The following is a 72,089-nucleotide window of genomic DNA, read 5'->3' as shown; positions in this document are numbered from 1 at the left end:
ACCTCTCTTGCCTATTTCGGCAACTGTTTTGCCTTTTCTGTAGTTGCCTTGTCTCTTCCTGCAGCTCTGTTGGTTCTTTCTAAATCTCTCTTGCAAATTTCTATACCCCTCTGTCAGCTATTTCTGAACCTCAAGTGCTTCTTTCTGCACCCCTCTTGCCTCTTTTTGCACCCTCTTTCCTATTTCTGCACATCTCTTTCCTCTTTCTGTACCTCTGTTGCTTCTTTCTGTACTTCTCTTGCCTCTTTCTGCACCCTTCGTGCCTCTTCCAGGACATCTGTTGCTTCTTTCTGCACTTCTCTTTCTTCCTTTTGCACCCCTCCTGCTTCTTTCTGTACCCCCTTGCCTCTTTGTGCACATCTCCTACCTCTTTCTGTACCCCTCTAGCCTCTTTTTGCGCCTGTTAGTTCTTTCTGCACTTCTCTCGCTTCTTTCTGCACTGCTCTAGCTTCTTTCTGCACCTCTCTTGCAAATGTATGTATCCCTCTTACCTCTTTAGGCACCCTGTTCTCTCTTTCTGTACCTTTCTTGCCTGTTTATGTACCTCTCTTGCCTCTTTTGGCACCTCTGTTGCTTCTTTCAATACTTTTCTTGCCTCTTTTGGCACCTCTGTTGCTTCTTTCTATACTTTTCTTGCCTCTATCTGCAACCCTCTCACCTCTTTCAGCACTTCTCTTGCTTCATTCTGCACTTCTCTTGCTTATTTTTGTACCCCTCGAGCCTCTTCCTCTATCCCTTTTGCCTCAGTGTGCACCTTTCATGCCTCATTGTGCACCTTTCATGCCTCTTTCTGTACCTCTCTTGCCATTTTCTACAGTTCTCTTACCTCTTTCTACACTCTTTTGCTTCTTTCTGCATTTTTCTTGCCTCTTTCTGTACCCCTCATCCCTCTTTCTGCACCTCTGTTGGTTCTTAATGCACTGCTCTTGCTTCTTTCTATACCTCTGTTCCAAATGTTTGCATCCCTCTTGCCTTTTTCTGTACCCCTCTTCCCTCTTATTGTACCCCTTTTGCCTGTTTCTGCAACTCTCTTGACACTTTCTTCAGTTCTCTTGCCTCCTTCAGCACCTCACTTGCCTCTTTCTGTACTTCTCTTGCTTCTGTCTGCAACCTCTTCCCTTTTTCTGCACATCTCTTCCCTCTTTCTGTACCTCTCTTTCCTCTCTCTGCTTATCTCTTGGTTCATTCTGCACTGCTCTTGCCTCTTTCTGCACCCCTCTTGCCTCTTTCTATACCTGTTTTACTTTTTTCTGCACTTCTCTCTCCTTTTCCGCACTCTTCTTGCCTCTTTCTGCACCTCTTTTGCTTCTTTCTGTGCTTTTCTCTCATCTTTCTGCACCCCTCTTGCCTGTTTCTGCACCTCTGTTGCTTATTTCTTAACTGCTGTTGCCTCTTTCTGTACCACTCTTTCCTCTTTCTGCAACTTTCCTGCCTCTGTCTGCACCCCTGTTTCCTCTTTCTGCACCTCTTGTGTCTGTTTCTGCATCTCTCTTGCCTATTTGTGCAGTTCCTGTACCTCCTTCTGTACCTCTGCTGGCTATTTCTGAACCTCACTTGCTTCTTTCTGTACACCTCTTGCCTCTTTATGCACTCCTCTTTCCTCTTTCTGCACCTCTTTTGTCTCTTTCTGTACAACTGTTCCCTCTTTCTGCACCTTTCCTGCCTGTTTCTGCACGTCTTTTGCTTCTTTATGCACCCGTTGGCCTCTTTCAGCACCTCTGTTGCTTCTTTCTGTACTTCCAAAAAATCAATTGGGGAAGTGTAGAGGTCTCCAGAACCAGTCTGGTGTTCCTTGACCTGAACATCTTCCCAAAGGATGGAAGGCTAATGACGACAACGCATTTCAAAAGTACAGCCAGGAACTGCCTCCTCTTGTACCAGAGTTTCCATCCCAAACATCTCCGAGATAACCTGCCCTTCGGACAATTCCTCCGTCTAAGACGGAACTGCACGGAAATTGAGAGTTTCAAGGCTCAATCAAAGGATCTGAAGAAAAAACTAGCAGTCCGCCAATATCCTGATAGGATAATAAATCAGGCATGTAAGAGGGCACAGAATAATTGCAGGGAGAGCCTCCTGGAAGAAAAGACACCCAAAGAAGAGGAACAGATACCCATATGCATTACCACATTCAATACCTGCTCAGACAGGGTTTCGAAAGTCATCAACAAACATTGGAGTATTCTAAACAGTGGGGGACTCCAGTTACCTAAACCTATGTTCTCCCACAGGAGGGGGAGGAGCATACGGGACATCCTTGTACACACCAGACAAAAGACCATCAACAATAACCAAGGACGGGACACTAACTTTGTGAAAGGCCACCATCCATGTGGTCAATGTAAAGTATGTTGCCTGACAAAGAAGACCAACAACCTGGTGTTTAGAAATGGATCCACCTGGGAACAGCAAAACTTTACAACGTGCAATAGTTGCAACGTAGTGTACCTCATCACGTGCCCTTGCCGCCTCGAATATGTGGGAATGACGAGCAGGGCAATCAAGACCAGGATAGGGGAACATAAGAGCACAATCAGATGCCAAAGAGCTAGTACTAAGCTGACCGCTCACTTTTTGGAGAAAGGACACAAGCCTGATGATATCTCATGGACAGTGATAGAGCAGGTAACCAGGGAACATATGCTCTTGGAGAAAGAATAAAGGTGGGTGTTCCGCTTGGACACTAACAACTGCGGCCTTAACGATGATATTCCATGGGACCAACTCTGACGTTTGGAACGGCCATCCATCACATTAATGGTTACGCCATACACCCACCCCATGACATGCCACAGCAACAGTAATCATGATGACATGAGAACAATAAGAACTTGAGATCTTGAACTATTAGGCTATCCATATTATAGTTTCTGCAGATAGAAACAAACAATAAGAACATGGGCCAATGTGAGACTCAGCATAATAGTAACATAGTGCAACATGACTTGTTGAAGGACCCATGAAAATCTCCCCAATTCTCATAAAGACAGTGCATAGACTCTGACCACGCTGGGAATATGGATCATGCATTCAATATGACACCTTTCACTTTTAAGAAAGTGAGAGCCCGCCTATCACATTCAGGGAGCCCCCTGGCTGGCTAATTATAATTAAAATAAAATGGAAATCGCTTTCAAATTAATTTAATATATTGCGGCACGAATGAGATTTATTTAGAGAGCACTGCGCGAATTTTTCCAAAAGAATGCGACCAGGAGAAGAAAAAATAGACGACAGACTATAGACCAGCAGTGTCCCGACGGGCGCCGCCATTTTAGGTCAGCTCTGTAGTCTTTTTTCAGAGGCAATCATGACTAGGTTTTTCTTCCGGTATAAGAACACAAGCCGAGGCAGGACTCCGGCTACATCTACGAAGCTGCTGAAGGGTATGGAATAAAGCCAGATTAGGCATGCGGTCACGTAAGTGAGACCCTGACCATGGGTCTTTAAAAACTTGGTCTTGTGATAGCGGAGGGGTGTGTCTCTGACAGTGAGATTCTGCCGCCATCAAACAGCGTGAGTGACTATGTTTAAACTTTCCTCCATAGTAACCAGTCAACTAATCACCCTAAGACGGAGGCTCATGAGGCCCTATCACCACGCTTCAAATGTATGTATCAATTGTAGCATGTTTGCACATATGGAGGCATTTGGCATCATTTGCTGTCGCTCGTTTTCACGATCACTATTCCAATCAGCATGTTTGACTATGACGCATTTTTGGGGGCTTGATAGGTTGATGTCTGGGAGGCATTAAGCTATCATCTGCCGTTTTATTCACGAATAATATATCAACCGGCATGTGTGATAATGACCCATTTATCAGTATGATGAGTGGATTTTTGGATGTCACGCCGCTAGTGAGACGTTTCTTCTTAAACTAGACACTTGTCCTGGAACTGCAAGGAAGCCCACACCCTTGCTTGTTTTTTTTTAAAAAACACCACCAGATGGGTCGTTTTGGATTGTGTGGATGTGTTTGTGTTGAAGTGTATATGGCGCTCAGTGTTGAAGTTTTCCAAGGGTTCACACGCTTTGGCCACGATGGCGAATGGTAGTTCATCGGGTCATATACACAATTAATGTTGAGAATACTTTGAGATACTAAGCCAGATTGTGACTCACGCAAACATGAGCCATGTATGAATTGTGCTTTACATATTGTATTTCTACAACCATGTACCCTTTTTGTCTTTTTTCTTTCCACAGAGACCATACTAGGTCACTTTTCATGATAATGCCTCATTAAGGGCCAACTCAAGCCCCGAGGCTAAACCTAGCAGCCGATTTTTGCTGTTAAGTTTTAGGACCATAGGCATTTAACATTTAGTTTAGAATTGAATATTTTTGTAGGGATCAACAGAGGTCCTGATGAGTAGGCAGGAGGGGTCTGCCTGTGAAACATGTCATGTCGACAAAGTAGACCACACTTGTAATTCTACTTACTAACCCCCTTTTAATGTTCCCAGCTTGCGAAACCATTAAAGTTAATTTTTTCGACTAGCCAGGGAATTTTTAACCCTTTTTACAATATCATTCACGCAAATAGGTCCCTACACTCCCTAACACATATCACTATCCTCATCACATCACATAGCCTATTGTCAAAAAAATATAAGTGCTCCCGCGTCACTCGTAGGTCGAAGCACGTCCCGCCCCGTAGAGGGACGGGAAGACCCCAATGATGGGAGAATGACACTATGGGATTCATAGTGTGTGAGGGGTATTTTAAAAACACACAGTGCACTCATTCTGCCACCCGCAGAGAGGCCTAATTTTCACATTGCAGTGTATTCACGAGTTTAGAGAATTATACAAAATCACATAAAATTAGTCACCACTCACATTGATAGAATCCCATTGTTTACAAGCTTTTTTCTGTACTTCTCTTCCTTCTTTCAGTATCCCTCTTCCCTCTTTGTGTACCTCTCCTACCTCTTTCTGCACCCCTCTTACCTCTTTTTGCACCTCTTTTAGTTCTTTCTGCATTGCTCTTGCCTCTTTATGCACCCCTCTTCCCTCTTTCTGCAATTCTCTTGCCTGTCTGTATCCCTGTTCCCTCTTTCTGTACCTCTTATGTCTGTTTCTGCAACTCTTTTGCCTCTTTGTGCAGTTCTCTTGCCTCCTTCTGTACCTCTGATACCTCCTTCTGCACCTCTCCTACCTCTTACTGCGCTCCACTTGCCTGTTTTTGTACCTCGGTTTGTTCTTTCTGCACTGCTCTTGCTTCTTTCTGCACCTCATTTGTAAATTTGTACATCTCTCTTGCCTTTTTCTGCACCCCTCTTCCCTATATCTCTGCCTTTCTTTCTTCTTTCTGCACTGCTCTTGCAAATTTCTGCACCTATCATGCAAATTTCTGCACCCCTCTTGTCTCTTTCTGCACCCCTCTTCCTACTTTCTCTACCTCTCTTGCCTCTGTCCTTACCCCTGTCCCCTCTTCATGTACCTCATTTGCCTATTTCTGCAATTTTGTTGCCTCTTTCTGCAATTATCTTGCTTCCTTCTGCACCTCTGTTGCGTCTTTCTGTACTTATTTTGCTTCTTTCTGTACCTCACTTACTTCTTCCTGCAACCCTGTTTTCTCTTTTTGCACTCTTCTACCCTCTTTCTGCACTTCTCTAGCTTCTTTCTGCACCCTTCTTCCCTTATTTGCATCACTCTTGCCTCTTTCTGCAGTTCTCTTGCCATTTTCTTCACCTCACTTGCCTCTTTCTGCACTTATCTTGCTCCTTTCTACACCTCTGTTGCTTCTTCCATCAATTTGCTTGCCTCTTTCTGCACTTCTCTTGCTTCTTTTTACACCTGTTTTGCTTCTTTCTTCAATCTTGTGCCTCTTTCTGACCCTTATTACATTTTCCTGCACATCTCAAGGTTCTTTCTGCACTGTTCTGCCCACTTTCTACACCCTTCTTACCTTTTTGTGCACCTCTCTTGCCCCTTTCTATACCTCTCTTGCATCTTTTTGTACCCCTCTAGCCTCTTTCCACATCTCTTCTGCTTGTTTCTGCTCTTCGTTTGCCGCTTTCTGTGTCTCTCTTGCCTCCTTCTGCACTTCTGTTGCTTCTTTCTTAACTGCTGTTGCCTCATTCTGCACCCCTCTTCCCCTTTTCTGCAATTTTCTTGCCTCTGTCTGTACTCCTGTTCCCTCTTTCTGCACCTCTTTTGTCTGTTTCTGCAACTCTCTTGCCTATTTGTGCAGTTCCCTTGCCTCCTTCTGTACCTCTGTTGGCTATTTCTGAACCTTACTTGCTTCTTTCTGTACGCCTCTTGCCTCTTTATGCACCCCTCTTTTCTCTTTCTGCACTTCTCTTGCTTCTTTCTGCATAACTGTTCCCTCTTTCTGCACCTTTCCTGCCTGTTTCTGTACTTCTTTTTCTTCTATGAACCCTGTGTGCCTCTTTCAGCACCTCTGTTGCTTCTTTCTGTACTTCTCTTCCTTCTTTCTGCACCCCTCTTGCTTCTTTCTGTATCCCTTTTTCCTCTTTTTGCACCTCTCCTACCTCTTTGGGCACCCCTCTTGCCTCTCTTTGAACCTCTGTTAGTTCTTTCTGCACTGCTCTTGCCTCTTTCTGCAACCCTCTTTCCTCTTTCTGCAATTCTCTTGCCTCTGTCTGTATCCCTGTTCCCTCTTTCTATACCTCTTGCGTCTGTTTCTGCAACTCGCGTGCCTCCTTCTGCACCTCTGATACCTCTTTCCGCACCTCTCCTACCTCTTTCTGCACCCCACTTGCCTGTTTATGTACCTCTGTTTGTTCTTTCTGCACTGTTTTTGCTTCTTTCTGCTCCTCCTTTGCAAATTTCTACATCTGTCTTGCCTCTTTCTGCACCCCTCTGCTCTACATCTCTACCTTTCATTCTTCTTCCTGCACTTCTCTTGCTTCTTTCTGCACTGCTCTTGAAAATGTATACACCCCTCTTGTCTCTTTCTGCACCCCTCTTCCCACTTTCTCTACCTCTTTTGCCTCTGTTTGTATCCCTGTCCCCCCTTCCTGTACCTCTTTTGCCTATTTCTGCAATTTTCTTGCCTCTTTCTGCAGTTCTCTTGCTTCCTTCTGCACCTCTGTTGCTTCTTCCTGCACTTCTTTTGCCTCTTTCTGCACCTCACTTGTTTCTTCAGGCAACCATGTTTTCTCTTTTTGCACTCTTCTACCCTCTTTCTGTACCTCTCTAGCTTCTTTCTGCACCCTTCTTCCCTTATTTGCATCCCTCTTGCCTCTTTCTGCATTTCTCTTGCCATTTATTTCACCTCACTTGCCTCTTTCTGCACTTCTCTTGCTCCTTTTTTATACCTCGGTTTCTTCTTCCATCAATTTGCTTGCCTCTTTCTGCACTTCTCGTGCTTCTTTCTACACCTCTTTTGCTTCTTTCTGCAACCTTTTGCCTCTTTATGACCCTTATTACATTTTCCTGCACGTTTCATGGTTCTTTCTGCACTGTTCTTTCCACTTTCTTCACCCTTCTTCCCTCTTTGTGCACTTCTTTTGCCTCTTTCTACACCTCTCTTGCCTCTTTCTACACCCCTCTAGCCCTTTCCACATCTCTTCTGCTTATTTCTACTATTTGTTTGCATCTTTCATTACCTCTCTTGCCTTCTTCTGCACCTCTGCTGTTTCTTACTGCACTGCTCTTGCTTCTTTCTGTACCTCTCTTGCAAATTTTTACATCCCTCTTGCCTAGTCCGGCACCCCTAGTCTCTCCTTCTGTACCCCTGTTCCCTCTTTCTGCACCTCTTCTGCCTGTTTCTGCACCTCTGCTCCCTCTTTCTGAAGTTCTCTTGCCTGGTTCTACACCTCTGCTGGTTCTTTCTGCACCTCTTTTCCCTCTTTCTGTACATCTGTTGTTTACTTCTGTACTTCTCTTGCTTCTTTCAGCACCTCTATTGCTTATTTCTGTACCTCTCTTTCCTTTTTCTGTACCCTTCTTCCCTCTTTCTGTACCTCTCTTGCCTCTTTTGGCACATCTCCTGCCTTTTTCTGCACTCACCGGGCTACTTTTAAACTGACCCGTGGCTCAGCAGTGCACACATGCAAGTGCAGAAAAGGGCTGTTGGCCTCTGAACTGCCATGCCCTTTTATATGCTATGGACGTAGAGGGGAGGTCATGCCAATTACAGGGGTACTGTATTCTAAGTGTCTTTCAGCCTAGCACTGGCTCCGGGCCTGGCTAGGCAGATCTCAGGGTAGTCTGAGTCAGTTACTATCAGTACCAATCAGCAAAAGGTTGGGGGTACCCAGGCACAGGATGACTTTGCGACAAGGCCTCTTTCCGCACCTACGTTGGTTCTTTCTGCACATCTCTTGCGTCCTTCTGCACCTTCCTTCATCTTTCTGGACTTCTGTTGCCTCTTTCTGCAGTTCTCTTGTTTCTTTCTGCCCCCTTCTTCCTCATTGTGCTAATGTCCTACCTATGTAGGCATAGTTAGAAATTAGCATTTGAAAAACCTTTGAAATCCACTGAAAAAACATAGGTTTTAGGGACGTTATACTAAGAAATTAACATTTAAGAAAACTTTTGAAATTCACTGAAAAATCCGTAGATTTCAGGGACTTTAAAGTTAGAAACTAGCATTTACAAAAACCTTAGACATTCACTGAAAAAAATCACAGGTTTCAGGGAAGTTATAGTTAGTTGGACATTTCAATCGTATAAAACCAGAGAGATTCGGCCATTATAGTTAGTTGAGCTAACTATAAATCGCACCCCCACAATGCACTGCTGATGACGTCACATATTACATTATTCGTGACATGGTCAGTGACATCACTGAGGACATCTCAAATGATATCACTGATGATATCACTGATGACATCATTCACGTGATAATCTGATGCAACTCCTCACACCCTAATATAACCTTTGATACACCTACTCTAAAATAGAGAATACCATTTTGGAAACCATAGACGCACCAATACCAGTTACTACATATCCACTCACTGATTCCTAGGTCTACACACAAATCAACTCATTCAGCAATATAGTCACTCATGCATGCAGTCACTCATCAATACAGCACTATCATAAGCACTCATACACCTATACAGACACTCACACCCCACCACTCATCCATAGAGTTACTCAAACACCTAGTAAGTCATGCAAAGAATCAATCACACTCCCATTTACTCGCCTATACAGTTATACACACACACCACCCCACTTATTCATACAGATACTAACACAGACTTTAGCCTCTTATACAATCACTGATACAAGCACACACTCATCCATACAGCCACTCTCACAATCACTCACTCTCACATATAGTCATTTATATACTCCAACACTAACATATACTGCCTTTTACATATGTAGTTACTCACACCTGTTCCACTGAGACATCCATTCACTCACCTACACACCCATACACATATTCATTCACACATACAGCCCTTTACAGATGCCCTCTTGAACCCATACACCCAGTGAATCACCCACTGACACATCTATGCACAGAGTCACACACCCACACTGAAAATCAGGCACCCATACAGATACTCAGACAAACAATCAATAACCCATATAGACACTCATGTAGCTACTCACCAACCCATGCAGCTGCTTTCACACCAACTGACAGACTGATACAGACATTCACACAGTTTTATCACTAACCCATGCATTCAGTAAGACACATTTAATCACTCACTTATACAGTCAGTCACACACCTACTAAATCATCCATTCAGTCACTTATACACCCACCCATTCTTCAATAAACTGAGTTACACCCGGGTGAAGCACGGGCCTAGGGCGGGCCCGTTTGTTCCCATCGGAGGCCGAAGGAGGCCAGGCTGGGCCACGTTATTAACAATTTCTCTGTCACTCTGGTCTCAATCAGTCTCGACTCAAGAAGGTTGTGTGACAATATGATTGCTAGTACTGACTCTGTATTGAGGAAGGGGGACATAATGAACCGGCCAAAATCTGGAACTGGACAAGGGGTTGTGGGGACATTGGACGCTTTTTACTAAGGGCTTAATCAGCACTCATTCATGAAATTCACTAAGCGAAGATTGTCCCTGGAGCCACAAAACCCTCATAAACAAACTGCTATTATCATCCCTGCTTCACAAACGGGTCTGGAAGTTAGTACCTCACAAATAAGTGTGTCGCATTCCCCAGGCCTTGAAATCATTAACGCCTCTGATATAACTGAAAAATCTGATACTTCAGTAAGGCCAAATGTTGTTACACGGGGCCAAAAAGCAAAGATTAATCATGGGAGTAGTTTTGCACCACCATCAAAGAAAAGGAAGGGGCGGGTGCCAACCTAACAAAATAAACAAAGTTATCTCCTCCCTAAACCTTTGGGTCATAGGAGTAAACCTGCTGACAAAGAGCTTAATCAAGGCATTATTCAAGCCCTAGATCCAGACGAAGGGGTATCATTGGTAGTGTTACCCAGTCTGGAGAGGGAAGCTTTTTTGAAAAAACTGGAACTTGTGATAACAGCTCATCTAGACCCAATACTGCAAAAGCTAACAGAAATAGAGGCCACGTTAGCGTATCTAGAAAAACCAGCACCTAGAGCTTCCTTAACCTCTGTAGATCCTGGGCAAAACAGGGCTGCTGCGAAAGGGGTGTGCAGCACCCTGAACCATTTGTGAGACCTGCAATTCAGGATGGTCAGCCTGGTCAGCCTCTCCCAATGGTAGCATGCCCTCCTTCGAATGTCACTTAGACTCCTCACCAGACAGAAGGTCTGTCTCACAGGAATGCCCAGACCGCACCACATGCCCCAAGAAGTGCTCGAGCTGATAATGCAAGTAATAACCATGATGAGAGACTCCGAAACACAGGCATTAAGGAAGGTCGTTCTTTTAATCAAAGACCAGCCAGTGGCACACATCCCAACCTGCACCTACCTCCAGAAGCAACACCATATGATGTAGTGCTGGCCAATGTTCCATCATTGCTGCCTGGTGATATGGAACACTGGTCAACAGGGAGGAACAAATCTCCACACATTTTTTCAGAGCAAGGACAGGTATTAATAATAAACTTCTATTTTCTGAATTTAAGATGGCGCGCAGGACTGGGTGGGTGGGCAAATCTAACAAGACAGTCTCCAGAGATTGTATTGCATTAACTTTTAGATCACCAGGCTTGGTCAGGACAATTTTAGATAGGATAGACGATTACTTTGTAAATGAGAGAGGGCTTTCCATGATACCCTTGGTTTATTTTTTCTATCAGCCACCTAGACCCCAATGGCACACAGCAGAGGATAATAGATGTGCATGGGCGAACCCACACTCCTAGCCTCCTCCTTGGTTCCACCCAAATCGATTTGAGGCTTCAACGGTCTTGCAGACATAGATTGACTAACTCCAAATTTGAGGAATCAGGGAAAAAGGTTATTTTAAATTATACCCCAGAGATTGTCCCATATAAGATAGATAGTTTAGTTGTCTCTCCTTTTATACCAGATCATGGGTACAGCTTATATCCATTTCTGCACCCCCATAATGATAGTGCAGGAAATGTAGGGCTGGATTTAGATATTATGCCCGCAGAGCAAGTCACTAGTAATACTGCTTGAGAAGTCTCAATGTTTCCGAATGCCAATACCCGCCCACTCAGGCTCATCTCATGGAACATTGCAGGCATTTCCCCAAAACTATCAGATGAGGCTTGGGCACGATACTTGAAGATGCCCAACATTATATGTGCCCAGGAAACCTGGAGCAGGGATGATGTCACTATGGACGGTTATTGTTCATTTAATGTCCAGGCAAAACCATCACCCGCAGGGAGGGCAAAGGGAGGATTAGTTACCTTGATTTCTGTCCAATATGATTCACTAAAGATAGAGAATATAACAGACTCTCCCTGGTACCAGTTTATTCTAACCTCTAATCTGATTGATACCACACTTGTATTGGTTCACTGGTACTACAATATTTTTGACCCACAAATTTGCTGGGTTATTAACACCCTTAAAGATAAAATTGATAAAGTTGCTGTGAGATGTTTCCCATTGTGCATAATTTGGGTAGGTGATTTTAACTGTACACTATGTCAGCATGGAATGCACAAAATACGTGGGATTGTAGACACTGCAGATCAACCTTTGTCTCACTTTAAACACACCCCACAGGGTAAAGCTTTACATTCCATCATTGTAGAAAATAATTTATGTATGATTGATAACTTGGTCAGTATTCCTTCTGTCCAGTTTCCAACAGGGTGGTGGTAGAGCCAGCACAATCGATTTTATATTGATATCCAGTAAGTATACATGTCTTGTAGATAGATTTGCGGTCAAATTAAACCCTGCTAGCGACCATAATCCCCTTAATGCTTCCATGCATATTATTGCACAGAAGGGTAGGGTTGATGATCACCCTTTAAAGTATGATCTGAATCAGGGGGTAAGTTTAAAGTGTAGCACAATAAATCCTTCCAAATTCGAGGAGGTCATCATCAAAGCAAATTTAAGTCGAGTCATGACATGTTTATCTTATGACTCCTATCCAGATGCTATAATACAATGTTTTGAATCAATTTGTGAACATGTGGCTAAAAACCTGACTAAATCAGTGAGGAGAAGGGATTCACCGGAAATAAGATGGTTTAATGCTGAATGCTCCACGGCGCAAAAAGATCTGAAGAAAGTTCTGCTTGCAGTCCCCCGTGGCAGGGTTTTGATCAAGACTTTTAGACAGACATACAAAAGCGTGATTAAATGTAGGAAGGACGAACTGAGAAAACTGGCCTGGGAAGACCTTGAAAGAGAGAGTGCTCTCAAAGACTCCAAGAGTTTCTGGGAAGTCATAAATCGTCCCCTTTTTTTCTAATGACACAAGGAGTATGGACTCGACTATAACGGGGGAATCTTGGGAGTCTATTTTTTTAGTATATTCAACCCATAGTGTGTCTTAGTACAAGAGTAAAGGGATGAAATAGTCATTAACTCACAAACCGCATACAATCTTAGTTCATCCCTGTCTTTAAGCGAGGTTGAGGATGCCCTAGCAAAGGGTATTTCTGCAAAAGCCCCAGGACCAGATGGGGCGCCCCTGGAATTATTTAAAAGCAATCCTCAACTCCCAGGCCCTATGATGCTTAATGTTTTTAAAGCAGTAATAGTGGGTCATATTCCATTATCAAGGAAAAATGCAGTAGTGGTCCTGATCTTTAAAAAGGTAACCAGAACGACCCCACATGCTATAGATGGATTTTGTTAATTGACGCCAGTTGAAAGGTTATGGGGAGGGTAATCCTTGCACGTCTGGAGTCATGGACCAATGCCTCTGGACTCATATCGAAAACTCAATATGGCTTCAGGGGGGATGGGAACAAATTAACTGTGCCTCAACTTGTCTATGATCAAGGGCAAGTACATGAGGGCCGGGGGGGTCGATCCACCTGGCCTTCATGGACTTGGCCAGTGCTTTCGATACAGTGAGCCAGGAGAAGTTGTGGATACTGATGGAAAATATGGGTTTTGATTTTGAAGAGCCCCTCAATACCCTGTTGCGAAGGCTACACATGTCTACCACTGTAGCTATTTGTCTCCTGGAGGAGAGAAGACTAGGCCCATCGTTTCTACTGAGGGGGTAAGCGAGGGTTGTATTTTGGCCCCTTTTTTATTCCTAATATATACAAAAGGATTGGAATAATTCCTGTTAGAACAGCAATTGGACTTTCCAAGCATAGAAGACAAACAGGTTCAAATGCTGTCATATGCTGACAATACAGTTTTGATGACCTTCACTGGCAATAGCCTTCAAAAATGTTTGAATGCTTTTACGGAATTTATGATGGCACTGGACGCAAAGGTAAATTTTAGAAAATCATTTATTATGGTATGTGGTCCCAATCAAACAAAAACAAGAACAATTGTAGTGAAGGAAAAAATCATTGATAAGGTGCCAAATGTCACCTATCTGGGGAATGTTTTTAATCATGAATTAAATTGGAACCATCTAATTGTGGCTATGGTTCAACATACCAGTAGAATAATAGAGGGGCTGTTTTGCCTTGATTGAAAGCTTGGACATAAGCCAGTTGCAGAAATGATTACTTTATACAAATCAAAATGCCTGGCAGTAGCTACCTTTGGGGTGGGAGTATGGCATTACCATAAAAGCTCCCAGTTTCAGATTTTAGAGAACACATTTTTAAAAAGGTTACTTATGATTCCTATTAGTTCTTCAACACGTTTGGAATTCAGAGGACTTATTATTTTTGAGGAGTATCCTTAGAGATTGTATGAATCTTGATAACGCAATGCCACTCCCCTGGCTTCGTTATGTTAAAGATACTTTTTATAAAATAGGCTTAGAAAAACACTACAATAATCCAGATAGTATCCAATCCAACATGAAATTGGTTATGTTGCATTAAATTAGGTATGTCTAATCAGGATTGTGGAATGCCAGATCGTGTGTTTCAAAGTCAACAGCAGTTTTATTTGTCTTTTACTATGCATGTTCAATTGTGTTTCCTTATGACTAGATTCCGTCTTTGCACATGGCACTTTCTTGTGGCTTTCCCCAAACAGGCAGGTTGGTGTGAGAGACTAAACCCCTGTCCCTGTAATAATTTAGCCCATCAGAGCACAATGCATTTTATGCTGTTTTGCACACTTTATAAAGACCCAAGGGCACGTTTCATCAAGCCGGTTTTAAAGGAGGTCCCTGTTTTTATCAGGAGGGTTTTAACTATTTGTGGTCACTATCTCCTGCTGATATTTGGAGCGCTGTGCTTAACTTCATTAGAGTTTTTTGTGATTTAAGGGTTTTTTAATATCTTGTATAAATGTGTTGTTGAATGATAGGAGGCTTTTAAATTCTTAGAATATGTGCTGGGTAATATGACTTAGGAAAGAAAATACGTGTACTGTATTTTTTTTTAAACTCCGTATAAAGTTTTCTTTTACTATTTAATGTATGCATGCAAACTTTTATGATTTGATTGAATTGAATACATTTATTTTGATGATGATGAAGTGCAGAAAGAAGCAACAGAGGTGCGGAAAGAGGCAAGAGTGGTACTGAAAGTGGCAAAAAAGTGCAGAAAGAAGCCAAAGAGGTACAGAAAGGGGCAAGAGGATAGCAAAAAAAGGCAAGAGAGGTACAGAAAGAGGAAGGAGAGGTACACAAAGAGGCAAGAGGGGTACAGAAAGAGGTACGAAGGGTACAGAAATAAGTGAGAAGTGCAGAAAGAAGCAACAGAGGTGCTGAAAGAGGCAAGAGAGGTAGAGAAAGAGGCAAGAGAGGTAGAGAAAGAGGCTTGAGAAGTGCAAAAAGAGGTAGGAGAAGTACAGAAAGAAGCATGAGTGGTACAGAACAAAGAGAGTGAGGTGCAGAAAGAGGCAAGTGAGGTGCAAAAATAGGCAAGAGAGGTACAGAAAGAAGCAAGGGAACTGCAGAAACAGGAAAGAGAAATGCACAAAGAGGCAAGAAAGTGCAGAAAGAGGCATGAGAGGTGCATAAAGAGAAAAGAGAGGTACAGAAAGAGGAAAGCGAGGTACAGAAACAGTCAGGAAAGATACAGAAAAAGGGAACAGGGTGCAGAAAGAGGCAAGAGGGATACATAAATTTGCAAAAGAGGTACAGAAAGAAGCAAGAACAGTGCAGAAAGAACCAGCAGAGGTGCAGAAAGAGGCTAGAGGGGTGCAGAAAGAGGCAAGACAAGTATAGAAAGAAGCACCAGAGGTGCAGAAGGAGGCAAAAGAACTTCAGAAAGAGGCAAGAGAGTTGCAGAAACAGGCAAAAGGGGTGCAGAAAGAGATAACAGGTGCTGCAGACAGAGGCAAGAGAGGTGCAGAAAGACGGAAGATGGGTGGTGGAAGAAGCAAGTGGGATGCATACATTTGCAACAGAGGTGCAGAAAGAAGCAAGAGCAGAGCAGAATGAACTAACTGAGGTACAGAAAGAGGCAAGAGGGGCACTGAAAGAGGCTTGAGAAGTGCAGAATGAGGCAAGAGTAGTGCAGAAAGAGGTAAGAGAGGTGCAATACGAAGAGAGTGAGGTGCAGAAAGAGGCATGATAGGTGCAGAAAGAGGCAAGGGAAGTGCAGAAACAGACTAGAGAAATGCACAAAGAGGCAAGAGACGAGCAGAAAGAGGCAAGAGAGGTATATAAAGAATCAGGAGAAGTGCAGAAAGAGGTGAGTGAGCTGCAGAAAGAGGCAAGACAGATGCAGAAAGAGGCAAAAGAGGTGCAGAATGAGGCAATAGATCTGTATAAAAAAAGCAACAGAGATGCAGAAAAAGGCTAGAGAGGTGCTGAAAGAGGCAAGAGTTCTACAGAAAAAAGCAACCGAGGTGCAGAAAAAGGCAAGTGAAGTGCGGAAAGAAGACAGTGAGATGGAGAAAGAGGTAAAAAGTTGTGGAAAGAAGCAAGAGAAATGCAGAAATCGGCAAGAGAGGCTCATTAAGAAGAGAGGTTTGTGCAACATTAGTACCAGTTTAACACCCACATTTTGTAATAAGTAACACATGACCATTCCAACTTTGCAAAGCGCCTTCTATCACCCTGTAACATATGATGATGCATTTTTGGGAACATTTGAGCCATCTGAGCTAGAAACAAGGCTTTTTTGTTCAAATCTGCAGATTAGGCAGCAGATGATGGAATATTTGGCAAATGAGGAAAATGTTTATTTATGTGAAAATTTGGTGCAGCCGAACAGTCACATAATTCCAGTGGCCCTGCTCATACCTCCGACTAGGTCCAGAAGTGCTCCTCAGTGATTCCTTCTGTTTTTTGTGTCTCATTGAGTTTATAGTTTAACTTCTATGGAAACGAGGAAGACTAAACCTGAGGTCACCACTCCAAAACACAGACTACAATACCACATAATTACTCTCCAAAATACATAATCCCACTCCACGTAATTCCCATACACCAAATACCACATACTTTCAATTCACACAATTTCACTGCACAACATACCACATAATTCCGCTACACACAATATACATCCACTCTACACCAAAAAACATTAGTAAAATTCTTTTACATTCACAACGCTAATGGCTCTAACCCTTGCAAATGCGAGACCTATTACATTACAAATGCTTCTTTAACTGGTAGTCGCGTTTGCAGAATGGTGTTTAAAGGGGGCTGGGCCTCCGACCATTGCTCAGGAATTCTGATGTGTCTGACTTACAGGAGGTACCAGGAGGGTTTCTTGGCCCTCAAAGTCCCTCAGGAGTAAATTGGACTATATCCCCAACCAGTACTGTGCCAGAAGGCACATTTGAAGAGTGGTGGAGAAAGGGGCGAGTGGCATCTGAAGACCTCTTAGCAATCCCACTCTGTGGGATTTTTTCGAGGTAATAGGAGAGGTAGTTGGCCCCCAAGGACAACCTTGGGGGCCAACTACCCCTCCTATAACCTCCAGTAAGTCCCACACAATGGGATTGCTAAATTGTCATAGCAGGCCACGCCCCTTTTCCCCCTCTACTCTGCAAACAATCTCCTTGGTGTGCTCTTGGATGGTGATTAAAGTCCACTTCGCTGCTGGGGGTCCTTAGGGGCCAACTAGCCTACCAGATACCTCCAGTATGCCCCAGATAGTGGGATTGCTGATAGGTGTATACAAAGGAGGGACAGGGTGGCTATTTTCTCTCTTACAAAAGTGGGAGGTCCAGCATAAATGCCCCAAAAGCAATAGTGAAACCGATACTTATGCTGTTCCTCAGTGATAGTGTGTCAAAGTCGGGGAAACCAGTGACCAACTTGACCCAGGGAGGTTCAAAGTTGGGGATCCCTATATTGGATTGTAATTGGATTGTGGAGAAGTGTGGCTCAGGGGTTAGAGGCAGCAGACCCGGAAGCTGAGATCGGTCCTGGACCAGGGTTCAATTCCCCGCCTCGGCGGGGTCTTGGGCTAAAAATTCCACGGACTCGATAATTCTCGCCCCGGTGCCTCCTCGACTCACAGGTTCACACTCTGTGACTCTGGGCAATAGCTTGCTTAATCTCCACAACGGCCCCTCGCGGCGGGATCCCTGACTTTCACCTTGTGGATACCCTGCTATCTCACAGGGGAATACCAGGAAGGGTTCCCTAAGCAAGCGCCGGGAAACCCACTGCGGGTAGCTGTGCGCTATATAAGCTCAACTACATTTACATTTACATTTACATTCCCTCACACACCCTTTCAGGTGTCAGGCTTCATCATTTTGGCTGCTCCTCGTTGGGTCGGCTGTGCAATACCCAACGGGCTCCCTATAGTAGGGCACTTTGTCGGAGATCTTTTTCCAATAGCCGTATGGTGAAGTGGGGGTGAGGGGCCAGAAATGTGTATATGTATGGTTATTGGGAAGTGATTTAAAATAGGGCTGGGAGTACCAGAACAGACACATTTTATTCTGATGAAGCATGACACCTGAAAGGGTGTGTGAGGGCATTACACTCCAATATATGGATCCCCAACTTTGAACCTCCCCGGGTCAAGTTAGTCACTGGTTTCCCACACTATCACAGAAGAACAGCATAAGTATTGGTTTCACTATTGCTGATAGGCGGGCACAGGTCACGCCCCCTGTGTCCACCACTCTGCAAACGTGCCTCCTGGTGCACTCTTGGTTGGGGGATGAAGTCCCCTTGCCTCCTGAGGGTCCCTGGAGGCCATTTAGCCCACCAGGTACCTCCAGTAAGCCCTACACAGCTGGATTGCTGAGAGTTGTCCAAGGCCAAAACCCCTTTTTACACCACTCTGCAAACGCGCCTCCTGATGCACTGCTGCTTGTGGGATGAAGTCCCCTTGTGTCCTGAGGTCCTCAGGACACAAGAGGACCTCATTGTATCACCAGCAGAAGCGCCAAGAGGCGCCTTTGCAGAGTGGTGTAAAAGGGGATTGGCCTCAGACCAACTGTCAGCACTCTATGGGGTTTACTGGAGGTACCTGATGGGCTAGTTGGCCGCCAGGGAACCTCAGGAATGAAGAAGATTTAATCCCCCAACTTAAAACACGCCAGGGGGGTGCGTTTGCAGAGTGGTGCAGAGAGGAGGTGGGGCCTATGGTGATATGCTGGCTTTTTTAAAATTTGTTTTTTAGATGGGGGTTGTGTGGCCCCCCTTCCCTTTATTATTTTTGGGCCCTGGGGACCCCATCCCCCTGAGCCTTAGCATTTTTGCGTTTGAAAAAAAACCAGCCGAGGGCCGCACAGCCACCCCCCTATGGCCGATTTCGACCCTGGGTAAAGCCACATATTTAATCTTTTTTAAATTATTTAAATAGGGAGGCTGCACGGCCCCCTTCCTGAGGCCATTATTGGTCCCAGGGACCCCATTACCCGGGGCTGTGCCTCAAACTTTATTTTTAATTTTTTTTTTTACTTTTAATTAGTGAGAGGAGCCGCTTGGGCCCCCTTCCCTGGGCCACCTCTGGCCCGGGGATCACATCCTGGGGCTGGCTCTCAAGTAGGGGACCATTGTGGGAGCCCCAATGCCCCCATGGTCCCTGCCAGCTCCCTGCCTCCTGCGGAAGCTGGCATTGCATTTAGACAAGGGAAGCTGATAACATGAAGCTCCACCTGCCCAAAAACAATTCTGCTTTGTTTCTTGGAAGCGAGAGCAGGTTTCCTGCTCTTGCTTCCAAGAAGCAAAGCAGTGTTTTATATGGCAGGGTGGGACATTGTGTTGTAATTTGGCAGCGATTGAGTTAGCATTGGCAGAAGCCTTCCTGTATTTAGAGACTATCTTGTCTGTTTTGTGGAATCCATTTTGTATTTCTGTCAGCCATTTTGTTTGCCATGTGCTACCATGTGCTCGCCATGTGCTCCGTCCTACCTTCCTGTTAATTGCTCTTGAAATCTGCCTAGAGACGAGATATATTTAGCCTTTTCTGCTTCGCACATGCTCAGTTGAGCTTGCAGCTGTCCTTGCAGCTGTCCCCAGTCTGTAACTGTCAGGATGTGTTCACCAGAATTAGCAACTGTTAGCTCCTCCCACTTGTTGACTGTGCATTTTCTATATGACCTTATATGTACCTAAAACCAGCATTTTGTACTTGTACCGCCTTCATTTGAGCCCCTGTGTGGGTTTTAAAGGGACCACGCTCCTTCCATTCAGTTTGCTACTCCATACATTACCGAAGGGTGCTGTGTGAATGTATGTCCACCTCAGGAGGTTTAATAAATCTTATATTTTCTATTCCAATTTTTGTGCCAATTTCCATTCTATAGTCTGAGGACTCTGTGCAGAGAAGGGAGAACCCCAGGCACTGGTAGGCCTTGCTGAGGCCCACTACTACAAATTGGCGCCCAACATGGGGCTCATCGGCGACTCGGATGCCCGAAGGACTGGTCGAAATGAAGGATTGGAATCTCACTTTGGACGCGATCGCTGCCTGAGGAGACCCGAGTCTTGGCAACCACAAGGTTTTTCCTTTCTTTCTGATCTGACCATCCAGGTGGTGCTGGTCCTCAACTGAGATCTCTTCTGTTGATTCTCTGTGCAGCGACCATTTGGTCGATTTGAGAACTTGGCAGTTGGAACCTGGACACCATTTGATTGGTAAGAGTCATTTTGCGGCTCTTGCTGTTGGTTTTTGATACCTTGGATTGGTAAGGTAGTTTAGTAACACTTACTGTGGCTTTTGATTTGAAGGATTGGCCAATATTTTTATTTGTTTGTAAGGTATATATAAATTGCAATTTATATAGGCAGGTAATGAGGAGATTTTTCTCTATTTGAATTTGTTTGAATGGCGCAACGTACAAAGAGTACTTTAAGCGCTACTTTGATTATAATACTGCATATTTTGCACTATTTTTGGCATGCCTGTTTCTCGCACACTTCGTAGGATGTGTTGCTTTTGTAGAGGTACCAGTTTGAGATTCAATGAAGCACAACTGCCCCCCCCAGAGGGGATGCCTAATAGGGACATACATATTAAGTATGGTATTTCTTCTATAATGTACAGCAATTTATGGAATAAATACACTCGTAAGGATCCTGACTTGCGTTGGCCTATGCATGGGTCATTTGATTTGCGAAAGATTCAGAATGTGGAACAATGTATGTTTAAGCGAAAAACTAGGCAAGATATGTTTGACTGTGTGCGAATGTGGGAGAAAGAAGTGCGTGAAAGAATGAAGCGTGAGCAACCCTTGATTGAAGAAGAACAGCGAAAGAACATTTATGCGAAAGCATTAGAGTTAAAAAACAAGGAAATGAAAGAACTAAAAGAGAGAGAGGATAGGAGTGCCATTTACAGGTAACTGGCCATTACGCTGTTAGGCAACCCCTTTATCCTAACCTTAATAAACCGCAAGATGATTTCTTGTTATTAGATCGTTCTCCACCTCCGTATATTTTCCCTTTCGCTCCTCATAAGTCCGATGAGGAATCTTCTACAGATCAGGATAAAGCCTGAGAAACTCGTTCTATGTTGCCCACTGCGTGTTCTGCTGAGCTTAGATCTGCTGCTCGCAGAGCCGCCCGTAATACTGCTTCTGCCTCTGAACTTTTAGATGACATGAAGAATTGGCAGGAAAGGGAGCAAGTATATTTTACAGAGGTGTTTGCCGCAGAAGTAGTTGAACATTTTAGGAAACATTCTGGGGAATTGGAGCCTGTTGATATAGCAAATGATTGTAAGCAAATGTGTGATGGTCTTTTTCTCTTTTCTCAGGTGGCTAATACAATCAGGCGTTTGGTTAAACTGCATGCTGATGCAGTCCATTTGGGAGAGGAGAAAAAGGCAGCAGCAGCTGCACTTACATCTCAGACTGACGTGGTACAAGCCGCGCCTTTGTATGTTCCTCCTAGAGGCAAGGGAACAGATGATGATAAAAGTTCTGCAGATTCGAAGGGTTACTTTATTTATAATTGGGTCTATACTCCTTGGGATAGAGCGGATGTTATGGCCCTTAAAAATGCAATGCCTGATCCGCACAAAAATCCAGCAGCTTTTTATGAGGAAGTTGAGGGTGCTATTAGCGCTTGTACCATGACTTTGCCTGATATTGATTTGTTTTTTGGATTGATATTGCCGCCTCACATGTGGAGAACTGTGCATAAAGTTGATGATCGTGCAACTTTTGGGGCATTATGGAAAGAGTTCCAACAAATGGATGTAGAGTGGGAGCCTGCACTGAAACCGTGTAAATTGATTTTAGATCTCCCTGCAGCTATATTAGTTAAGTTAAAGATGATTATTTCCCCTAAAAAGATAGATTGGACTGTATTAGCGTCGTGTAAGCAAAATGTAGATGAATCAGTTTCAGATTTCTTTACATGCTTTGAGGAGGCATTCCACGATTTTAGTGGCCAGTCATTGACAGATGACACGGGTAGGCATCTTTTTGTCGATAAATATGTCGCAAACCTTTTGCCAGGAATAGCTAGCCGCCTAAAGGCCAGTGAGAGTTCATGGAGTACCTCCTCTCCTGTTTCTCTGTTGACTATGGCTCAGTATCATGAACGCCAGGAATTAGAAGCGAAAGGTAATGAGGATAAAAAGACTAAAGAGTTGAAAACTCTTTGGTCCGCCTTCTAGAGGTAATGATAGAGGTGGACGTGGATCTTATGGTTTGTCCTTTTCTTCCTATACTCGTTCGAATTTGTCTGTTGACCAGTGTGCGTATTGCAAGAAGTTTGGACATTGGATTTCTGATTGTCCAGTACTACGTGCTCAGCAGTGCCCACGTGGTTGGGGACAAATGAGAATTCGTTCAGGATATTCAGGGCCTAGAGGAAGCACGAGTGATCGTGCAAGGTTTGATGCTAATACACATGGACAGGATGGGTTTAACACTTTTGATAGAAGGAACCAATTTCAAATGTCCCACTATGTGCCGTCTGATTTTCAAGATTCTGCTTATGCATAGGATTGCCTAGTATGGGGTAAGGAATTAGTTGAAGTTCCAGTAGATCAGAGGGGTCCCTATGTTACAGCACATTTTTGGGTTCTACTGATCAGTTTCTGGTTGATACAGGAGCTACTTGTAGCGCCTTATCTAAACAATTGGTTCCAAGGGCTCCCCTGTCTGGCTCAACTATTACATTGATAGGGTTTAATGGAACGCCTTCCCTTAGCCCATTGTCACAACCACTCCCATTCCATGTTGATAAGTTTACTGCTCCATTTTTGCTCTCTCCGAACACACCAGATAATATTGTGGGTCTTGGTATGCTCAAGTATTTCAGGGCTACGATATGATGTTCTCCTGAAGGAGTGCGTGTTATTTTGAATGACAACTACCCCATGACTGAGAGATCTTGTTTGGTTAAAGAAGATAATGCATTAGCTTCACTCCCTAGTACTTTGTGGGCTACTTCAGACACTGATGTAGGACAAATGGTTATTCCACCTGCGCATATTAGTGTCAAGGAGGGCACTTCATTGCCGCGCTTACCTCAATATAAAATTTCTCAGGAAGGCGAAGAAGCACTCATTCGCATTGTCCATGATTTGATTAAACAGGGGGTTGTGGAGGAAGTTCCTTACAATGTTTGTAACAGTACTATTCCGCCCATTTTGAAAAAGGATACTGATACTAGGATTTACAGATTCATTATTGATTTGCGAGAAGTTAATAAGATTGTAGTACCACAATACCCAGTGGTTTCTGACATAACAACACTACTTACTTTGGTTCCCCATGACAGCGACTACATTTAGTGTGATTGATTTAAAGAATGCTTTCTTCTCGATCCCTATTCATCCTGATAGCAGATATTAGTTTGGTTTCACTTTAAATAATCGGTCATCTGGATTTTGTAGAATTCCTCAAGGCTATCCTGAGAGTCCTAGTATTTATAGTCAAGCATTGAAGAGACAGCTTGATTCTTTCATTTTACCTAAAGGAGTGGCTCTCATACAATATGTCAATGACATCTTGTTGGCAGCCGATACGCCTGAACTGTGTGAAGAGTGCACTTTGTCTTTGCTTTCTTTTCTTGCTAAACATCATCATAAAGTGTCACAAAAGAAATTGCAATATTGTAGACCGAAGGTAACCTACTTAGATCACCTTCTGTCTAAGGAGGGCCGTGCACTTACATCAGATCGCATTCAAGCAATTTTAGATACACCAGTACCTTCCACTCAGAAAGATGTCCGTGCATTCATTGGTCTGACCTCGTTTTTTAGGCAATGGATATTAGGGTTTTCTCACATTGTCAAACCCTTGCTAGCACTTTTGACGAAAGATACTCCAATGCCCATTCCATGGACAGATGAATGTGAGAATGCTTTTCGACAGTTACGTCAAGCTCTTTGCTCTGCACCAGTGTTAGGCACTCCAGATTAGACGAAGCCTTTTACACTCTATGTACATGAGAAAGATGGGTGTGTATTGTCAGATTTAGTACAAACACACGGTGACAAGCGGCGTCCTTGTGCATATTTGTCTGCAGTTCTTGATCCTGTTGCTCGTGCATTGCCTGGGTGCTTCTGTTCAGTTGCAGCGACAGCTGTGTCCATACGTCAGAGTGAAGGGATTGTTTTGTTACATAAACTATTGGTGCTAGTACCCCATGCAGTAGATGCCCTTTTGAATCAGACCAAGACACAACACTTAACTAGTGCTCGCCTGACAGGATATGAATTGACACTGTTAGCACCTCATATTACCCTGAAGAAATGCGTGACAGTGAACCCAGCCACTTTGTTGCCATATCCTGCGACTCAGTCTCAGTCAAAGGAGCCTCACGATTGTATATTCCTTACTGAGGAACCGACAAAGGGTCGCATCGATTTGCAAGATACGCCCCTTCCAGATGTAGATGGGGAACTATGGGTTGATGGGTCCTGTTTGAAGTTGCCAGATGGTACAATCTCAGCTGCATATGCAATTACGACACTTTAGGCAGTAGTGGAAACAGCTCGCATACCACAGAAGTCAGCTCAAGCAGCTGAACTAATAGCTCTGACACGAGCGTTTGAACTCAGCACTGACTTGCATGTGAACATCTATACAGACAGCCGCTATGCTTTTGGAGTGGCCCATGATTTTGGCCTGCTTTGGAAGGAAAGAGGCTTTCTTACATCCCACAGGATGCAGACAATGCATGGAGAATTAGTACATAACCTTTTGACTGCACTGACATATCCGAAGAAGATAGCGATTGTGAAGTGTAGTGCACACAAGAAAGTGACTGATAAGATAGGACAAGGTAATGCCTTTGCTGATCGCGTAGGTTGTGAGACTGCAATGCAATGAAGCACTACTTCCATGTATGTAGTGATGTCTCAAGCTGAGCGATGGCATGATGTTAGAGAAGAAGTACTAGATGTACAGAGATCAGCTTCTGTAGCAGAACTTGAGCAATGTTCTAAAGAAGGAATATTGCACGATGAGGGCTGTTGGCGCAACAAAGACATGGATAGATGGAAACTGCCTGCAGCCTATTTACAACCTAATGTTCAAATGGCGCATGGAATGGCACATGTTGGAGCTCTAGCAATAACTAAATTACTTACAAAAGTTTGGGAGCATCCTGAAATTGCCAGCACAGCTAAAGAGTAGTACAGTCCTGTTTGATCTGTTGGCAGTATAATCCTGGAAAAAGGACACAGACTCCTACAGGAGGGTTTGCTACACCGACTGCACCTTTTGAAGTTTTGCAGATGGATTACATCCAACTTGAACGCTGCAATAATCTGAAATACGTCCTAGTGGTGGTATGTGCCTTCAGTAAATAAATAGAAGCATACCCTACAAAGGATACTACAGCTCTCACTACAGCGAAGGTGCTTCTTAAAGAGTTTTTCCCTAGATATGGTGTTTGTAAACTTTTGTGGAGTGACAACGGACCTAATTTTATTGGGCAAGTTGTTGAGCATGTCTGAAAGGATTAGGGATCAAGCAGAAATTCCATGCAGTCTTCCACCCACAATCAGCAGGATTAGTGGAGAGGTACAACGCCACTTTGAAATTGAAGATGGCGAAAATACTGGCTTCCATGTCTTTCAAGTGGCCAGATGCACTACCCTTGGCATTGTTGTTCATAAGATCGGTGCCACATTCACGATCTGGCCTTAACCCATATGAAGTAGTCTTTGGGAGACCAATGAACATTTGGGAAGTTCCTAAGCCACGCCCCATACATGATGTTCCATGTGTTCTGATGAATGATTATTTGGCACAGTTAACCGACAGTTTGATCTCTATTCATCAACAGGTTCGAGAAGCTCTTCCTGACAGATCTAAAGGTGAGGCCCATGAACTCCGTCCTGGCAACCAAGTGATGGTCAAAGTCTTCGACAGATCGAACAGTTTGGAACCGAGGTGGCAAAGGACCGGAGCAGGTGCTCCGAGCAACAAGGACAGCAGTTCGAGTGACGAATCGAAACAATTGGGTCCATAGTACTCACTGCAAGAGAGTACTACCTACCTTGATGGAACCTGCTGTGTTGACCGACCATCGAGAGATTCTGGAGATGGAGAAAGGTCAAGCTATCTCACCTGACGAATCTGCGGAAGCCTTCCCGGACCATACGATCGCTGGAGAATCCAGATATCAGCCGAGACCAAGGAAGAATCTGCTTTGCCGAAAAAGACTGGTTGAGCTACCGCCCTGGGTTAGTGAAATGGAGAGCCGATGTGGCAAGGAGGGGGATCAGTCCTGCGTAGTGTAGTAACACCAGTCTTGGCCCCTGGTGAAGAAATCAGCGGCTGCCCAGGGATAAGAGCTCCAACGATTGTTTCAACGAGTTTGTAGAAAGATCAATTATGGCTGTTGCTAAAATGCTTAACAAAAGAATCATTTGTGCTGTAGGGTTTGTTGTTGCTCTGGTGGTTATGGCAATATTCACCTGATTTGTTGAGAAAGTGGCTCCTGCTTGGCATCTTTTTGTTGCCACTACTACAGTACCAATGGAACATCACTACTTCACGCTTCCCTATCACGAGCAGAAGCATCGACAATCCTACTTAAACAACACTTTTATTCAAATGTTACATCATACACATAATGCCACGAATACCACCAACTGTTGGGTGTGTGGGATGAAACCTGCTCACCAGAAAAATGGAGGAACACCTTTTATTCCTCTGCCGTTTTCCCATAATGGTTCATGTCAAGCTTGGTATGCACTTGTGTTTGTTTCTTGAAAGCCTTCAGTAGGTGGGATTAACTTTTGTCTGAATAAAGTATGCTATCAAGATACAGATGGTTATCCTCAAGCTAAAGGAACTAAATGGGAAGAGTATCAACCTGACAATATTTCGACACCATATGTCTTTACAAACATGAGAAACATTAAGAACAATGGACCTTTTGTAATTTCTGTGACCAGAGCTAAAGCAGATTTGTGTATAAGTAGTGTTGGGAGAATTCCAGTGGGACGGAGTTAATGTATTTTGACACTGACTATTGAAGGTGCTTATAACAGCAGTTTTACAGCCTCACGCAATACTTATTTCATGTGCGGAAATAAGGGATACTATCAACTACCTGTTGGGTGGTCAGGGATCTGCTATGTGTCCTTTCTGTTGCCCCCTGTGTTTTTGGCACCTGCGTCATATCACCTCGACTTCAAATTGTACAATGACATTTCCAAGAACAGAAATAAGAGGACAATAAGTACTGATGAAGTGGATCAAACTGACACTGCTCTAACACAATATGTCAGTTTTAACTTAGGATTGTTCTTCTTTGTGGGTGCTGCATTGAGTAGCAGAAAGATAAGGCGATTGACTCGTGTTGTGGAAGCTGTCACCAATCAAACAGCTATGGCACTTGGGAACATTACAGAGGAACTGCAAATTGCAAGGATTGTAGCACTCCAAAACAGAATGGTGCTTGATGTGATTTTGGCTGATCGAGGTGGTGCATGTCACATCATCGGTAGCAGTTGCTGCGTATTTGCACCAGATCACTCACTTTCAGTGTACGACGCAATATCAAAACTTTATAAGATTGCTGCAGAGATTCACCCAGAGACTGGTACATGGACTTTTTCGACCTGGTTCTGGACACTATTTGCTACTTGGGGCTGGAAACTACTGACTATTTTATGTATACTGTTAGCGATATTATTTACATGCTGTACTTGTATACAATGTGGTCCTATGCTTTGCTCCATGTGCATCACTGCTTTTACACCTGCCAAGAGAAATATTGCAGAAATAAAAGAGGACCAAGAGCTAAATAAAGAGATCATTGAGATTACGAGCATCAATGTACAGGTTGCAAATCTAGATTACCCCAGATTAACAACTGTCTTCAGCTAATTCTAAAAGGGTTGTCTGTTGTAATTTGGTAGTGATTAGGTTAGCATTAGTAGAAGCCATTCCGCATTTAGAGAATATCTTGTCCGTTTTGTGGAATCCATTTTGTATTTCTGTCAGTCATTTTGTTTGCCATGTCGTACCATGTGCTCGCCATATGCTTTGTCCTAACTTCCTGTTAACTGCTCTTGAAATCTGCCTAGAGACGAGATATATTTAGCCTTTTCTGCTTCGCACATGCTCAGTTGAGCTTGCAGCTGTCCTTGCAGCTGTCCCCAGTCTGTAACTGTCAGGATGTGTTCACCAGAATTAGCAACTGTTAGCTCCTCCCACTTGTTGACTGTGCGTTTTCTGTATGAACTTATATGTACCTAAAACCAGCATTTTGTATTTGTACCGCCTTAATTTGAGCCCCTGTGTGGGTGTAAAAGGGCCAAGCTCCTTCCATTCAGTGTGCTACTTCATACATTACCGAAGGGTGCTATGTGAAAGTAGTTCCACCTCATGAGGTTTAATAAATCTTGTATTTTATATTCCAGTTTCTGTGCCAACTTCTATTCTATGGTCTGAGGACTCTCTGCAGAGAAGGGAGAACCCCTAGCACTGGTAGGCCTTGTTGAGGCCCACTACTACAATTGCAGGAGCCGGCCCTGGGGGGTGGTGGTCCCCAGGGACATGGAAGGCTCCAGGAGGTGGACGGGTGTCTCCCCCCCAACTAATTTAAACCCCAGGGAGGTGGAAGTACCCAGGACCCGGAGTCTGCAAAGGACCCCTGCATTTTAATAAAGAGTGCCCCACACTTTATTATTAAAAGTAACCCCAGGGAGGCACCAGAGGTGGTGGTCCCTGGGGCTGTGTGAGGGACGTGAGCCCCCCACACATTTATTATAACCAGAGCTCCAGGGAGAAGGCGGCCACCGGGGCTGCATGGGGGAGGCATAATCCCCCCTTTTTATTTTAACACCAAGAAGAAGTTTCAGAAGTCATGGGCACTAGGCGGTCAAAAAATAGAGTCGGCACTTGTTTATAAATACCTGGGAGTTCTCTTTGACAGAGATGGCACCTTTGCACAACAAAAGCAGGAAGCAAAAAGGAGAGGGGCGTGCATCGCCGTTACACTAAAAAACATAGCCAATCAACTGATGGGGCCAATATTAACCCCCTATCTGAGAGTTATCCAGGCTAAGCTACTCCCCTCTATCTGCTATGGCAGCGAGGCGCTTCGTGGGAGAGACTCCAAGAACCTGGACACAATCCAGACAAAAGCCTATAGAACAATGTTTTCCCTTCCGTCCTACACATCGCCGGCCCAACTTAGGCTGGAATTTGGATTGCAAAAGCAAGCCCTTACCAGACAGGGAGCGTACATCAACTGCTGCCACAAACTCCGCTCGGCCCCCATCAACACTCTAAACTCGCTGCTATGGCAAGACATCCAAAACAGGGATATATCTCAGGCAAGGTCCTACCTGAAGACAGCTCTGGTGGCTACTAATCTAACTGTGATTTGGGACATGCAACTCGGGCACAACCCATTCAAAAAACTAGTCTGGAAAACTGTTAAAATACTATCCTTACTAGAGGACAAGGCCACATTTGCCAAAAGGAACTATGCCTGGATGTCATTAAACTCTTATAAAACGCTGACACCACAACCTTACTTCAGCCAGGGTTATCCTAAGACAACAAAACTGAAGTTCTTGAAATACAGACTAGGGCTTTTGCCTAGCAGAGATTATCTTCCACCATGGCTCAGGAGTGATGGCCACGAGGTTTGTCCGTTCTGCAACACAGACAAGGGCGATATACTTCATCTGACCTGCCTTTGCGAAGAGCTACGGCTAGCCCGTCAACAGCTCTTAAAGGCCCAGCTTAAGCAGCTAGGGACTTGCACGAGAAGGCAAGCGGTCCTCACCTGCAAGAACCCTTCGAACACGAAACTGAATTGCAGGTACGTTAAGTTCCTTGCAATGATCGAGCAAAAACTGTCAAAATAAAAAACTTCCGATCATTGACACAGACAACATGTAGGCGGCCTACAGGACTCACAGGAATATGCTGCCCCGCCATAAAGACAATTGCTCCTGGCTAATCAGACTGGTTTCTTCTGTGCATGCTTTTTAATGACGATAACAATGTACAAATTTTAATTATATTTTAATGTCCATTTTTCTTACTGTTTGTACCACGTTTTTCACTGGTTTTAATTAACTATGCACAATAAACTTACTTACTTACTTACCCCTTTTTATTTTTGGCCAGATTTGCGCACCCAGCGCAAATTTGGATGTTTTTTTGTTATGCTTTTTTGGGCCCTGGAGGTCCTTGTGGTTACCCTCTGAGCAGGCCTAGGGGGTCAGGGTGTTTCTTCCCTGCCCTCTTTTCTTGTTTTTCATATTTTTTACTGTTTTCTTGTGACTCGGAAGATGGCTGCCATCACTTCCTAATTTAGGAGTGTTGGCAGCCAATCAGAATCAAGCTTGTGCTCGGGAGGAGTCGCAAATCCTCTTCGGTGCTCAGATATCGATATTTTTATTTTTAGAATTTCTCAGGAATTACTGAACAGATTTACACCATTAAAGAAAAAAAGGTCGCTTTCTGAACCAAGAGCTACGTTTTTGCCAAATTTGGTGTAATTCCGTTCAGCAGTTTAGGCTGTAGCCTGTTCCAAAATTCCTATGGAAAATAACGTGGGGAAAATGGGTTTTGGGACCCCCCATTTTCTTGGCCCCCACTTGACTAATCACCCAAAACTTTCAAGACAAGAGCTGATCTGATTGAACAATTAGTTTGGAAAAATGTTGCAAAGATTGGTCAAACGGTGCTAAAGATATTGGCAATTCAAAAAAGGTTTTCCTATGTATAATAGGTCCTAACTAGGCCACTTGGTAATATATATTCACTGAAAAAACCATAGGTTTCACACATGTTATAGTTAGTTGGGCATTTCACTCATACAAAACCATTGAAATTCCCCTGTTATAGTTAGTTCATCTAACTATAACTCGCCCGCCCGCTATGAACTGCTGATGACGTCACATATTACAACACTCATGACATGGTCAGTGACATCACTGATGACATCACTGATGACATCATCCAGTGAATGTGTGTCTTTCTGAAAAATAAATATTTTTTATATATGTACATCTAAAGGTTGATGGAAGACTAAATCGGTAAATAAGTGTCTAGATGTTTTTTTTGTAAAATTGATTGTATAACTGACTTATTAAGTATATCTTAGTGAATACATGTATTAGCGAGTAATGTTTAAATATGTAAATATCTGTATCAGTGTCTCAATTTGTGTATAAGTGGCTGCATGGGTTAGTGAGTAGCTACATGAGTGTCTATATGGGTGATTAGTTGGTTTTTTGAGTATCAGAATGAGTGTCTGTATGGTTTGATGGGGGTATTATTTAGCGCACAGATGCATGAATCACTGACTCACTGTTTGTATGTGTTTTGAAGACAGCATGTGTGCAGGACTGTATGGGTGGATGAGTGCTTGTATGGGTTCGTTAGTGAGTGAATGACTGCCTCAATAGTGTCTTTATGAGTAAGTACATATGTTTTAAACTAGTATATGTGAGTATTGATGTATATAAGTAAGGATATATGACAGTGACAGATTGGAAGAGTTCCTGTATGAATAAGTATGTGTTTCTATAACTAATTGTTTAAGAGAGTACGTATGTGTACGTTTCTGTCGAAATAAGTGTAGTGTTGTGTGTAGAGCTGTATATGCAAGTAAATGGATGTTTGATAGTTTATTTGCATGTGTGAGTATATGTGTCAATAACTCTATGTATAAGTGTAGGTGTGTAATAGGATGTATAGGTGTATGAGTACATATGATGAGTGAGTACATGTATGAGTGACTATATAGAACTATTTGTGAATGAGTAGATGTGTATGTAGATTTTGGAATTACTGAATAGGTTGTTCTAACTGGTATTGGTAGCTCTATTTTTTTGAAAATGTTAGGTTCTACTTTTGAATGTGTGTATCAAAGGAGATATTAGGGTGAGAGGAGGTCTGCCACTCTTTCACAAGGATGATGTCAACAGTGATGTCATCAGTGATGTCATTTGAGATGTCATCAGTGATGTCATGAATGATGTCACTGACCATGTCATGAGTGATGTAATATGTGACGTTATCAGCAGTGCATTGCGGGCGGGCAAGTTATAGTTAGCTGAACTAACTATAATGGGGGAATTTCAATGGTTTTGTATGAGTGAAATGCCCAGCTAACTATAACGTGTGAAACCTATGCTTTTTTCAGTGAATTTCTATTGTTTTTTAAATGCTAATTCCTAACTATAACATGGCTGAAACCTATGTTTTGTTCAATGAATTTCAAAGGTTTTTTAAATGCTAATTCCTAACTATAACGTGGCTGAAACCTTTGTTTTTTTCTGTGAATTTCAAAGGTTTTGTAAATGATAATTTTTAAATGTATTAATTGTTATATTTATTATACTAATTTACTACATTGTTTTAAAGTATTTATTTTTAGATATTTTATTTTTTAAATTACATTACATATTTTTAATATATATTGAAAAAAAAGATTTAAAAAAAATTGAAATTGTAATATATTTTTATTATTTAATATTTTTTTAATTGTAATATATTTTATATAGCAGGCAATGATATCCTATGGAAGCAAATTCAAGTTACAGGTAAATACAGTTAAATTTACTTTTCAGGAATAGTAGTGAGCTGAAAGATGCAGCACTGAGGTATCTCCTGATAACAGGTGAGTAAATTGGAATTTGTAGTTCGACTGATTTTCGAGGAATTTTTTTAAGTTCCAAAACACCATACTTAGAAGAATTTCCAAGTGAAACCAGTCAATCTTAGTCTATGGAAGGAAATAAAAGTTACTGTAACTACGATTAGAATTACTTTTCAGGATCAGTAGTGGGCTGAAAGATGCAGCACTGATGTCTCTCCTGATAACAGGTGAGTAAATCGGAATTCGTAGTTCAGATGATTTTTGAGGGATTTTTTAAAGCTCCAAAACTCCACACTTAAAAGAATTTCCAAGTGAAACCAATCAATGTTAGCCTATGGAAGGAAATTCAAGTTACTGTAAGTAGGGTTAGAATTACTTTTCAGGATCAGTAGTGGGCTGAAAGATGCAGCATTGAGGTCTCTCCTGATAACAGGTGAGTAAATCGGAATTCTTAGTTCTGCTGATTTTAGAGGAATATTTGTACGTTTCAAAAACTAGACAGAAACTTTTCTGGTGAAAAACACACAATAGATTCCTATGGAAGGAAATACAAGTTACTGGTAAGTACACTTAGCTTTACTTTTCAGGGTCCGTACTGGGCTCAAAGATGCAGCACTGACGTCTCTCGTGATAACAGGTGAGTACATCGGAATTCGTAGTTCCGCTGATTTAAGAGGAATATGGTGCTCAATACTGAAGGAAGGGGGCGGGGCCTGAGCTGACATGTGTGCAAAAACGCCCTGTGGTGCGTTTTAGATTGGCGAATTCATTCCTCTTCTATCCTGAGGTCCCCTGTGAGCAAACTAGCCCACCGGGTACCTATGCGCCAGGGAACTGTGTAGCACAGAGGTGTTCATAGGGCACGCCCCCTTTTTACAACACGCTGCAACGCAGCTCCGTGGTGCTTAATGGAGGTACCTGTTGGACTAGTTGCCCCTAGGGAACCTCTGGATTGAAGCGGAATTAACTCCCCAACTTAAAACGCTCCACAGGGCAGGTTTGCACACATATCACCTCAAGCCCCACCCCCTACCTTCACCACTGTGCAAATGCGCCCCATAGAGTGTTCTAAGTTGGGGGATTAAGTCTTCTTATATACTGGGGGTCCCTGGAGGCCATCTAGCACACCAGGAACCTCCAGGATGTGCCAGGGGGCTGCTCTGCAGAAAGGTGTAAAAAGGGGCATGGCCTCATTACACCTCTCTGCAAGGCAGCCCCCTGGCACGTTTGCAGAAGGATACCTAATTCCCTTTGCATATTGGGGGTCCCTGGGGGCCAACTAGCCCAGCAGGAACCTCCAGCATGCACCAGGGAGCTGCATTGCAGTGCAGAGAGGTTTTATGAGGCCACACCCCTTTTTACACCTCTTTGCAATGCAGCCCCCTGGCGCGTTTACAGAGGGGGAACTAATTCCCCTTGCATATTGGGAGTCCCTGGGGGCCAACTAGCCCACCAGGATCCTCCAGTATACACCAGGGAGCTGCATTGCAGAGAGGTGTAATGAGGCCATGCCCCTTTTTACAACACTATGGAAAGCAGCTCCGTTGGGCTTACTGGAGGTACCTGGTGAGCTAGTTGGCCCCCATGGACCCCCAGTATTCAAGGGAAATTACTTTCCCCTCTGCAAACGCACCAGGGTGCGTGTTTGCAGAGTGGTGCAGGGAGGGGGCAGGGCTTGAGGTGACGGATTGAACCACTCTGCAAACGCGTCCCCTGGCACGTTTGCACAGGGGGAACTAATTCCTCTTGAATACCGGGGGTCCCTGGAGGCCAACTAGCCCACCAGGAACCTCCAGTATGTGCCATGGGGCTGCGTTGCAGAGAGGTGTAAAAAGGGGCATGGCCTCTTTACACGTCTCTGCAAGGCAGCCCACTAGCGCATGCTGGAGGTTCCTTGTGGGCTTCCTGGCCCCCAAGGACCCCCCAGTATTCAAGGGGAATTATTTCCCCGTCTGCAAACACACCAGGGGTCACATTTGCAGAGTGGTGCCTTTATGTTTTTTTTGGGATCGGCAGGGAATGCGTACCCTGCACGTATCCCGGGATTTCTTAAAAAAAAACATTTGTTTTTGCCTTGTGGGACCCCTGAGCAGGCCTAGGGGGCCAGGAACCTCCAGTATGCCCCAGGGGGCTGCCTTGCAGAGAGGTGTAAAAAGGGGTGTAGCCTCTTTACACGTCTCTGCAAGGCAGCCGCCTGGTGCATTTGCAGAGGGGGAACTATTTCCCCTTGAATACTGGTTCCAACTAGCCCACCAGGAACCTCCAGTATGCGCCAAGGGGCTGCCTTTCACAGAGGTGTAATGAGGCCCCGCCCCTTTTTACACCTCTCTGTAATACAGCCCCCTGGCGCGTTAACCGATAGGGAACTAATTCCACTTGCATATTGGGGGTCCCTGGGGGCCAACTAGCCCACCAGGAACCTCCCGTGTGTGCCAGGGAGCTGCATTGCAGCGAGGTGTAATTAGGCCATGCCCCTTTCTACAACACTCTGCAAAGCAGCTCTGTGGCGCTTACTGGAGGCACCTGGTGAGCTAGTTAGCCACAAGGGACCCCCAGTATTCAGGGGAAATTACTTCCCCCTCTGCAAACGTCCAGGGGGCGTGTTTGCAGAGTGGTGCAGGGAGGGGGCAGGGCTTGAGGTGACGGATTGCACCACTCTACAAACACGCCCCCTGGCGCGTTTGCAGAGGGGAAGCTAATTCCCCTTGAATACTGGGTGTCCCTGGGGGCCAACTAGACCACCAGGAACCTCCAGTATGCGCCAGGGGGCTGCATTGCACAGAGGTGTAATGAGGCCACGCCCCTTTTTACACCTCACTGCAATGCAGCCCCCTGGCGCGTTTACAGAGGGGGAACTAATTCTACTTGCATATTGGGGGTACCTGGGGGCCAACTAGCCCACCAGGAACCTCCAGTATGCGCCAGGGAGCTGCATTGCAGAGAGGTGTAATGAGGCCATGCCCCTTTTTAAACCTCTCTGCAACGCAGCCCCCTGGCACGTTTACAGAGGGGGAACTAATTCTCCTTGCATATTGGGGTACCTGGGGGCCAAGTAGCCCACCAAGAACCTCCAGTATGTGCCAGGGGGCTGCGTTGCAGAGAGGTGTAAAAAGGAGTGTGGCCTCTTTACACCTCTGTGCAAGGCAGGCCCCTAGCGCATACTGGACGTTCCTGGTGGGCTACTTGGCCCCCAGGGAACCCCAGTATTTAAGGGGAATTATTTCCCCCTCTGCAAACGCGCCAGGGGGCGTGTTTGCAGAGTGCTGCCTTAATGTTTTTTTTGGAGGATCGGCAGTGTACGCGTACCCGCGATTTAAAAAAATAAATACATCTTTGTTTGGGCCTTGGGGGTTCTTGTGGGACCCCCTGAGCAGGCCTAGGGGGTCAGGAACCTCCAGTATGCACCAGGGGGCTGCCTTGCAGAGAGGTGTAAAAAGGGGCATGGCCTCTTTACACATCTCTGCAAGGCAGCCCCCTGGCGCGTTTGCAGAGGGGGAACTAATCCCCCTTGAATACTGGGTGTTCCTGGGGGCCACCTAGCCCACCAGGAACCTCCAGTATGCGCCAGGGGGCTGCGTTGCAGAGAGGTGTAAAAAGGGGCGTGGCCTCTTTACACATCTCTGCAAGGCAGCCCCCTGGCGCATACTGGAGGTTTTTGGTGGGCTACTTGGCCCCCAGGGTCCCCCAGTATTCAAGGGGAATTAGTTCCCCATCTGCAAACGTGCCAGGGGGCGCGTTTGCAGGGTAGTGCCTTAAGTTTTTTGTGGGGGGATCGGCAGTGTACGCGTACCCCGTGATTTAAAAAAGAAAGGAAAAAAATATTTTTGGGGGTTTTGGGGGTCCTTGTGGAACCCCCTGAGCAGGCCTAGGGGGTCAGGGTGTTTATATCCTGCACCCTTTTCTTTGTTTTCACCTTTGTTTACCTGTTTTCTTGTGTCTCGATTCTACCGAGGCACAAGATGGCCACCAACACTTCCTTGTTTCGAGTGTTGACAGACAGTTGACAGCCAATCAGCATGCAGCTCGCGCTCGTAATTGAACGGATCTCCGTACGCGTGTAGAACTCTGTCTCTAGATATCGCTATGATTTTACTTTTAATTTTCTCAGAAACTACTGAACGGATTTACACCATTTAACAAAAAGGATATTCTGCGAACCGAACTCTACCTTTCTGCCAAATGTGGTGTAATTCCGTTCAGCCATTCAGGATGTAGCCCTGGCTAAAGGCCCCTATAGAAAATTATATGGTTAAAACACGATTTGGGACCGCCCTTTTTTCTCAGCCCCCACTTGACGAATCACCCCCACACTTTCAGGAAAGGAGAGGAAACAAGCAGGCCATTTTCACGAAGATTCGTCCACCAGCGCCAAAGTTATTCCAAATAGAATGTTGTTGATTTCCTATGTAAACTAGGTCCTAACTATAACTACCTATTGGCGACCGCCTGTAGGTAATATATATAAATATATGTGTGTGTGTGTGTGTGTGTGTGTATATATGTATATATACACACACATATATTACCTACTGGCGGTCGACAGTAGGTAGTTATAGTTAGGACCTAGTTTCCATAGGAAATCCGCAATATTCTATTTGGAATAACTTTGGCGCCGGTTGACGAATCTTCGCAAAATTCTCAAAGAAGATTGGGCGCTCCACTCCGCTCCTTCCCTGAAAGTTTGGGGGTGATTCGTGAAGCAGGGGCAGAGAAAAAAGGGAGTCCCAAAATGTGTTTTCCCCATGCAATTTTCCATAGGGACCTTTAGACACGGCTACAGCCCGAACTGCTGAACAGAATTACACCAAATTTGGCAAAAAGGTAGAGTTTGGTTCGCAGACTACGCTTTTTTTTTAAATGGTGTAAACCCGTTCAGTAGTTTCTGAGAAAATTAAAAGTAAAATCATAGGGATATCTAGAGACAGAGTTCTACATGCATACGGAGATCCGTTCAATTATGAGCGCGAGCTGCATGCTGATTGGCTGTCAACTGTCTGTCAACACTCGAAACCAGGAAGTGTTGGCGGCCATCTTGTGCCTCGGTAGAACCGAGACACAAGAAAACAGGTAAACAAAGGTGAAAACAAAGAAAAGGGTGCAGGGTATAAACACCCTGACCCCCTAGGGGGGGGTAAAATCATAGATATATCTATAGACAAAGTACCGTGCGTGTACCCTCCCGAGCACAAGCTTTATGTTAATTGGCTGTCAACACGCCAAATCTGGAAGTGTTGGCAGCCATCTTGTGCCTCAGTAGAACCGAGGAACAAGAAAGCAGTGAAAGAAACCGCGCAAAACACGCAAAGGGGGCAGGGTAAAACACCCTGACCCCCTAGGCCTGCTTGGGGGTCCCACAAGGACCCCCAAGGCCCCCAATTTATTTATTTTTTAAATCGCGGGATACGCATACGGAACGCGTATCCCGCGAAAAAAAACAACAAAGTCAGATTTTTTTTAATTAGCCCCATGGGGGCAAATCCCGGGGGCAATATTGTTTATTATAATGGGGTTCCAAGAGGGGCCCCCCAGCCCTGGGGACCACCACCTCCCCGGGGCTTTACAAATGATAGGAGGGGGGCCACGTTGCCCCCCTCCTGGAGCCTGTGATGGCCCTGGGGACCACCACCCCCCAGGGCCGGCTCCTGCAGTGTCCCCAGGACACTGCTGTTTGCTATGGTAGGGCAGGAGCCTCGCAGCTCTCACTTTCAAAAATCAAAGCGAATTGCTTTTCTGCATGGGGAGCAGCATGTTAGCTGCTCCCCATGCAGAAAAGCAATGCCGGCTCCCGCAGGATGCGGGGAGCCGGCAAGGACAGTGGGGGGCTTGGGGACCCCCCATGGTCCCCAACGGAAAGGGCAAGGCCCTGGGCGATGGGATCCCCGGGCCAGAAGTGGCACGGGAGGGGGGCCACGTGGCCCCTCTCCCCAAATAATAAAACAAAAATAATAAATAAAAAAAGAGGATGCAGGCCGGCCCTGGGGGATGGGGTCCCCGGTGTCTTGATAGGCCTGAGGAGGGGGGCTATGCAGCCCCCTCCTTCATTTTTTAAATCAAAATGTGGCGTGCCCCGGGGGATGGGGTCCCCGGGGCCTTTATTAGCCACGGGAAGGGGGCCAAGCGGCCCCCTTCCCGTTAAAAAAAAAATCAATTGGTGGTCAGGCCCTGGGGGAAGTGTTCCCCAGGGCCCAAAAACAAAGAAAAAGAAAAAGAAGAGAGAGAGAGGTGTAATAAGCCATGCCCATTTTTACACCTGTCTGCAACGCAGCCCCCTGGCGCATACTGGAGGTTCCTGGTGGGCTAGTTGGCCCCCAGGGGCCCCCAGGGACCCCCAGTATTCAAGGGGATTTAGTTCGCCCTCTGGAAACGCGCCAAGGGGCTGCATGGCAGAGAGGTGTAATGAGGCCATGCCCCTTTTTACACCTCTCTGCAACTCAGCCCCCTGGCATATACTGGAGTTTCTTGGTGGGCTAGTTGGCCCCCAGGGACCCCCAGTATGCAAGGGGACATAATCCCCCAACTTAGAACGCGCTACAGGGCGCATTTGCACTGTAGTGAAGGTAGGGGGCGCGGCTTGAGGTGATATGTGTGCAAACATGCCCTGTGGCGCATTTTAATTAAGGGAATTAATTCATCTTCAATCCAGAGGTCCCCTAGGGGCCAACTAGCCCAACAGGTACCTCCAGTAAGTGCCACAGAGGTGTGTTGCAGTGTTGTAAAAAAGGGGCATGGTCTCTGAACACCTCTCTCCACAGGGGACCTCAGGATTGAAGAGGAATTAATTCTCCAACTTAAAACGCACCACAGGGCATGTTTGTACACATGTCACCTCAGGCCCCGCCCCCTTCCTTCACTATTGAGCAAAATATTCCTCTAGATTCAGCCGAACTATGAATTCCGATTTTCTCACCTTTTATGACGAGAGACGTCAGTGCTGCATCTTTGAGCCCAGTACGGACCATGAAAAGTAAATCTAAGTGTACTTACCAGTAACTTGTATTTCCTTGTATTGGAATCTATTGTGTGGTTTTCACCAGAAAAGTTTCTAAGTGTCTATTTTTGAAACATACAAATATTCCTCTAAAATCATCCGAACTACGAATTCCAATTTACTCACCTGTTATCAGGAGAGACCTCAGTGCTGCATCTAACCATATTTACAGTAACTTGAATTTCCTTCCATAGGCTAACATTGACTAGTTTCACTTTTAAATTCTTTCAAGTGTGGAGTTTCGGAACTTTAAAAAATTGCTCTAAAATCAGCCGAACTACGAATTCCGATTTACTCACCTGTTATCAGGAGAGACCTCAGTGCTGCATCTTTCAGCCCACTACTGATCTTTAAAAGTAATTCTAACCGTAGTTACAGTAACATGAATGTCTTCCATAGGCAAACATAGACTGGTTTCACTTGAAAATTCTTCTAAGTGTTGAGTTTTGGAACTTTAAAAAAGTCCTCTAAAATCAGCCGAACTGCAAATTCCGATTTACTCACCTGTTATCAGGAGAGTCCTCAGTGCTGCATCTTTCAGCCCACTACTGACCCTGAAAAGTAAATCTAAGCGTACTTACCAGTAACTTGTGTCTCCTTCCATAGGAATCTATTGTGTGGTTTTCACCAGAAAAGTTTCTAAGTGTCTATTTTTGAAACGTACAAATATTCCTCTAAAATCAGCTGAACTACGAAATTCCGATTTACTTACCTGTTATCAGGAGAGACCTCAGTGCTGCATCTTTCAGCCAACTACTGATCCTGAAAAGTAATTCTAACCATACTTATAGTATCTTGAATTTCCTTCCATAGGCTAACATTGACTATTTTCACTTGGAAATTCTTCTATGTGTGGAGTTTTGGAACTTTAAAAAATTCCTCTAAAATCAGCCGAACTACGAAATTCCGATTTACTCACCTTTTATCAGGAGAGACCTCAGTGCTGCATCTTTCAGCCCACTACTGATCTTTAAAAGTAATTCTAACCGTAGTTACAGTAACTTGAATTTCTTCCATAGGCTAACATTGACTGGTTTCACTTGGAAATTATTCTAAGTGTGGAGTTTTGTAACTTTAAAAATTCCTCTAAAATCAACCGAACTACGAATTCCGATTTACTCACCTGTTATCAGGAGAGACCTCAGTGCTGCATCTTTCAGTCCGCTACTGATCCTGCAAAAGTAATTCTAACCATACTTACAGTAACTTGAATTTCCTTCTATAGGCTAACCTCGACTGTATTAACTTGGAAATTCTTCTAAGTGTTGAGTTTTGTTACTTTAAAAAATTTCTCTAAAATCAGCGGAACTACGAATTCCAATTTACTCACCTGTTATCAGGAGAGTCCTCAGTGCTGCATCTTTCAGCCCACTACTGACCCTGAAAAGTAAATCTAAGCGTCCTTACCAATAACTTGTGTCTCCTTCCATAGGAATCTATTGTGTGGTTTTCACCAGAAAAGTTTCCTAGGGCCCCATTAGGATAGCGGGCGGAAAACCACCCCGCCCGCCATGGATGCGGGAAACAACCGCCCGCCATGGAGGCGGTGCAACCGGCAGACAAATTAGGATCGACCGCCACTGGAGACCGACCGCGGCGGTAGCGGTGAAAATGAAACCGCCCGACGTGTGCGGTGATGACAAAACTCCGACCGCGGCGGTCGGAAAAGCAGCTGGAAATACAAAACCGCCCACAGGGAAAGCGGAGACACCGCACAGGAAATTACGATATCCCCGAGGGTGGCGCGGGCGGAACGGCAGGCACCGACCGCCGCGGTCGAAGGCAGGATTGCATGGGATAAATGACGGACAAGCACCAGCAAAGTCACCGCAGCGGACGAACATGAAATCCATGGCGGTCGATGTCAAAGCACCGCAGCAATGCCAAATACTGCATAAACAAAGTAGCCCAGCCACAAATACATACAACACACACACACAGATACAGAAATGGCAAATAAATACACAATACTACATAACCACACCCACAACACACCTGACAACCACTATCCAATTGGACACACCCACACAGCTGAGTACAAATCCACACCCTCCACTCACCACAATCCTTTGCATCTTCCCAGAACAGAAGGCCACACACCACATCTGAGAGGAGAGGCAAAATCGCACACAACACCCACCCACCCACCACCACCATCAACACCACCATCACACCATCACAATCAAACCCCCAGCACAGAACACACCTCATCACCACACCCCTGCACCCACACACCCCTGCACCCACAAACACCTCAACACCCCCACACCATGACATCACCAAAAATGCCAAAATTCACAGAGAGTGAGTTGACAGTCATGGTCAACGAGATTGTGAGAGTAGAACCACAACTATTTGGGAACCTAGTCCAACAGACACCATTAGCCACCAGGACACAAATGTGGGAAAGGATTGTCCAAAGGGTGAATGCAGTTGGGGCCACCCCAAGATCCAAGAAGGAGATCATGAAGCGGTGGCATGATCTCAAGAGGGTTGTCAAGGAGAAGAGGAGCAAGAACTGGAATCTGGCAAACGTGACTGGCAGTGGCCCTCCCATCCCACTGAAGACATTCACACCATGGGAGGAGAAGGTGCTTGCTATCCTGCTACCTGAGAGTTACACAGGAGTAGCCGGGGGAGCGGAGGCTGGTAAGTACAGACATATGTTTAAGACCACATTGACTTTTACCTCCTTGCAATACCCAACCACCAATACACTGTCCATCCCTAACCAACATGTAGCCACCCATGCTGCTGAGGATGCCTGTATGGGGCCGGAATGTCAGTACAACAACTCCCACCATAGCCCCTGGCCCACAGCCCAGCAGCATGGAGGCCTCTCCCACCCAGGAGCAAGTGTCAGCCATTGCACTGTTTAACAAACAAACTTACAGGTAGGTAGCCATCTTCACTTGGAGGGTGTTTGTGGGGGTGAGGCCTGTACCACTACTCCCAGCATGCCCCCTGGCCCACAGCCCAGCAGCATGGAGGCCTCCCCCACCCAGGAGCAAGTGTCAGCCATTGCACTGTTTAACAAACAAACTTACAGGTAGGTAGCCATCTTCACTTGGAGGGTGTTTGTGGGGGTGAGGGTGGGAGGCCTGTACCACTACTCCCAGCATGACCCCTGGCCCACAGCCCAGCAGCATGGAGGCCTCCCCCACCCAGGAGCAAGTGTCAGCCATTGCACTGTTTAACAAACAAACTTACAGGTAGGTAGCCATCTTCACTTGGAGGGTGTTTGTGGGGGTGAGGCCTGTACCACTACTCCCAGCATGCCCCCTGGCCCACAGCCCAGCAGCATGGAGGCCTCCCCCACCCAGGAGCAAGTGTCAGCCATTGCACTGTTTAACAAACAAACTTACAGGTAGGTAGCCATCTTCACTTGGAGGGTGTTTGTGGGGGTGAGGCCTGTACCACTACTCCCAGCATGCCCCCTGGCCCACAGCCCAGCAGCATGGAGGCCTCCCCCACCCAGGAGCAAGTGTCAGCCATTGCACTGTTTAACAAACAAACTTACAGGTAGGTAGCCATCTTCACTTGGAGGGTGTTTGTGGGGGTGAGGCCTGTACCACTACTCCCAGCATGCCCCCTGGCCCACAGCCCAGCAGCATGGAGGCTTCCCCCACCCAGGAGCAAGTGTCAGCCATTGCACTGTTTAACAAACAAACTTACAGGTAGGTAGCCATCTTCACTTGGAGGGTGTTTGTGGGGGTGAGGCCTGTACCACTACTCCCAGCATGCCCCCTGGCCCACAGCCCAGCAGCATGGAGGCCTCCCCCACCCAGGAGAAAGTGTCAGCCATTATACCCTGCACGCTCACCTTACAGGTATGTAACTACCGATTATCTTCATGAAGTGTGTGTGTATTAATCTATTTACTATTGTACAAAATGCATAGACAATCAACCTTTAGGACACCATGATCTAACTATCCACTATGTAATGTAACACGATGTTGCCATGATTTGTACAACTGATGACAGCACAATGCACTAGTGTACAGACAGCTGATGATACACAGATGACACAAACACTGACCACTCCCCATCTACTCCACAGGTGATGAAGAACTCACTGCTGGGGACAACACCAACGACCTGCAGAGCCAGTCTCCACCTCCGGCACATGGACTCACAGATGCAGACTCCCAGGACAGTTTGGACGATGAGCTCCAGGCCGGCCCATCCGGTGTTCCACACACCCAGAGGTCCCAGGCCCCCATCCTCCCCACCACCACCTCTGCTGCAACGACAACGCAGCAGACCCCTGCTGTCACGGCCTCTGCCTCCACCGCAACCACCACCGCAGCCACTGCCACCAACACCACCACTAACACCAGTACCACCTGCAGCACCCTCCCTGTCCCTAGGGATGACCAGCCCACACCAACAACTGTGGAGGGCAGGGAGCCAGTGCGTGGCGCACCAGTGGCGAGGGAAGAGGTCCGTGGCAGCAGAGCAGGTGGGAGGGCCAGGGCCAACACCAGACCTCGGGAGGAGTGGACACCATCCCTGGACCACTTCACCAGAGTTGTGGATGCCTACCAAGAGGTCCAGGGACAAAGTGGCCGGTCGGATGAATTTTTCAGGGAGCTCATCCTGCTGATGAGGTCCATCGATAACCGCCTACGACAGATGGTGGACCTCATGGGCCAGCAAGTGGCGTTGCAGAGGGACAGGCCTGTGTCCCAACCATCACCGCCATCCCCTCCTGTTGTGTAGCAGGATGACAGTCCACCATCCTCCCCTGCGCCAACAGAGAGGGGCGAGTCCTCTGACGCCGCTGGCCATTCAGCAGGCCCCCCACCGCCAAAAAGATCTAGGGGGCGTCCGAAGAAGAGCCTGGGAGTCTCTGGAAGCCAAGCACCTGCCACACGCCAGTCACGGAGCCAGCCTTGAAGACAACCCTCTCCCCAACTGCATTGACTCTTTTGGACTATCTTTCCCCACATTGCCTTGGCAATGGCACCTGTCTGTTGGACTGGGTCACCACATTCATGTGGTGTCTACTCTTGCATCTCAGCGACCATGACTGTCAACTCACTGCTCATTCCCCACCTTCCTGTAAATATTCACGCACAATTCACATGTCCACCCCGTAAATAAAATACCTTACAATCCAGATTTTGTGTAGTGAATTCTTTAGTGCATTATTTACAATGATGATAATGTCCATGATATGTAAACATGATGTACAGTATGCAGGGCAGGAACACGCTGGAGAACCTAGGGAGACACAACAGAACTACAGTCACTGGTCTCATCGTGGCAACACACACAGATCACTGATCCACAAATATCCTAATTATCACAGGTACCCTACACAGTGTCTATCTGAAATGATGTAATGCCGTCCATAATACATCTCCGGACGTAACGTCCATTCCAACAATACCATACATAGGTGACAGAACATGTGGCTATTGGGAACATCTGCGCATAACCATTCACAACATAAGCTAACACACTAGACTATGTAGACGTTGTAACTCGTCACACACCTTCAAGTGAAGTAGCGTTGGATTAGCTGCTGCCGTTGGTCAACTCCTTCCTCCTCTCCACTCTCCTCATCACTGGATTCAGGTCCCTGAGCAGGTTGTGGCCTTGGTTTCTCACCGTCGTCCAGGAGCAGGGGGACCCCCTTGTGGATGGCCAGGTTGTGTAGCATACAGCATGCCACAACGATCTTGCACACCTTCCCAGGCGAGTATGCAAGTGCGCCTCCAGTCCTGTCAAGGCACCGGAACCTTGCCTTCAGCAGCCCAAAAGTACGTTCAATTACCCGTCGTGTCCTGCCATGGGCCTCATTGTAGCGGATCTCTGCAGGTGTCTGGGGATTACGGAGTGGGCTCAACAGCCATGGCCTACTGGGATAAGCAGAGTCCCCTGTGAATAAAAAACACACATTGCAATGTTGTACGGCCACAGTAAAGGCAGTGACACACAGCACGTGATAGCAGTTGTGTAACTCACCCACAATCCAGGCACGTTCGGGATGCAGATTCTCCATCATCCGTGGCACCATGCTGTTCCTCATGATGAAAGAGTCATGTGCCGAACCGGGATACTTAGCACACACATGTGAAATTGTCATGTCTGCAAGGCACACCACCTGCACATTCATGGAGTGGTAGTGTTTCCGGTTTCGATAAATGTGCTCCGTCGCCTGCGGTGCCACCAGAGCCACATGGGTGCAATCGATCGCACCGACTACATATGGGATGTGCCCAAGTGGATAGAAGTCCCCCTTAACGGCAGCCAATTCACGTCCCCGGGGGAAATGGATGTAGCGATTCCGATAGATCATCATGGCCTCGAGTACATCCCTCAGCACCATGCTGAACATGGGCTGCGACATTCCCCCAGCGTTAGCCACGGTCTCCTGGAAGGAACCAGTCGCAAAGAAGTGTAGTGCTGCCATTACCTTGTGGGCGGGTGTGAATGCCGTAGGATAGTGACGGCGAGGCTGCAGGTGGGGCTCCAATAGATCACACAAGATCTTCAATGTCGGTCTGTCCAACCGAAATTTCCTGATGATTGCCTCATTCTCCATGTCCTCAAGCACAATCACCTGACGTAGGAGATTTGGCCTCCTCCTAGTTTAGGATTAAAAACAATAGGTCAATGACAAGCATCATGAGATGGCCATAGCACAAAGCATCAATGATGTAATGGGTAAAAAACAATGGCCAGAAAGATGCATGGCACATCTGGTTACATGGCTGCCCAATAGCTACACACAGAGGGCAGGCCTCTTCAGTGACAATACCCAAGTGACAATAATGTGGGTACAATGATTGAACTAGTGACATGCGCAGACATGGAGCTACAAGAGCCACAAATCTAATGTGACTTAACATGTCTGTCATACCCATCTGCCGTACCTGCCAGACCTCAATGCATCATGTACATTGTGGAAGCATTCATCAACACAATGATCACAATAGCAGGGACACTTCTGGTTGTGTGCATGATCAGTTCTGAATGCACAAGTCAGGTACGATACAATGCAGTGCCCCCAGCCCGGTCAAGGTCTGCACTGACCAACAACACATTAAACCTCACTACATCTATGTAGAGCATGACGTCTGGCAATCATCACCCATCAAAAGCCTTACTAAAATGGCACAAACACATGCTAAAGTGGCTCAGACTGAACGTGCGTCCTCCTGTGGATGCAATGGCTCTGTGGCATCGTGTGTACAATGATGTGCCCTACACCATGTAGCTGCATGGCACTTATACATTGTCCATGATTGACATACACAGCAATGTGTACGAAAATGCCATAACCTAGCGCCAGTCCCCGGCGTTGTGACCCCAGCACCACCATCTACCCAGCCAAGGTAGCCATTGGCACATGGACTGGTGTCCATGCCGCTGGCTAGGCTCCGCCGCAACAGTCGCGGTACCTACCGCCGGTCCCCGGCGGTGTGACCCCAGCACCACCATCTACCCAGCCAAGGTAGCCATTGGCACATGGACTGGTGTCCATGCCGCTGGCTAGGCTCCGCCGCATCAGTCGCGGTACCTACCGCCGGTCCCCGGCGGTGTGACCCCAGCACCACCATCTACCCAGCCAAGGTAGCCATTGGCACATGGACTGGTGTCCATGCCGCTGGCTAGGCTCCGCCGCATCAGTCGCGGTACCTACCGCCGGTCCCCGGCGGTGTGACCCCAGCACCACCATCTACCCAGCCAAGGTAGCCATTGGCACATGGACTGGTGTCCATGCCGCTGGCTAGGCTCCGCCGCATCAGTCGCGGTACCTACCGCCGGTCCCCGGCGGTGTGACCCCAGCACCACCATCTACCCAGCCAAGGTAGCCATTGGCACATGGACTGGTGTCCATGCCGCTGGCTAGGCTCCGCCGCATCAGTCGCGGTACCTACCGCCGGTCCCCAGCGGAGCATCACCGCCGTGGTGCATTGCATACAGCCAATGGCATGGGTGTTCAATGTGGCATGATGGAGATTTGAAAAATGCGGAAGCGGCGCGCCGCCGCCGCGGAGGCGGGCTTTGGATGCTTTTGAATGATGCACCATCGCGGTAGCGCACCCCGGACACCCGCGGTGCGTCACCGCCATGGTGCATTGCATACAGCCAATGGCATGGGTGTTCAATGTGGCATGATGGAGATTTGAAAAATGCGGAAGCGGCGCGCCGCCGCCGCGGAGGCGGGCTTTGGATGCTTTTGAATGATGCACCATCGCGGTAGCGCACCCCGGACACCCGCGGTGCGTCACCGCCATGGTGCATTGCATACAGCCAATGGCATGGGTGTTCAATGTGGCATGATGCAGATTTGAAAAATGCGGAAGCGGCGCGCCGCCGCCGCGGAGCCGGTCATTGGATGCTTTTGAATAAGGCTGACCCAGACAACCAATTGTAGCACCTTATCAGCTTCCTAACGACCCCATGGGCCTATAAATCTGTGGGAGTGAGCCACACATTCCCACTGCTCACAGAGCCTGCTGCCTGGGACCCTCTCCTGCTGCTCACAGAGCCTGCTGCCTGAGACCCTCTCCTGCTGCTCACAGAGCCTGCTGCCTGGGACCCTCTCCTGCTGCTGCCTGAGACCCTCTCCTGCTGCTCACAGAGCCTGCTGCCTGGGACCCTCTCCTGCTGCTGCCTGAGACCCTCTCCTGCTGCTCACAGAGCCTGCTGCCTGGGACCCTCTCCTGCTGCTGCCTGAGACCCTCTCCTGCTGCTCACAGAGCCTGCTGCCTGGGACCCTCTCCTGCTGCTGCCTGAGACCCTCTCCTGCTGCTCACAGAGCCTGCTGCCTGGGACCCTCTCCTGCTGCTGCCTGAGACCCTCTCCTGCTGCTCACAGAGCCTGCTGCCTGGGACACCTCACAACTCACTTCCGCCACAGGTCTGCCATATCCACAGGGATGTCAAGAACAGATAAGATCCGTGCCAGTCCATTCACGAGTGAGGAGCTAGATGTCCTTGTGAACGAGGTGCTGGCACAGTACCCACGGCTGTTTGGTGGCCCCAATGTCGTGGTAAGTCACCATGTAGGGAGCAGTAGGGCAGGGTGGTGTCAGACGTGTATTCATGATGCAGCTGTATGTTATTTTGGATGTGTGGTGCAGACAAACATTGACAGACAAGATGTTTGCAGGTGGTGGGAGTGTGTGTTTTGCATTATGACTCAGTCCTAGGCCTATACTTGTATGTGTGAGTGGGATGTGCTACTTTTTGGGGCAGACATGACCAACGGTTGTTTGCCTTGTAGCTGGTTGGACAGTGTCCGCTTGTGATGTAATTTCAGGGTGCCCCTGTAGTCATAGTCAGTGTGCCCCACAGAGTAGGTTCAGTGGCTGCCCTTCCAAAGTTTGTCCATCAGCCAACTAACATGCTACAGTTGCTGCACACTGATTAGTGGATATGCCACATCAATGCCCTGTACAATTTATGATTTACACAGTGCTGTCGATGCATTTGTGTTGAATCATCATTCTTCAGTGTGATAATCATGGAGACTACGAAGCTCAATGTGTGCATGCATTCACTAATGTTTATGCCATGCAGAGTGGCCTTGTGAGGGTACCCCCAGTTCTGGAGGGAGGGAGGGAGGTCACTGTGCGTCCAGATTCAGTGTCTGGCTGCTGTACTGATAGATGCTGACATATGACAATGTGTAAATGTTCATTAGTCCTTCTTTACTCTCATACCTGCAGCTCAAAGTACACCAACGTAAGGCTGTCTGGAGGGCCATAGCAGCAAAGGTGCGAGCCCTGGGGGTATCAAACAGACGACACACACACTGTCACAAGAGGTGGGACGACATCAGCCGGCTGGCTAAGCAAGTGGCAGAGATGAACTTGGGGATGGTACCACGCACAGGACGTGTGGCACGCCGCACCATGACTCCGCTGATGGCACGCATACTGGCAGTGACCTATCCAGACCTGGATGCACGTCTGAAGGGGCTTCAGCAGCAAGACAGAGATGGTGAGTATCCGGGGAGGGATAGTTTGTCTGGGAGTGGATGCATGTGTAGAGTGCCTGTGTCTGCGGTGACACATGTGATGTGCCTGTGCTGCCATGCTGTGATATGTGATGTAAGTGGCAACTGTGATGTGTGTCTGTATGAGGCATTGGCCCACCATGGCCTTACTCTGCAGCTCCTGGCTGCAGTTTTCTGTCCTTGACATATATTTTGTTGTCCACATGGTCACTCTTCTTTGTGATGGTGGGTGTAGTCCCTATTATGCAGTACAGCTGTGTCCACTTAATGAGTGTTACACCATGTCAGTCTACTTTGCATGCACCTGCATGGTAGTGGCCCACACATCTGACAACAATGTGAACCCACATTGGCAAATGGTGATTGTAATGGCCTATTTGACAATGTGGCATGTGTAGACAAAACAGGTGTGTGTATTCCCCTCTGGATCCCTTTAGGGTCTGGAAGTGGTGATGTTAGTTGTGGCTACATCATGTCCGTGGGGCAGGTCCATGTGGGCTAGGGGAACACCATCCATGGGCAGGGTGTAGTGCTGTGTGTCATCGACATTGGTCCACTCCTGCCTGTTTGTCCGCATGACAGGCACAGTTGTGGTGTAACTGGTGTGTAGCTGCACAATGATTTGAGGGTGTGGTGGTTACCATGTAGCTCTAGGCCTCTCATGTGCTGCATTGCTCTGATATCGTGTGACCAGACTATGACACTTATACAACCATGTTTCTGTCGCTAATGCAGATTCGGAAGACACCACGGCGGAACATGATCCTGAAAGTGGTGGCGAGACCAGCACGACAGCGGCAGCAGAGCAGGGTGAGACGGAGCAAAGTGACACTGACCACACCAGCGCTGATGAGGGTGACAGGAGTATGCATGAGGAATCTGTGGCTGAGACACAGAGTACCACTTCATCTGATGGCAGGGGGGATGAGTCCCTGTTAGCAGCCACAGGGGATGGGGACTCTGCTGCTGCATCTGACTACCAACGGCCACTGCCCACCCTCCCATCCACTTCCTCTGGGGCTGGCCGTATCCGTGTCACTAAGAGGGGACGTGTGACATTCACACATGGCACCGCAGCACCTGCACCTGTCCCCCCTGCTGCCCTCAGTGCAGAGTGCGTAGAGCTCCTGCGGCAACTTTGCGTGGGCCAGACCGCCCTGCTGAATGCCTTCAGTGCCCACGATTACAAAATAGGGCAGGTTCTGGCATTCATGGAGGGCATACACTCTGACGTGGGTGGCCTACATCGTACACTCCTGTCATTGTCAGGTACAGTGACGTCAGCCCTCCAACATGCCCCCTTTGCAGCTCAGGTGCCTGTGACGTCCACCCAGTCAGTGGCCACATCAGATGACAGTGAGCACTTGGGACATACATCAAGTAAACGTTACAACACTAGGAGCACAGCTCAGACCCAAAGCAAACAATCCCGTCCACAGACTCCATCCCCAAAGAAGGGCAGGGACCCCCCAATATGCACAGACAAGGTGAAGTCACAGAAGAGCAAGGCCAGAAGAGCATTGTGTCAGACATCAGGCTCACATGCTGCTGAGCCATCACCAGATATTGACTCTGCTATGCCCACAGAGGATGTGTGGGATGTCATGACTACACCTGGGGAGAACACAGGGACACACCCACCTACCACATCAACCCCAGAACAAAGTACATCGAGGCAGGTGGAGGGAAGCCCTGTTGTGACCAGCCCAGTCATTGTGGCAGTGGAGACCCCTGTCGTGACCAGCCCAGTCATTGTGGCAGTGGAGACCCCTGTCGTGACCAACCCAGTCATTGTGGCAAAGAAGGGCAGTGTAGTGGCCATCCCTGGCAAGAAGGGACAGGAGGGCAGTGTAGTGGCCATCCTTGGCAAGAAGGGACAGGAGGGCAGTGTAGTGGCCATCCCTGGCAAGAAGGGACAGGAGGGCAGTGTAGTGGCCATCCCTGGCAAGAAGGGACAGGAGGGCAGTGTAGACACCACCCCTGGCAAGAAGGGACAGGAGGGCAGTGTAGTGGCCATCCCTGGCAAGAAGGGACAGGAGGGCAGTGTAGTGGCCATCCCTGGCAAGAAGGGACAGGAGGGCAGTGTAGACACCACCCCTGGCAAGAAGGGACAGGAGGGCAGTGTAGTGGCCATCCCTGGCAAGAAGGGACAGGAGGGCAGTGTAGACACCACCCCTGGGGTAAGTGGGAAGGTGGTCACTGTGGGGGGTACACCTTCCAGAGAGGCTAAAGTGGTCCGGAGGCGTAGCCAGCACAAGCGTACTGCAGGATCAAGCACTTCTCCAGAGGGAATGGCAGTGTCTGCCCCTGAAGTGGAACAGTTGGGGGGTGTGCAGGTGGTGTCAACGCCACTTCCCATCAACCCCATGACAGGGAAGCAAATTCATATTCCAAAGAAGTGGAAGGGCACCCCTCCTACCTCTCCCACCCACACTGTGTCAAGGGCGTGCATTACTCCACCTCCACGTGCCACGGTGCCACCTGGTCCGCACAGCCCTCCACCATGCAGGCCCTCTGTTATAGCCACACCACATGTCCCTCTGTCACACCAGACAAGTCGACCTGCAGTCCTTGACACACAGCCAGGTTCCACTCCACATGACAGCCAGGAGTGAGTTGTCAACACCCTCAGACGCCTGTGCCACACATAGGTGTGCTACAGTACACCATTGTTAGCGATGTGGGTGTGTTCCTGGGCCTGTTGCTCTGATGTGCTCTCCCCTGCCCTGCCAAGGACACTGGGCCTGTTGCTCTGATGTGCTCTCCCCTGCCCTGCCAAGGACACTGGGCCTGTTGCTCTGATGTGCTGTACCCTGCCAAGGACTCTGGGCCTGTTGCTCTGATGTGCTCTCCCCTGCCCTGCCAAGGACACTGGGCCTGTTGCTCTGATGTGCTCTCCCCTGCCCTGCCAAGGACACTGGGCCTGTTGCTCTGATGTGCTGTACCCTGCCAAGGACTCTGGGCCTGTTGCTCTGATGTGCTCTCCCCTGCCCTGCCCTAGGACACTGGGCCTGTTGCTCTGATGTGCTCTCCCCTGCCCTGCCAAGGACACTGGGCCTGTTGCTCTGATGTGCTGTACCCTGCCCTGCCAAGGACACTGGGCCTGTTGCTCTGATGTGCTGTACCCTGCCCTGCCAAGGACACTGGGCCTGTTGCTCTGATGTGCTGTACCCTGCCAAGGACTCTGGGCCTGTTGCTCTGATGTGCTCTCCCCTGCCCTGCCAAGGACACTGGGCCTGTTGCTCTGATGTGCTCTCCCCTGCCCTGCCAAGGACACTGGGCCTGTTGCTCTGATGTGCTGTACCCTGCCAAGGACTCTGGGCCTGTTGCTCTGATGTGCTCTCCCCTGCCCTGCCAAGGACACTGGGCCTGTTGCTCTGATGTGCTGTACCCTGCCCTGCCAAGGACACTGGGCCTGTTGCTCTGATGTGCTCTCCCCTGCCCTGCCAAGGACACTGGGCCTGTTGCTCTGATGTGCTGTACCCTGCCAAGGACTCTGGGCCTGTTGCTCTGATGTGCTCTCCCCTGCCCTGCCAAGGACTCTGGGCCTGTTGCTCTGATGTGCTCTCCCCTGCCCTGCCAAGGACACTGGGCCTGTTGCTCTGATGTGCTCTCCCCTGCCCTGCCAAGGACACTGGGCCTGTTGCTCTGATGTGCTCTCCCCTGCCCTGCCAAGGACACTGGGCCTGTTGCTCTGATGTGCTCTCCCCTGCCCTGCCAAGGACACTGGGCCTGTTGCTCTGATGTGCTGTACCCTGCCAAGGACTCTGGGCCTGTTGCTCTGATGTGCTCTCCCCTGCCCTGCCAAGGACTCTGGGCCTGTTGCTCTGATGTGCTGTACCCTGCCCTGCCAAGGACACTGGGCCTGTTGCTCTGATGTGCTGTACCCTGCCAAGGACTCTGGGCCTGTTGCTCTGATGTGCTCTCCCCTGCCCTGCCAAGGACACTGGGCCTGTTGCTCTGATGTGCTCTCCCCTGCCCTGCCAAGGACACTGGGCATGTTGCTCTGATGTGCTGTACCCTGCCAAGGACTCTGGGCCTGTTGCTCTGATGTGCTCTCCCCTGCCCTGCCAAGGACACTGGGCCTGTTGCTCTGATGTGCTGTACCCTGCCCTGCCAAGGACTTTGCACTTCCCGATTGTGATTCACCAGTGCATAGTCTATGGCATTTGCACATGATTTTGAGACTTGCTGGTGTCTACTTATGTTGTGTAGCTACACCTGTGCAATATGTGAATAAATACAGTACATTATGGTGTGTTTTCTCTGTCTCCTTAATGATTAAAGTCATTTTCTTGTTTGACTGAGTTCCATGGTCTATTTTGTACATCACCATTGCAAGGTTCTATGTGCCCATATGATTTTTAGACAGGGGGACAGGGTCTTCAGTCCATTGTGGCCCTGCTGATGTTGTACTCTGTGATGGTTATTTGGCAGGCCATGCAGTTTTCGTGTGGGTGAATTGCTATTGCTGCATACACTGTTCACAGGTCACCTTGGGGGACACTGGCAGCACAGGGTGTGCAGCTGTGCTGTGGTGTAGTCGATGTTTATGATGTGATGAGGTGTGTGTTTCCCTTTCTGTGTGCCCTGGGGTGTATGTGTATGGTCGTCTTGTGTTGGCCCTTGGTCCTGGTGGCATGGCTTACATGGCATGTGTGTGGCAGAGGTGTGCAGTGTGAAGGGTGTTAGTTTGTAGTGTATGTATGTGTGCCCCTGTATGGTGTGAGACACACATGTGTCAGGCAGGAGTTGTATGCCTGTTGTATGTTTTGTCTTGCCCTGTGTGGATGTTTGTATACAATTGTGTGGGCTGTGGGGAGTGCACTGGTGTTGTGTGTCCGTTGTCAGGCAATCCTGCTGTGCCTTTGTCCCTGGTTGTGTGTCGCAGTGTGTGTGTATTGTGCTTGTTGTTACAGTGCTTGTTGATGTGCAAGGGGGTGCACGGGATAGGCACCTGGCCTGTGACTACTTCGGGTGGTGTGCAGTGTTGGTCGGGGTGGTGTGTCGCTGTGATGTTTGGAAAGTGTCCATGCCTTGGTGTTGCCCTGCCTTCTGCATAGTGCGATGTGTTGACCGCGGCGGTGACGTGTCCGTGACCGTGACTTTGCTGAAGGTTGGCCGCCGTTGTGTGTTCCGGATGCCGTGGGGTGCCTTGTTCTGAGGTGGGTGATGTGTGGGTGCCCATGTGGATGTGTTGTGCCCCCCAGCAGGATGCCAGTGTGGTGCTTGGGACCTGTGTCGGCATGTGTGTTGTGTGGTGTATATGTGTAGTGACGTACCTGCGGCGGCGTCCGCGGCGGCCCATCTGGCGATAGTGTTGCAGCAGGTACATGACCGGATGCATGTGGAGGGCTGGGTCCATGGGGTTCATGTCGGGTCTCGGCGTGCGTGCTCCGCTGTAGACTTTCCGCCTGCTAGAGCTGTGCGGTGTCTCCGGTGCGGTGCGTCAGCTTGTTTGGCCCATCCTAATTTGTCGAGCGGGGCGGACGTCATCGGCCGCGGCGGAGGGTCTCGATTGGCTGCAGCCGGCGCGGTGGCGGGCGCACCTTGATGGCGGAGCGCGGCGCTCCGCGGCGGACGGGAAATGACCTGTGTTTACATATCCTAATGTGGCGGACGTGAATTCCACTGCTAGCGGGCGGAAAAAGCTGTTTTTCCGCCCCGCCATCGTTGCGGTAGTGCCACCGCCCGACATCCTAATGGACCCTAGTGTCTATTTTTGAAACGTACAAATATTCCTCTAAAATCAGCTGAACTACGAAATTCCGATTTACTCACCTGTTATCAGGAGAGACCTCAGTGCCGCATCTTTCAGCCCACTACTGATCCTGAAAAGTAATTCTAACCATACTTATAGTATCTTGAATTTCCTTCCATAGGCTAACATTGACTGGTTTCACTTGGAAGTTCTTTTAATTGTGAAGTTTTGTAACTTTAAAAAATTCTTCTAAAATTAGTCGAACTACGAATTCCGATTTACTCACCTGTTATGAGGAGAGACCTCTTTGATGCATCTTTCAGCCCACTACTGATCTTTAAATGTAATTCTAACCATACTTACAGTAACTTGAAAACCCTTCCATAGGCTAACATTGACTGATTTCACTTGGAAATTCTTCTAAGTGTGGAGTTTTGGAACTTTAAAAAAATTCCTCTAAAATCAGCCGAACTACGAATTCCGATTTACTCACCTGTTCTCAGGAGAGACCACAGGGCTGACTCTTTTAGCCCAGTACTAATCCTGAAAAGTAATCTTAACAGTACTTACCAGTAACTTGAATTTCCTTCCATAGGATATCATTGCCTGCTGTATAAAATATATATAAATTAAAAAATATATAAAATACAAAAAAATATTACAATTTCAATATTTAAAAAAAAGAAACAAGTTCAATTTATATTAAAAATATGTAATGTCATTTAATAAATAAAATATCTAAAAATAAATACTTTAAAACAATGTAGTAAATCAGTATAAAAAAATATAACAATTAATACATTTAAAAATTATCATTTACAAACCCTTTGAAATTCACTGAAAAAAACATAGGTTTCAGCCACGTTATAGTTAGCAATTAGCATTTAAAAAACCTTAGAAATTCACTGAAAAAAACATAGGTTTCAGTCACAGTATAGTTAGGAATTAGCATTTAAAAAATTCACTGAAAAAAACATAGGTTTCACACATGTTATAGTTAGCTGGAGATTTCACTCATACAAAACCATTGAAATTCCCCCGTTAAAGTTAGTTCAGCTAACTATAACTCTCGCGCCCGCAATGCACTGCTGATGACGTCACATATTACATCACTCATGACTTGGTCAGTGACATCACTCATGACATCACTGATGACATCTCAAATGACATCACTGATGACATCATCCTTGTGAAAGAGTGGCAGACCTCCTCTCACCCTAATATAACCTTTGAAAAACACATTCAAAAATAGAAACTACAATCTTCAAAAAAATGGAGTGGAGGAAGATGGCGGCCGAGTAGGACGCTCGGTCGGAGAGCTCCTCAAACCAAGAGACCTGGCGGCATGAAGCGCGATATAATTCGGCGCCGCTACACCGCAATCCGAGCGGAATTTATAAGAAACATGTGGAAAATATGAAGGCATAAATCGGCCGCTTCTGAGTGCGAGGGTTTTTAGCGGAGTAAAGATTGCTTCATGAAAATCACCGATTGCATAAAGCACAAAGAAAAAGCCAACTAATACTGACAAACGCAGTGTAAACGGGATGGTCGGATACTCACTATCTGAAGATTTTGTGGCAAAAGAGAAGCCCAGTGAGCGAGGCGTGCAGGTTTCGACTTCAGCTTTGGCGGGGGAAACGTCGGATTGTGGCGAGAGCTTCCCCGGAATCTGGGCGGAGGCCGGTAGAGCGAGAGCGGCTCACAGGAAAGCGTCTGGAAGGCTTAGTTTCCTGTTCCGGGGCATTAGCGGCGGTGGCAGAGGCAGCAACAGAGGTGAGCAGTGTTCATTCTCACTCCGTCATGGGACCCACGAGAAAGCCCCTGCAGAGGTCTCACTTCACAAAGGAAGCGTAGGCAAAGGAGAGAAGCGCATTTTCAGGTCTAAATCCAGAGACTCAGTGCAAACAGATAGAGATTGTTATAAAAAAGGAGATTGGTATATAAAAGGAGAGGAAGACAGGCAACACATGAGTAAAATATCATCAGAGGAGGGGGGGAAATTTGGAGCAAGCAGGGGGGACAAAGGCAAGGACAAAGATACAGATATTCAGCAAAAAGGCAAAGAAGTACAACATTTGGTCAATCAGAGCGACAAAGAGGAAAAAAGATGCAAAGAGGCAGCTGTGGTCTCAAGCTATAGCCTCAGAAATAGAAACTTCCTTAAACAAGAACAATAAGGCATTCGATAGAGTAAACTGGGAATTCCTGAATAGCATAATGACTATAAACAATCTAGGAGACTCCTTCCAACACGCAGAAGGAGAAATCTATAAAAATCCTAGATCAAGAATCTTGGTGAATGGCAGCCTTACGAGTAACATCAAAATTGGCAGAGGCACTAGACAGGGGTGCCCACTCTCTCCCCTGCTTTTTAACCTATATATAGAACCCTTAGCAAACAAACTCAGGAGCTGTAAGGAAATAACTCCATTCAAATATCAAGGGTGGGAAAAAAAGTTAGCACTCTATGCAGACGACCTGATGCTATTCACTGATAATTATGTAAAATCTAAACCAGCTATCGAAAAAATCATTAAAAACTTTGGCCAAGTTTCAGGATACTCAGTCAATCACACGAAAACAGAAATAATGACATGGAACACACACTTTAAAAGTCCCATCATAAAACAAGAGATAAAATATTTGGGCATCTTGGTAAATCAAAATTTAGATAAAATACCACAAAACAATCTAAATAGAGTGGCCCGAGAGGTTAGAAAGCTGCTTAAAGTATGGTCTAGCCTACCCCTAAGCTTTATAGGGAGGTCTAACATCATAAAAATGACTATACTTCCAAAATATACCTTTTTGTTTAACAACATTCCATTGGAATTCAAAAAAGCCACATTAAAAAAACTGCAGGGAGAGCTTGCAAGTTTTATATGGGCATCCAAGGGAACCAGAATATCGTGGAAAAAACTTAGGAGGAAAAAAGAGAAAGGAGGAATAGCTAGTCCAGATCTAACAGAATATTATAGAGCCTTTCAATTTAAAAATATACGATCTCTTCTAAAAATACACCAGTATTACCCGGAACACCTGCAAGCAATGACAGAATCTGAGGACCACTTTCTTTTTAAATTCGGTCACCAAAAATACTTCAAGAAAATCAAGCTAAAGATACTAAAGGAAGCAGTCAAACTTTGGATGCAAATTAGAACAATCCTAAAAATCCCTTATTATAGTACAATGGCACCAATATGGAACTCTCCCGGAACTCCGGACTGTTTAAAAGACGCCATGGCCACCCCCTTAAAACAAAACGATATTAAATATTGGGGTCAACTTCTAAACGGGTCAACATTAATTTCATGGGAAGAAATGCATAAGATCTCAAATGGAACAATATCAAAATTCAAGTTTTATCAACTAAGCAGCTGGGCAAAGACAATACCAACACATGATAAAGAAAACAAGACTTTAGAAAAAGAAATGATAAAAATCTTACCCATAAACAAGGATGTAGCAAAATGGTATTGGACCCTTATAGAGGAAGAAGATGAAAGTTCTCAGATGGTGGACCAAATCTGGGGGAGAGACTTGATTGTAGAAGACCTAGTAAACATATGGGAAGATTCAATAGAGAAATGTTGGTCAACATTAAAATCCGCGGCACTGAAAAGGAATCATCTTTATACTCTACATAGAGCCTATTGGACACCGAAAAAACTCACAAAATTTAAAAAAGCAGGAATCAAAAAATGCCCCAAATGTGGAGAAGAAAGGGCAGACGATGTCCATATGTTCTGGAGATGCCCATCACTGAGAATATACTGGGAAGAAGTTGGTAAGACTTTAAACTCGATTTTCCAAAAACAACTAAAAGTAAGTACAACTCTTATTCTTTTTAGGATTGGTAATACAATAGAGGAAATTAAATTAACAGTAATGGAAGCAAAGCTACTTTTTGTATTATTGGTGATCCCTAGAAGGGAGATCTGCATTAAGTGTATTGGCCCATCACCCCCATCACATGGCGAGTGGTTGAACTCAGCCATTAAGATTAATAAACTAGATAGAAGAGGAAAAACAAGTAAGAGGTTTAAATACTGGGAGATCATGGAAAAACACCTGACCTCTGAGGAAAGGGCAGAACACACAGTCCTATGATTAAAGCGAAAGCATAATCTGGTTAATGAGTATGATACTCATAGAGTAGCCAAGGTGGCTAGCTCCCCTCCCCTCGAATACAGATATGTTTATATGTAAATGGCAAAAGGAACTCCTCTGACCGAACAAGAGAAGGGAAAACTCCCCGAACAAGAGAGACCATGGGGCAGTGACGGTACAAAAGCTTCAGAGGCAGAATCCAAATTTTCCATACACATAATCTTTTTTTCGCTATATGAGGATTAAAAAAAAAAAAAAAAAAACCTTCAAAAAAATGGAGATACTAATACCAGTTACAACAACCTAGTCAGTAATTCCAACATTTACATATACATCCACTCATTCACCAACAGTTCTATATAGCCACTCATACATGTACTCACTCATCATATGTACTCATACATCCATACATCCTGTAACACACCAATACTCATCCATAGAGTTACTCACACATATACTTACACATGCAAATAAACTATTAAACATGCATTTACTTGCATATAAAGCTATACACACACCACTACACTTACTTCTACAGAAAGGTACACATACTTACTCTCTTAAACAATCACATATAGAAACACATACTTATTCATACAGGAACTCTTCCAATCTCTCACTCTCACATATACTTACTTATATACATCAATACTCACATATACTAGTTTAAAACATATGTAGTTACTCATAAAGATACTATTGAGACAGTCATTCACTCACTAACACACCCATACACACACTCATCCACCCATACAGTCTTCAAAACACATACAAACAGTGAGTCAGTCATTCATGCATCTGTGCGCTAAGTAATATCCCCACCAAACCATACAGACACTTAATTTGATACTCAAAAAACTAACTAATAACCTATATAGACACTCATGTAGCTACTCACCAACCCATGCAGCCACTTATACACAAAGTGAGACACTGATACAGATATTTACATATTTAAACATTACTCGCTAATACATGTATTCACTAAGATACAGTTAATAAGTCAGTTCTACAATCAATTTTACAAAAGAAAACATCCATTTAGACACTTATTCACCCATTTATTCTTCCATCGACCTTTAGATATACATATATAAAAAATATTTATTTTTCAGAAAGACACACATTCACTGGTTGATGTCATCAGTGATGTCATCAGTGATGTCATTCGAGATGTCATGAGTGATGTCATGAGTGATGTCACTGACCATGTCATGAGTGATGTAATATGTGACGTCATCAACAGTGCATTGCGGGCGCACAAGTTATAGTTAGCTGAACTAACTATAACGGGGGAATTTCAATGCTTTTGTATGAGTGAAATGTCCAGCTAACTATAACATGTGTGAAACCTATGTTTTTTTCAGTGAATATATATATATTCACTGAAAAAACCATAGGTTATAGACCATATATAGTTAGGAATTAGCATTTACAAAACCTTGAAAATTCACTGAAAAAACCATAGGTTATAGACCATATATAGTTAGGAATTAGCATTTAAAAAACCTTATTTTACTCACACAAAACCATTGAAATTCCATATATAGTTAGTTGCACTAACTATATATCGCGCACCCGCAATCCACTGCTGATCATGTCACATATTACATCATTCATGACATGGTCAGTGACATCACTGATGACATCACTGATGACATCTCAAATGACATCACTGATGACATCACTGATGACAACATCCAGTGACTGTATGTTTCTGTAAAGTTAAAATATGTCTTACATATTGAAGAATGAGTGGATGTATAAGTGTCTGGATGAAGGATTTAGTAGGTGCGTGACTGACTGTATGAGTGAGTGATTAAATGTGTCTCACTGAATGCATGGGTTAGTGACTAAACTGTCTTAATTTGTGCATCATTATGTCTGTTGATCTGTAAACTGCTGCATGTGTTGATCATTAGCTATACGAGAGGCTATATGTGTTATTAATTGGTTGCCCAAGTATTTCTATGGGAGATTGAGTTTGTGTGGGGGTGGCTGGAAGGTGTGTGACTCTATGCATAGATGTGTGAGCAGTTTATTCACTAGGTGTATGAGTTCAAGAGTGCATGTGGAAACAGCTACATGGGCAGTTGACTGTGTGCATGAGTGTATTGATGAGTGAATGGATATCTCAATGCTACATGTCATAGTAAGTACATATGTAAAACACAGTACATGTGAGAGTTGGCATATATAAATAACTGTGCATGAGAGCCACTGAATGAGTGAGTGGTTGTATCGATCATTGTGAACTTGTATCAGGGATTGTATAAGAGAGTAAATATGTGTTAGTATATGTTTCAATAAGTAAGGTGTGTTTAACTGTATAGTTGAAGAAATGGAGGTGAGATTGTTTCTTTGCATGACTGACTGGGTGTGTGAGTAACTCCATGGATGAGTGGCAGTGTGTGAGTGTCTGTATACACTGAGTGTATCTAAGGTTATATTAGAGTCTGAAGAGGTTTATCGTATTAGCACAAGAATGATGTCAAATGAGATGTCATCAGTGATGTCATCAGTGATGTCATTTGAGATGTCATCAGTGATGTCATCAGTGATGTCACTGACCATGTCATGAATGATGTAATATGTGACATGATCAGCAGTGGATTGCGGGTGCGCGATATATAGTTAGTGCAACTAACTATATATGGAATTTCAATGGTTTTGTGTGAGTAAAATAAGGTTTTTTAAATGCTAATTCCTAACTATATATGGTCTATAACCTATGGTTTTTTCAGTGAATTTTCAAGGTTTTGTAAATGCTAATTCCTAACTATATATGGTCTATAACCTATGGTTTTTTCAGTGAATTTCAATGGTTTTTTAATAGCAAATATCATAAGCTGTCGAATGTCAAGTATGTGGTAAGTGAAAACATTTTCGTGTTTATGCACACTGATCTGCTTTGAATGGTGCCCCCCCCCCTCATTTCTATTAGGAGTACTCTCTCTTTGCAGATAGTGAAAGGTAGTTAACGCAGGCGTTTGCCCCCGTTGTAATCCGTCGTGCCTGCTTCTCTCTCCATTTGATTGATTGTTATCCAAGTATTTACTGTTTTAGAATTAGTTCTCTTTGGTTCATTCTCTATTTACAAACAAACACAGTCTCGCAATACTCTGTTTAGTCTTTGCAGATAACGAAAAATCGTGTAAAAAAAAAGAAAAGGAATCGAGCAAAATCAGTAGGCCACTAATGGGATCTCTTTTTGACCTCGCTAAAATAGAAACATTAGGAACAACCCCTCATGACAAATACAAAACTAGTGAGATGAACTGAACTCCACACAATGATGGCTGCAAAACAGCTCGGCTCCGCCACCCACCCCGCCCAAAATAACGATAAAGAACGGCTGCCATGATTGGTTGCGGAATGACCACGACGGAGCTACGAAATGGTGCTGCTCTCATGCTAACCCCAGCTTCAGTCTGAAACATTCAGAAACACTGTAGACTACCAATTCGATCAGTTCCGGTAGCGCCCCAATGTAACCCGGTAGAGAAGAACTAGCCCTCCCCTCTTTGACTGATGGTTCTTGTTGCCTGTCCCTTCTGTTGCCATTTAACAGAACTATTTAGCCTGCTGAAAGGGGTTGTGTTCCGACCGCTGGTTGGTGGAGACATTTTGACTATATTCTGTACCTGCGTTGTCGCGTAATGCGTCATATGACGCGCCGCGTTAGCGCATCCGGAAGTCATCCGGGGCGCGCAGCGCGTAACGTAAGCATAACAAGTCATGTGACTTGTTAATAAAACTTTTCATTGGTTCATTTTACTTTTCTTATTGTAATGATGAAAGGCTTGGTCATATGACCTAAAAATTACGCTTTTCATTACTTCCGAACATTATTTTTTCTTAAATATATGTTATAATGTTCCAGGCTAATGTACTTTCCCGGAAATTTTACAACTGTCCTGCAAGTAAAATATATTCTTTTTTCGAGAAAAAGAGCGTTTCTTCGTCCCATGACGGAGCCGTTGAGCAAAAGAGGGTCGACCTGCTGTCTTAGTCGCCGATACGCCTGAATATGAGATTCTTATCGATCACTTTATGTTGAAGGAATAGAAAACACAACAGCCCTTGACCATTTATCTTTACTGCGTTCCTTCGTATTATACCTTTTACCCTTCATGTAATTGGTCTGCTTTATTTCACTTGCCTTTTAATGATTCTAAAACAGTCACTATTATTAAAAACTTTACCAATGTATATACTACTACCATGTTTTCTTTTAAAAACCTTTATTGTGAAAATGTCATTATACAAATACGAGCCTATAACCACGTGGGCCTGCCACAGAGCAAACTGTAATCGTATATGATGAATAGACATTTACACTGTAGAGGAACGTAACGGGCGGGCCATTAGGTTGCAAGAACTAAGGTGTCTAACAGTTACGGAATCGGTGGACGTACATTTTATAATTAAAATACGACAGGGCCAGTTACAATAAAATTATCTAGATATACATTTGCGGGCAAGTACCATGGGTGACGTTAATTCGAACTTTCAACAGTACAGTAATCAATAACACATCAGAACTTAATATCAATAGGGATGTCGAAATAGTCAATCAATTCTCGTCCCCGCCCGCCATGTGCTTCAAAACTTCATACATATCTCGTGATTTCAAGGTTCTGCAACCAGTACACAACAAGGAGTTACGAGTCCCATTTATTCCGGCGCCATTTTGGGCGAGGACGGGCAGGTCCAGGATATAGTCAAAATGTCTCTACCAACCATCGACTATGATGATGTTCATATGCTGTATTTATTAGAGTAACACTCATCTGTCCACATGAAATTAATTTGCCACAATCTAAACATGTCATTTTAATCTTTCCAAAGTTCTTCTAAATATTTGGGACCGTTTCCCTTGCCTCTGAAGCTCTCAGTGCCACTTCTTTGATGAATGTACTAGCAGGTCAGGGGTTCTCCTCCAAATCTCTCTTTTATGCAGCACTATAATTAATTGGTGCCACCTCTCCATATGACGATGCATGGTATAGTTACCACAACTATATTTTTTTTCGGTTCCTCTGGAGAGTTCATCGTGGCAGATGAAGCGTGTAACGTACCGGGCATTTACCTTTTTTTGCATGTACAGGAAAGGAAAAAAAAAATCGAGCGTCCGAGTTCTAAGGTGTCCCAGGGCCATTTTAGTGGACCAGGCCCAAATCCAAAGAACAGGCCGCCATTTTGAGAGTCCTCTTGCAGCCGCCTGTCGCTGTAGCATCAAGAGCAGCCGAAACTCAGCTGAATGGCAACTGAAACGGTAAAGGGGCACCCCACTACAGCAGACGAGCCTCCACCTAGGAAGGCCCATTCACGCCGGCTCCCCCCCCCTTCGGGCACCCCACGCCGTTATTCGGAGCAGTATTGTAGGATGGCCACACCAGTGCGGCAACTTGCTAGACATCACCTCGGTGGTAACCGAATCTCAACGCCTTGTGGTGTCTTCTATTCAAAAAACATTGTTATGCTGCCTTCGACCTATTCGCCGCAAGTGCGCACACAACTCAACTGCATAGCTTGCTAGACACCACCTCGGTGCCATCCGGATCTTGGAATGTCAGCACCTTTTGGTGTCTTCTCTTCAGAAAATATTGTTGCGCTGCCTTTGGCCCCATTCGCACATCAGTCCGCTACTGACGCCATCTCACAGGCTAATGGGGCGCCCCACGCCGACTTTCAGCATTGTAGAATGACCACACCAGTACAGCAACTTGCTAGACATCACCTCGGTGCCATCCGGATCTCGGCGCCCCACTGCAGATGAAGTGCCTCTCAACTATGAAACCACCACGGTGACATCCGGATCTTGGCGCGTTGTGCTGCCTTCGGCCTATTCGCACATCGGTCCGCTACTGACGCCATCTCACAGGCTAATGGGGCGACCCACGCCGAGTTTCAGCATTGTAGGATGACCACACCAGTACAGCAACTTGCTAGACATCACCTCGGTGCCATCCGAATCTTGGCATCTCAACGCCTAGTGGTATCTTCCATACAAAAAATATTGTTACGCTGCCTTTGGCCCCATTCGCACATCAGTCCGCAACTTAGACATCACCTCGGTGCCATCCGGATCTTGGCATCTCAGCTCCTTGTGGTGTCAGTCAGAAAATATTGTTGCGCTGCCTTTGGCCCCATTCGCACATCGGTCCGCTACTGACGCCATCTCACAGGCCAACGGGGCGCCCCACGCCGACTTTCAACATTGTAGGATGGCCACAGAAGTGAGACAACTTACTAGACACCACCTCGGTGCCATCCGGATCTTGGCGCGTTGTGCTGCCTTCGGCCTATTCGCACATCGGTCCGCTACTGACGCCATCTCACAGGCCAACGGGGCGCCCCACGCCGACTTTCAGCATTGTTGGATGGCCACACCAGTGCGGCAACTTACTAGACACCACCTCGGTGCCATCCGGATCTTGGCGCGTTGTGCTGCCTTCGGCCTATTCGCACATCGGTCCGCTACTGACGCAAACTCACAGGCCAACGGGGCGCCCCACGCCGACTTTCAGCATTGTAGGATGGCCACACCAGTGCTGCAACTTGCTGGACACCACCTCGGTGCCATCCGGATCTTGGCGCGTTGTATTGCCTTCGGCCTATTCGCACATCGGTCCGCTACTGACGCCGCCTCACGTGCCAACGTATTTTCTACGCATTTTATACCCTATGCCGCATAACAGGTCATGTGACTTGTTTATAAAACTTTTCATTGGTTCATTTTACTTTTGGTTTCCTAATGATGGAAGGCTTGATCATATGACCTAAAAACAACACTTTTCATTGGATGAAAACTTTTTTTTTTTCCCAAACGATGAAAGCCCCACCTTGTTTCTGGATGTTTCAGACTAAACTGGCGTCAGCATGAGAGCACCACCATCTCGTAGCTCCGTCGTGGTCATTCCGCGAGCAATCATGGCAGCCGCTCCCCACCAGAAGCCTGCAGGAGTCGGGGCCCCCAAAACTTTTGATGAATTCTCAAGGCGGAGGGGACGCTTTCGAGAATGGGGTCCAAGACCTAGCAGACAAGCGTCCGATTTCCAAGGTGTCCCAGGGCCATTTCAGTGGACCAGGCCCAAAAAGGAAAGAGCCTGCCGCCATTTTGAGAGTCCTGTGACAGCCGCCTATCGCTGCACCGCAAGAGTGGGCGCAACTCAGCTGAATTGCGGCTTTTGACACAGTGGACCAAAAACGGACGGAATGGCAACTGAAACGGTAAAGGGGCGCCCCACTACAACAGATGACACTCCACCTGGAGAGGCCCGTTCACGCCGCCTCCCCCGGGGCGCCCCACGCCGTTATTCGGAGCAGCATTGTAGGATACCAAAACCAGTGCGGCAACTTACTGGACATCACCTTGGTGCCATCGTTCTGCTGCCTTGGAACTATTCGCACAACAGTTTGCTACTGATGACCCACCCCCCGCGACGCCCCACGCCATTATTTGCTGGGTGGCAACTTACTAGACATCACTTTCGTGTCATCTAGATTTCGGCGCGTTCTGCTGCCTTGGAACTATTCGCACAACAGTTTGCTACTGATGACCCACCCCCCGCGACGCCCCACGCCGGAAATCTGGACGTTGTGCTGCGTTGGGACTATTCGCACAGCCGACCGCTACTTCGTTGTTTTTCCCTAAAAATGTTTATATGTTATTACTATTTTTGTTTTCTTGTATATATTTATAAATTATTAAAGTTTTATAATCTTACTACTTTGTCGGAGTGCTATATATTTTTAATGTGACACATAATTGTAAAAACTTTGATGTACAAAGAGTCATCCCTGGAATCTTCCGCTTCACGCTCGGTCCCCTCCCCAATCACAATACAGGATGGTTTTCAGATAATAGCAACGCTTCTGCTGTGACGGATCTCATCGAGTGTGGGCCTTGATCTACTATAACTCCTTTGAAGAGGGGTGATTCTTTACAGCTGTGGCCATAAACTACATCTGCAGGGCTAGCTGATAGCCTAGGACCGGCCTGGACAATCGGACACAGAGGAAAAGAAGTGTCAGAGGGTGCGGTAGTGAATAGGGCGAAAGGGAGGTGTCGGGCGGGCACAGGGTGTGATTCTCAGGGAAGAGCAGCGCAGATGGGGGGAGGTTTATTACCCATGCATAAGACAGAGAGCGGGGGTGACCACTGCCTGGGTGAGATGCTTGCGAGGGTGGGGAGCCATGCTAAGGATCGACAGCGTGCACAGAGTGGGTCTGGTCAAGGCATCTAAAATGGCTGCCGTGCACGACAAAAGTGTGGCATTTGAAAAAAGACAAGATGGCGCAGACAATGTTTTTCAACACTTCCTGATTTCCTTCGAATCGAACGTTAACAGACGTTGGGGCATATTACCAAAGTTAAGCGATATTTATCCCTAACGATGCATTGCAAAGATTTTTTTACCGTCAGAAATTATCGCAGATAAACCTTGCTATTATCAAGGTTTATCGCAAATACGATAAAAAACGACCGCAATGCATTAATATCGCTGAAAACTCAGCGATATTCATGCATTACCGAGCTAATGCTCTTAGCCATGTTATCCACCTCCCATTGGATAACATGGCTAAGAACTGCTCAGGGCAGCTGTTACTTTTTGGAGATATTCGCGCTTATCTCGAATATTTCCAAAAGTTGATAATAGGAGATAGCGATGTTAGCGACTGTTTCCAGTCGCTAACATCTTGGCATGCCCACTTTGCATGTCATTAGTGATAAATATCACTCACATGCAAAGTGGGGCCCAAGATGGTCGCTATCTCCTACTAGCCGTCGCTAACTGGTGTTAGCAACAGCTAGGTAATACAGATATAATTTTATCTCCGCGAAGCGGAGCGCTGTTACAGATATATATCTTGTTTTTGAACGTTAATTTCTCAAAATGCACTGAAGCACATATATTGAGACCTAGCAAAGGCACATCGGGCTACCAGTCCCTAATATTTTACCAAGTTTCGTGCAAATCCATTCAGCCGTTCGATTATTATTATTATTTTTTTTTTTTGCCCCGCGGGGCCCTTTTAAAACCTCCACATCAAACCTAGGGGGTCAGCGAGGATCTACTATGCCCCCTTATGGTCATTTGCCCCTTCGCTTTGGCCTCCTCTTGTCTCTCGATCCTACCGAGAGACAAGATGGCGGCCGCTACGTACTGTTTGGAATGTTTACAGACACCGGAGAGCCAATCAGCTTCGCTTCGCAAAGCTCCGTAACGCGAAAAGTACGCGAAGCGGTGCGCTGTTACAGATATATATCTTTTTTTGAACGTTAATTTCTCAAAATCCACTGAAGCACATATATTGAGACCTAGCAAAGGCACATCGGGCTACCAGTCCCTACAATTTTGCCAAGTTTCGTGCAAATCCATTCAGCCGTTCGATTATTATTATTATTTTTTTTTTTTGCCCCGCGGGGCCCTTTTAAAACCTCCACATCAAACCTAGGGGGTCAGCGAGGATCTACTATGCCCCCTTATGGTCATTTGCCCCTTCGCTTTGGCCTCCTCTTGTCTCTCGATCCTACCGAGAGACAAGATGGCGGCCGCTACGTACTGTTTGGAATGTTTACAGACACCGGAGAGCCAATCAGCTTCGCTTCGCAAAGCTCCGTAACGCGAAAAGTACGCGAAGCGGTGCGCTGTTACAGATATATATCTTTTTTTGAACGTTAATTTCTCAAAATCCACTGAAGCACATATATTGAGACCTAGCAAAGGCACATCGGGCTACCAGTCCCTACAATTTTGCCAAGTTTCGTGCAAATCCATTCAGCCGTTCGATTATTATTATTATTCTTTTTTTTTTGCCCCGCGGGGCCCTTTTAAAACCTCCACATCAAACCTAGGGGGTCAGCGAGGATCTACTATTCCCCCTTATGGTCATTTGCCCCTTCGCTTTGGCCTCCTCTTGTCTCTCGATCCTACCGAGAGACAAGATGGCGGCCGCTACGGACTGTTTGGAATGTTGACAGACGCCGGAGAACCAATCAGCTTCGCTTCACAAAGCTCCGTTGCGCGAAAAGTACGCGTCCTGGAGCGCTGCCCGGTCCGCTGTTACAGATATATATCTTTTTTTAAATGTTAATTTCTCAAAATCCACTGTAGCACATATATTGAGACCTACAAAAGGCACATCGGGCTACCAGTCCCTACAATTTTGCCAAGTTTCGTGCAAATCCATTCAGCCGTTCGGGCTAAAAGTGAGGCCAACCGCCCTATGGAAAACTCAATGTTAAAAACACGTTTTGGGACCCCCCTTTTTTCTCGACCCCCCCTGGACGAACCCCCCCCCAATTTTCAGGGGCTGCTGAGAAACAAAATGTGCCATTTTCCTGAAAATTTCAGCCAATTCCGTCCACAAACGCCAAAGTTATTAGACATAGAATTTTCAAAAAACCCATAGAGAAAAAATCCTAACTATATATACCTACTGGCGACCGCCAGTAGGTAACATATATATATATATATATATATATATATATTCACTGAAAAAACCATAGGTTAGAGACCATATATAGTTAGCTGGACATTTTATTGACATAAAACCAATGAAATTCCATATATAGTTAGTTGCACTAACTATATATCGCGCACCCGCAATCCACTGCTGATGATGTCACATATTACATCATTCATGACATGGTCAGTGACATCACTGATGACATCACTGATGACATCTCAAATGACATCACTGATGACATCACTGATGACATCTCAAATGACATCACTGATGACATCATGACACACCAATACCAGTTACTACATACGCACTCACTGATTCCTACGTCTACACACACATTCACTCATTCACCCATACAATCACTCATACATACAGTCACTCATTATTACAACACTATCATATGCACTCATACACCTATGCAGACACTCACACACTGCCATCATCCATGGAGTTACTCACACACCTAGTCAGTCCTGTAAAGAATCAATCACACTTCCATTTCCTCATCTATACAGTTAAACACAGAACACCATACTTCAGTGACATCACTGATGACATCACTGATGACATCTCAAATGACATCACTGATGACATCTCAAATGACATCACTGATGACATCATGACACACCAATACCAGTTACTACATACGCACTCACAGATTCCTACGTCTACACACACATTCACTCATTCACCCATACAATCACTCATACATACAGTCACTCATTATTACAACACTATCATATGCACTCATACACCTAGTCAGTCCTGTGAAGAATCAATCACACTTCGATTTCCTCATCTATACAGTTAAACACAGAACACCATACTTTTCACACATATACTAACACATACTTACTCTCTTATACAATCACTGATACAAGTACACATTGATATGCACAGTCACACACCTCCCAGCCAGCCACACACACACTCAGTCTTCCATACATCCACTCATTCTTCAATATGTAAAACATATTTAAACTTTACAAAAACACACAGACACTAGATGATGTCATCAGTGATGTCATTTGAGATGTCATCAGTGATGTCATTTGAGATGTCATCAGTGATGTCCTCAGTGATGTCACTGACCATGTCATGAATGATGTAATATGTGACATCATCAGCAGTGGATTGCGGGTGCGCGATATATAGTTAGTGCAACTAACTATATATGGAATTTCATTGGTTTTATGTCAATAAAATGTCCAGCTAACTATATATGGTCTCTAACCTATGGTTTTTTCAGTGAATTTTCAAGGTTTTGTAAATGCAAATTCCTAACTATATATGGTCTATAACCTATGGTTTTTTCAGTGAATATAAATATAAATGCATGCATACATATACATATATGCATACATATGCATGTTATTTACATGAAAGTTTTAAAAACACTAATAAAAGCAAAGCTAAAAAGCCACCTCATTACAAACAGAATGGCTTTAACTTAAACGAGGGCGAGATCTATTGCATTTTCAATGCTTGTTTACTTTGGTTCTATCAAGAAGGCATTCAGATGTGTCACACATTTGCCATAAATTCTGAATGTTAGCACTCTAGTGGCTCATTAGATCACTGTAGTAAAGCTAGTGCTCACCAGGGAAGTCTGCTGCTAATCATGGTTTGCAGCCATTTTCCCGCATTTTTTATCCCGCAGACTTTCAGTCCGCATACCATTATCCCGCAAGGTCATTGACCTCGCATACCATTATCCCGCATTTTTTCAAAACGCATGTGCATTTATCGCGCATGCCTTTACAAAGAATTACGTTTTAAAGGCATGTATGGTAAATGCATTTGCGTTGTGAAAACCACGATGACGAGAGAGGTAAGTGGGTTTGTGTTAATTTTTTCGTGGGTTAGTGATTGTGTAGTGTAGTGTAGTGTTGTGTAGTGTAGTGTTGTGTTAGTGTAGTGTAGAGTTGTGG

Source organism: Lissotriton helveticus, chromosome 6, assembly GCF_964261635.1.
Source record: "Lissotriton helveticus chromosome 6, aLisHel1.1, whole genome shotgun sequence".
Classification (NCBI taxonomy): Eukaryota; Metazoa; Chordata; class Amphibia; order Caudata; family Salamandridae; genus Lissotriton; species Lissotriton helveticus.
The sequence above is the reverse complement of the archived record's forward strand: the minus strand, read 5'-3'. Positions refer to the sequence as shown.